Genomic DNA, 72,089 nt, shown 5'->3' with positions numbered 1-72,089 from the left:
CCGAGAAATGCTCTAACAATTGAAGTATGAAGTAGTGAAATAAGGTTCAACAAAATCATATGGATTAGAACCAGACATTGTTATCGAAGCAAAAGTATTCATACATGGAAACCCATAGACGCGCCACCTATGACAGATACATGTTTTTGCCTCAAGGTTAACACTATGAGAACTCTCCCCTCCCTCCACTTCATAAACATGAGTATCAGACTGTATAACCAGTCAGGTTAAACCCTCATCAATAAGAGACTTCATCTTAGCTTCGTTCTTCGGTGTGAGAATTGTTATGAAACTTTTACCAACATTTCTCCTTTCTGAGATCATCCTCATCACATCCTTCCTTATCTGATCCAGAAGAGCATTTTCAGGGAGCTTCTTGTGTACCTTCATCCAACTATTGAAGGATTCAGCAAGAGTAGAAGATGTCCTTCCATACCTACAACCCTGAAAAAAGGCATTTGACCACCTCTCGGGAGGGATACCTTCAATATATATAATCTGCAACCCAAACACAACCAAGACCCCTAATCGTAGCGATTGAAGTTTGGAAACCTTAGGGACTAAGAGAATACACAACATCTTGAAGTGCATCAATAACGACACCATACCTTTCGTTAGAAGCATTAATAGGTAAGTTCATCTTAAGATGATAATAGCAGAAACTATGGAAGTGTCCAGGAAAAATAACTGGAATCGCTCTCTTTAATCCTTCTGCACGATCAGATAAAAATGTGATTGGCCTTTGATCATAATCAAGAACATTACTCAAATTCCTCATGAACCATTCCCAGTTATCATTATCTTCAGCATGTACCAGGGTCATGGCTAGCAGAAATAGCTCTTCACAGCAAGAAAACATGTTTCAGGACTTAAAAAAATATAAAATCAAGCCAACGTATACATGAAGTATGTGCATCTAAAACATAATAATGCATAATATCTTATGCATCTAAACAAAATGATGCATAAGACATTATGCACGTGCATAAAAAGAATCCATAAATCAGAAAAATGAAAACAATAATGCATAAGACATTATGCAGCTAAAACAAAATTATGTATAATGTCTTATGCATCTAAACAAAAATGATGCATAACTAGAAAAGTGAAAACAATAATGCATAAGATATTATGCATCTAAACAAAAAAATGCATAAGACGTTATGAAGCCAAAATAAATAATGCATGAGACATTATGCACATATACTAAAAGGATGCATTATCAGAAAAATTACCATTTTCAGCATTGATACCAGTTGCATCCATGAGGAATCCTCTAAATCTCCCTGTAAGAAAGGTAGCATCGACATAAATCATGGGACAAATGTAACGGTAACCATGGATGCATGCCTCAAAAGCAATAAAAAGATGCACAAACTTATTTGAAGGTGCTTCAACTTCTAAATCAGTTGAACTATCCTCGTTCGATTCAATTTCATCCATTTGAACTTGAAAATCAATCCAACTCCCAGGATTTGTGCTGTGAATGGCATTTACATACCATATCAGATGCGAATACGACATGGCATCATCACCAGATATATCCTCATACACTTTCTCTATTCCATTGTAAGCTTGGTAATATTTCACATTGATCCCATAACTAGATTTAAAAAACTTTTTCAAATCATAAGATTTGAAACTCGAATCACTTCTGATTTCATCCTTGATAAGACTAGAAACAAATTTACTGTTGATCCTGTGGAAAAGCCTTTCACATCCCACACCACAATGATGATTACTAACATATTTCTTAACCTTAAGCATCCTGTTTTCAACATCAACAACACAAACCTTATACTCCCAAGGTCAATTTTCTTTAGAGCATTTTTCATAGAACCTGCTAGGTTCATTCTTAGTATATAGAAGAACATACCCAAACTTTAGCTCGTATGTCTTCACTTCAATACGAACCTCCGCTACACCTCCAAAAAAATTTTACCAACTTTACCAAGTAATTTATCCCAACCCTCAGTCCTAAGAACCTTGTTAACAGGCACAGAACCATCTTCAAGAAAATTCTCCATAGCTTCTTCGGGTTCAGGTTTTATTACACGACTACGTGAAACTCTACTACGACTGCTGGAAGAATTACCGCTAGGGATGAACATGGTTTCGGTTTTCCGCTGGAACCGGACCGAACCAGACCAATTAGGAAGAAACCAAACCGAACCATTTACTAATGGATTGGTTATGGTGTAGAAAGTGGAAAACCGATAGTGTTGGTTTTGGTTTGGTTTGACCTCTAAAATCGAACCAAAAACCATTGGAAAACTGATTAATTTTTAAACTTAGTTTCTACCTTGATTTACAAGTATTAGATTCTACCCATTGATTTAGAGGATAAATAAAAACCCTAATCTAATATTTCATTATGATACTCTCCCTCTTTCTCTTTCTCCTTCTCTCAGTCGCCTCCCTTCTCCACCCCTAACTACTGCTACTCGACTTTGTTCTTCCCTTCTTCATTCTTTTTTGTTTGTCAATAACTAAATTAAGATATATTATATATCTTCTTTTGATCTCTAGATTTAGAGTAAGCTTTAACTATTCTTGATTTTTTTTTTGTCTGTAAATTTGTGTAAACCAATACTATCGGCAACTACGATTTTTTTATCTGTAAATTTGTGTTTTTTTTTTTGAATCGTTCGACATAACTATTGGTTAACCAAAACCACTGGGACAAACCGAAACCGGCTGGAACCATTTGGAAACCGAACCAATGGTTAATGGATTGGTTTGGTTTAGATTTTTAGAAACCGAACCAAAACCGACCATGACCAGCCCTAATTACCGCCACCTTCGACAAGTAAATCAAAGCTCTTCAGACCTTTACAGTGGCAACGAGATACAAAACACTAAAGAAGAACATCATAATCAACTCGCACAAACTTGCTTCCATCATCAAAGGAAAATCTGACATGATAAGATAATAAACGAGTCCACTTCTGGAAAACGGCTGTCTTCAAAGTCTCCAGAGTTGTGTTGACATCAACCGGATGTGCTAAGAATTCACTAAAGTAGTGAATTACAACTAGTGCACTAACAATAGGCATTTCACCCTACAAAACACAAAGAGAAAAAATCAAACATATCTATCCTGCATATTGCGTGACAAAAATTCTTACTCAAAATTAAAAGATCAAATCAACAACAAAAAGACAATCTACATTAACCATAATTATATCAGAAATCAACTGGATATGAAAATCAATAACATCTACATTAACATAACAGAAAATATATCAAAAATAGGAGTGGAAAACAAATCAAATAAAAATTCGACTAGAACAGAAGTGAAAATTGGTATATCAACATCCGAACATGAAATCGAAACAAAAAGATTGAATCGAAAAGATCTACATTGATCGTAACAATTTCAAAACCTAGAAAATAAACAAAAATTCAAAAACAATCTTAAAAGATCTAAAAAACGCTTCAAAAACCTAAATTAAGCTTCGAAATCAAAAAATAATAGATCCTAATCTTACAGAAACTAAAACCTAGAATCGAATCAAGATTAAACAAAATCAGAATCAAGATTGGAATTGAAAAAGCGGGGGTCTAACAACCACACCCAATATTTCGCTTAGCAATATGTATGGACAAACTCCAATATACTTTTAAGAGAATCAACTAGACAGTCAGACTTAATCTTAATAAAAGTATATCAAAGAGTTATATCTCACTTTCTCGATTCAATACTTACTCAAGCAAATAGAAATCTGCGAGTCTAATTGAATACAAGAGAAACCTTGAACGGTACCAAAGACCAATTTTCAAGGATCAATCAATTTCAATCAACAACCAAAGGTTGGATTTCCCAATTGATAGATTCAACGCATAACCTGGGATATTTCAATTATATAACAAAATATAATACGGAAAAGAAATAACACAGACACCAAAAGTTTTGTTAACGAGTAAACCGCAAATGCAGAAAAACCCCAGGACCTAGTCCAGATTGAACACACACTGTATTAAGCTGCTACAGACGCTAGCCTACTACAAACTAACTTCGGACTGGACTGTAGTTGAACCCCAATAAATCTCACACTGATCCAAGGTACAGTTGCGCTCCTTACGTCTCTGATCACATGAGGAAACTAAGCACTTGATTCCCTTAGCTGATCTCACCCACAACTAAGAGTTGCTACGACCCAAAGTCGAAGACTTTAATAAACAAACCTGTATCATACAGAAAAGCCTACGGTAATAGATAAATCTGTCTCCTACAGAAATACCTACGAGTTTTTGTTCCGTCTTGTGATAAATCAAGGTGAATAGGAACCAATTGATAACCCCGACTTATATTCCCGAACAGCCTAGAATTATCAATCACCTCACAATAATCTTAATCGACTAGCGAAAGAAGATATTGTGGAATGACAAACGATGAGACGAAGGTGTTTGTCACTTCTTTTATATCTTGCCTATTGGAGAAATCAATCTCAAGCCAATCTTACTATTGTAATTAGTACGATAGAAACAACAAGATCAGATCACGCGACTACAGAGAAAATAGTTGTGTTTGGCTTCATAATCCCAATGAAGTCTTCAATTCGTTAACTTACAGGGTCTCGAGAAGAAACCTAAGGTTAAAGGAGAATCAATTCTTGCTAATACAACTACTATCACACAGAAGGTGTGGGGATTAGGTTTCCCAGTTGTTAGAGTCCTCCTTTATATAGACTTTCAAATCAGGGTTTGCAATCAATGTTAGATTAGTAACAAAGCATTCAATATTCACCGTTAGATGAAAACCTAATTAGATTCAACCTAATATCTTTCAACCGTTATATCGAACTTAGTTTGTTACACACAAATAAAATGCACGTTTATTTAGGTTTGTGTAACCATACCCAAACATGTGCACTTAGTTGGTTCAACAGTAGTTAACCAAACGGTTAGCCATATGAGCACTTCCATATCAACCATATTCTTCTTTACCACAACTAGTTCAAATGACTCAAATGAACTAGTTAGAGAGTTGTTCAATTGCTCAGATCTTATAGAAGTATACAAGACATAACCGAAGCAAAAATGATTTGATTGACTCGAATCAATTCATGAACTTTATAGCCACGGTTTGCAATTATGCATTCCTTAGTTTATATAAGTTTAAGTTCATGAATAATCGTTTTTAGAAAATAACCAACCTAAGTACGCGGACTGGTACACGGACTTAAGTACCCGGAATAAGTTTGTTTTCAGTTCACAAACTCCAGCAGATTTTCACGGGACGTGAACTTTCGATGGTGCGCGTACTGGTACGCGGACTTTAGTTCTGGTTTTCCTGAGCAGCAAAGTACGCATACTTATACACATATGTGTTACTACACAATGTTTATATCCTTCCAAGGTTATATATTATAAACTCTCATTTCAATCATTGAAACATTCTTAGAGGACGTTATTTGATTGTTATTCACAAACCATTCTTCTTCAAAGCCATTTTCAAGTAATTGAAACTTAATATGACTTTTGTCATTAGTAAAGATGAACTTGGCCAAAGCTAAAGCTTACCAACACATATTTCGAGAAATAGATACGCGAGATAAACTCGGCTCGAAATAACAAATGTGTATAATCAAAGTCTATATAGCAATACGAATTTTGTCTCAAGATAGGAGATAGAGTAGATAGACTTTTGAGTGATAGATAAGTTCAAGTCCCCACGTACCTTTTAGTCGATGAAGTTACACAAGTTCCTTGAATAGTTTTTCGTCTTTGTATGATGATCGCCATGGAGTCTTGAGCACAATTACACTTTCTATCCTAGTCTGAGACTTAGGTATAAGTAGACTAGAAATCAAGACTTATAGTTTTGATAACTAACATTGACAAACATGCTTGAGATAGCAACGCATACGAGTTCAACCGAGCAGTGCTCTAACAATCTCCCCCTTTGTCAATTTTAGTGACAAAACTATCAGTATATATGGAATACAAAATAAATAATAAACTTTGTTGCTTCTCTTCCATATTTTTGATCTCCTTGGTTCTTCAACATTACTCGAAATCTACATCACTTCCAAGTACTCCAATGATTCCAAAGGTTGTAAGTTTAGCATCATCGTTGTTGAAAATCCGTAGCTATAACAATGAGAAAACAAGAGTTCTCAGTCATTGTTACACAGTGTCATAGTATTATTACACAACATCAAAGTTTAATTGTATCACAACTTCGACAACAATACTATGGTGCTATGTATCACTCCCCCTTAGTCAATACTCCATCTCACATGGAAACCAGTCACCCTTACATAATGATCCGAAAACCATATGTATTTTTAATGTGAACTACACATTAATTCTCCCCCTTTTTGTCAATAAAATTGGCAAAGGTACGAAAACTAGTGGGATCCTAATGAAGTTTCCATATATACATTTCATGACCAAAAGAAGGCACATATCAACTTTTTAGATGCAATCATATAGCCAGAGCTAAATGCTTTCATCAAGGAGTTTATAAAGATACAAGATAACTCCTGTAATATTCCACAACAGCACTCCCCACAAAGATTTGGCAATTAAGCACAAGTTCAATTAAGAACTCTCCCCCATATAATGTCATTCCCGAAAGAACAACAAGAGCGGCCTTACTTTCACAAGAAAACAAGGATTTCTTTGGACATAACAAATCACATAGAATACGAATTTGAATCCAAAAATATTCAATTAAATTAACCACAAGAAAACCCATGATTAATTTAATCGGAAATGCTCAACATAAGAGAACTTATGGAGCCGCACGGTATACACATAAAAAATATGGATCAGGGAAGATCAATACTGCGGAATAGACAAGAATTCGTCCAATTTTCATCATTATTTGCACAATGACATACAATAGACAAAATCCTTGTAAGCGAAACTTTTATCCTTTCTTCCATCAATATATGACATAAAAGGCTTTAACTTTTGTAATGTCAAAAGTTCATTCATTCTTTTATCAATACATGCATATCGACATACGAAAGACTTAACTTTTGACAAAGTATGGGACAATCATAGTTTACGGACGCAAAAACACATATCCCATAACATATTGCAATATATAAAACCATAAAGATTAATACTGCAAAAATAATCTTCCAAATAATTTTAGAATTTAAACAAATAAACCTAAAACAACGAAGATGAAAACATTGTACATAGCTATGTGTAATCACAATAATGGCTATTCCAAAAACTAGTTATTCTTCATAAAAAAAAATAAAATAAATTCTCACAAGAAGATTTACTAGACAAAATATAATCAAAGTTCACTGAGAACCTCATACCTTTCAATGAATTCGTCAAAGAAGGTATCACTGATTTCCTTTACTCTCTTGACCGTAGACACTCCATGTTCATGAGTTAGAACACTGACTTTACGATCAACAACCCGAGAAAGATGTCTAGCCTTGACACAATCCATGATGAGCTTCTTTTGATTCCGTATTAGAATATTCTGATTAGCAAAGATTCTGGCCTGACCATCTAAGAGTTGGTTTATTTGCAGTTGAAGATTTGCAAACTCGACCTTTGAAGCGTTCTGAAAACGAGTTAAATACTTAACAGAATCATCAATCCAAGATTTGTGATCCTTTCTTTCAATAATCTTCTTTCGAACCATCTCTTGAATCGACTCACGTCCTTGAGTGTCTTCCTTCATATCAAGATGCACAATCTCTTGAGATTTTGTAGAGTTTTCCATATGAATGTTTTTTGTTAGAGATGGAAAACATAATATAGAGAATATATATGTGTGTGTGTGTGTGTGTTTATCAACAGGAGAAAGAACTCTTGTTATGGAAACCCTATGAACTCGCAAGAGGAAAACACGACGTTTGTGGACCAGCAGCAAAAAGAACACAAATAATAAAAAAGTATTATACAACGCACTTGAGTCTTTCTCAATAATCATCATTGCACCCCTAAAGTTAGAAACAAGGATAAGTATACCTGGAATCAGGTGGTAGAGTGAGAAGTAATCTCACTACGATCATTGAGGAAGGAGTTGTATACATCATCTGAAAGTTTGACTTTTATGTTTTTTGCTCTTCGATTGACTTTCATCCCAGATGAGTAGGAACCAATATGGTTAACATCTCCGTCAGAAAGATTTTTCTGAGGACAAAAGATAGGACCTCTTGAGATTGGTTCAAGAGGATCAGTATAGAGAGAACCATTTCATATACTTAGATTTACCAGACCGACTCTTATAAACACATGGAATGTGTTTATTAGTGGCACAAGAATTTATACCATTGAGATGAACTTGTACCCTGTGACGATTTCTAGAAGAGAGATCATTTTTATAAGGTTTCTGGTATTCTATGGACACGTGATTCACTGTAGAAGTTGTCAGACGATTTACTCCATTGATAGTATAGAGAAGCAAATTATTTAGATTAGAAATTTTTTTCTCCTAGAAAAACAATGAATATCATAGTGATTCTTTTTCCCATAGAATGAACAAGTTCGTGGAGGAGAGACATTAACTGGAACCTGTTTTAAGTTCTTAGTCGTATCAGAAGTTTGCAAGTCATGTAATCCTTTCTTGACAAAAACTTCTTTTGGAAAACATTTCTTCATGTGTTGTAATTGAGAATTAGTCGGTACGGAAGAATTTTTCAATAAAACAGAGTTTTCCTTTTCCAAGGATTTGTACTGTTCTTGGGCTAGAATAAGGGATGCTCATAGTTTCTCTTTTTCGACACGAAGTCTGTTTAGATCTGATGAATGCACCTCGATCAAACGTTTTTCTCTAATTGAATCTTCTTTGACAATATCCTTAAGAACACTAATCTTTTCGCGTTGTAGAATGGTTTCTTGAATAAGTTTTTCGATATTGTTAGAGAAGGACTCAATTATATTATAGAGTTCTCGTTCTCGACCAAGAGACTTTTCAAATTCATCAATAAGCTGAGCATGATTCTGAAAATCAATAGCTTCAGTAGAATTTTTTCAGATTCTGGTGAGCTCCACTTCAGCTTTTGCAATGGTGTCAAATGTCTTATTAGAAGGACATATATCAATATTTGATAAAACTGCATTTCTACCTCGGGATTTAGAAGAATCAGCTAAGGAATAACCCTTTGAGGTGATCCCAAGACATTTGGCATAGTTAAAAGCTTTGGAAGGAATCTTGGTATACGTATATGCCAGAGATGAGATTCTGTCCACGGACTCAGATTGCTACAAACACAGACATGTAAGGTCTTTAAACGTGCTTGCCTGCTCTGATACCAATTGAAAAGGCGGGGGTCTAACAACCACACCCAATATTTCGCTTAGCAATCTGTATGGACAAACTCCAATATACTTTTAAGAGAATCAACTAGACAGTCAGACTCAATCTTAATAAAAGTATATCAAAGAGTTATATCTCACTTTCTCGATTCAATACTTACTCAAGCAAATAGAAATCTGCGAGTCTAATTGAATACAAGAGGAACTACTTGAACGGTACCAAAGACCAATGTTCAAGGATCAATCAATTTCAATTAACAACCAAAGGTTGGATTTCCCAATTGATCGATTCAACGCACAACCTGTGATATTTCAATTATATAACAAAATATAATGCGGAAAAGAAATAACACAGACACCAGAAGTTTTGTTAACGAGGAAACCACAAATGCAGAAAAACCCTGAGACCTAGTCCATATTGAACACACATTGTATTAAGCCGCTACAGAGACTAGCCTACTACAAAATAACTTCGGTATGAACTGATTCAAGGTACAGTTGCGCTCCTTACGCCTTTGATCCCAGTAGGATACTGCGCACTTGATTCCCTTAGCTGATCTCACCCACAACTAAAATTTGCTACGACCCAAAGTCGAAGACTTTAATAAACAAATCTATATCACACAGAAAAGTCTACGGTAATAGATAAATTTGTCTCCCACAGAAATACCTACGAGTTTTTGTTCCATTTTTTGATAAATCAAGGTGAACATGAACCAATTGATAACCCGGACTTATATTCCCGAAGAACAACCTAGAATTATCAATCACCTCACAATAATCTTAATCGGATAGCGAAAGAAGATATTGCGGAATCACAAACGATGAGACACTACAAGAAAATTGGGCTCTAGGTACTACCTCGATTCAGTTGGTACATGGTCGTTTTTAGTGTTTAGAGATCTACAACGACCAACATGGCAACAGATAGGCTCTGTGGCAGAAGACTGATTTGTTGGAGACCTGTACCAACCATGTTGCTGGAAGAGATATCTTTCAACTACTATGAAGTGACTCAATTTTAAGTCGGCACAAATATTTATTAACCATTAACTTTCGTTGGCAGAGCACAAAGCCTTTGCAGCAGAAACATTCAACCGACAAAAATATTGGTGGCTCAAGACTTGAACATTGTTAGTAGAGGTGAACAATTATACGACGTTTCAGCCGCTAAAGGGTTTAACCGGATGAATTCTAGTTGTCGAGGGTGCTGGTGAAGGGTTGGATCCGCTATCTGTCTGATGGAAGAGATTTTTCTTCCATTGAATTTTAGTTGCTCAAGAATTTAAGCTTCCTTGATGTTTGTTGGATCAGAATTTCAGCCGCAGTTTTTGCAGTTGGCTGAAGGGTTATGCCACCAACTTTTTGTTGGTCAAGGTTTCTAGACACCACTTTTTTGGTTGGATCAAGTGTTCGTTATGAGTTGGTGAAAAGTTATACACACATGGTTAATTCGGCTGCTCATAGGTTCGAGCCATTACAAATTCAGTTGGTCAAGTTGTTATAAATGTTGCTCAAAGTCTTGTCCTGCTACATATTTGAGTTTCTAGAGGGTAGTTATATCATGAAGAAAATAAATCTAGATTTCATTTTGATAATGAAATTCAACATTATTGATTCATCAACATTCAAAATAACCCAAAATATATTCAAGACATCCAACTATAATATTGGCAATGCTATTTGGCTCCCTAATCTCCACCTCCCTATTCTCCTCCCTACAATCTAAACCCCACATTAGGGGAATAGTGAACCCCACATGAACCTGAATGCGGATCTCGAGATGGATGTGGGTCTTAGATTGTAGGGAGGAGAATAGGGAGGCGGAGAATAGGGAGCCAAATAGTATTTCCGCTATAATATACATAGAGGACATACTGGCCTAAGCAGAAATGAGTGGTGGATGAGAGTCTGGATCTTCACTACCAATGGCTGAGAGTCTGGATATTTGATAGACACATTTTTGTGTCTGATATAATCTCAATTGTATATATTGTTAGTGCTCAATTTTGTATTTATTATGGCTTTTTGTGTCTTTGTAGGTGTTTTTGGAGAAATAAGCTTTTGCGGCGAAATTGCCTCGAAAAGTGGTGTTTGCGCCCGTGGGAGAAAGTTACTATTCGGACTCTCAGTTTGGATAAGGGGCACCTAAATTACTAAGGGGTGGCCACTTGCTTTTCGCACCCATTAGCAGGATAAGGGGCAATCATCTTCTACGTTTCAAACTAAAGAAATTGGCGGGAAAATGTTTTCATGCGACTGGCAGAGTTTGGATTTGAAATTGGACGTGACTGAATGAGATTCAATCACCGGATCTAGTACAGATGGACTCTAATTGACTAAACAGGCCCGGTATGGTGTTTTAATTCGACTTATTTGGGCTGGATAATGAGGACTCGATAAAACAGGAAGTTGGTAGGTTTACGGGTTCCCTGGATATTCAAATATGGCAACTACGTGGGGAATAGGAGAAGATATTTTGCTGGATTCATATCTATCGAGCCAGGGAGAGTTTAGGAAATTCTGAAGTCGCGTAAAGAAAAAAAAACAACTAAGAGACGCGTCAACAAGGAAATAAAAAAGGTCGAGACTTGAGGGGAAGGAAAAGGGATTTAATCGAGTTATTTTCTCATCTGTGGTGTATAAATAGTTGAGGAGAGTTCCATAAAAGGTATCGAGACTTTAGGGGAAGTTTAGAACACCACAGAGCCGAGAAATCGAAGTTGCAGGAAACTGGGTTCTGCTGCTGCTGAAGGAGAAGACGAAGAACAAAGGCCTGTCAGAGTCAGTCGCATAGAACTGTCGCATATCAACAGCAAAAAAATACAGTCGTAATCCAGCAGTCTTAATATCTCTGTAACACTCAATCTGCAACAAATATAAAGGTTGCAGTTGAGCTGCTTTTATTATTTTTCTCATATTTATTCAATAAAAACACCTTTTTGAGCAATGCAAAATTCTTTTGAGCGTGTTTCTACCATGAGGAGCTAAACCCCTTAGCTGAGGCGACGGAGGAAGCCATTGTTCCATGAAAAGTGGTATATTTCTATTTTAATTAATTTTTGCAATTTCTTTTATGATTATTTGCATAGAACTAGTATTGGAAAATTGATTTTTATTGAATGTTTGTGATTCGTTTTGATGGAACATGCTTAGTTTAAGACTTTTGATGTTTCATGCTTGATGTTTACAATTGTTACTTCAAAAATCTACAAGAGGCAATAAATTAGAATCACTTTAAACGTAAAGAATTGCATGAATATTGATTAGATTAAATCGCTTAATTCGTTAATGGTGGAATCCTGAGTCTCAGTGCTTTTTATAATCTTGATAAAAACTTCTTGAGTTTTCTATTGAGTTTGAATCTAAAATCAAATCTTCACAAGTCTGAGTGAACGACAACTCTACTACCACTTTTACAACAACATAAAAACCACATCAATTTTTGGCGCCGCTGCCGGGGATTTGTATTAGGTTTTAGGTTTTAGATTTATTTTATTTCTTTTAGAATTTTTTTGTTCTCTTTTACGCCTTTGGTATTTTTCGATTCTTTTCAGATTGGAGCGAAGCTACAAGGAAAGAAAAAGTACTATAAAAGGAAAGCATCTCCAAAGAAGGAAAGAAAAGAGGAATCCAAAAGGAGTGAAGAAGAATATTTTGTATATAGTTATTTTGTTTTATTTTTAGAAACTGTAAATAAGGTTTTATTTTTTGTAATTTTTCTTTTTATTTTTGGACACTTTTTGGACTTTATTTTTGGACTGGGACATTATTATTTTTAAACCCTAAGGAAGGGTTGGTTTAAATAAAAAAACTGTGTGCAGAGAAGGACGGTGATTACGATATCGCCTCGGCCCCTCGGGTTCGTACATGACATAGGAGTCGTGGCCCGAGTCGACTTCAGCGGTTCTTCGCCCGTCTGGTACGGGAGGTAAGTTTTTCGAAACACCCGCGAATCCCCTGTCAGCGGGTTTACTGTATTCCTTTGTTTTCATATATGCTGAGGACTTGAAAACGGATGCTTTAATTTCCTAGTAAAGGACAAGGACTTGCCATACAAGATAAGGGTTCGGATTTCATCACCGTTCTCTTCTTTCCCGCCTTAGGAAAACAAAACCAAACGCGAACCTAAGCCTAAAATTTTGACTAGAACGAGACCTATAGGGTAACGAGCTTAATAGGAAAGTCGTTCGAAAAATATTGGTTACTCTTTTGAGCATACTTCGAAGTTAATGATGGTTTATGTGAGTTGAATGCGTGACTGCGCCGCCTTGTAACCGGTGAGGCCTTGGGTATCAAAGCTCCACTGAGCTTCCCTCGCCTCGATTCAACTTACTTTGACTCGGATTGATTCCAGAGGGGTTTGCTCAGATTGTAACGAGTTCCTTTTCGAAAGAATAGAAGCTGGTCTAGAAACAATCTAAGTGGAACCATCATGCTTTTTGTTTGCTAGAAAATTAGGTTTGATTTGGTTGAGTCAGCCTTGTTTTGTGATTGCACAGAATCCCAAATATCCCGATAGTGCCAGAATTGGAAACTTTAAAAGCTTTGTTGAACCCTACTAGGACTACTCGTCCTTCCTGTATCAGGTTAGTTGAAACTGAAGCAAATTATGAACTTAGGCCTGGGACCCTACAGATGCTCCCAATCTTTTTAGGGAAAGAAAATGAAAACCCATACTTCCATGTTAGGGACTTTGAGGAAATTTGTAGTACCCTAAAAATTAGAAACCTTGATGATGATGCTTTGAAACTCAGGTTATTCCCCTTTTCTTTAAAATATAAAGCCAAGTCGTGGTTGTATAGTTTGGCTTCCGAATCAATCGAAACATATGAACAACTTACATCTGCCTTTTTGAACAAGTTTTTACCTAGGCACAAAACATGGTCTATTAGGACGCAAATCTGCACATTTTCTCAACAGGAGGGAGAGTTTTTGTATAGGTATTTGGAAAGGTTCAATGACTTATTAGCCCAATGTCCTCATCATGGTTTAGAAAAGGTTAGGCTAGTTCAAATCCTTTATGAGGGTTTAGATTATTCGACAACAACCATGGTTGAGTCTCTATGCATTGGTGGTTTTGAAAACCAAACTGTTGATGCGGCGATTAAATTTTTTGAATGAAATCGCCGAAAAGACCAAGCAATGGGAATATAGTAGGGAACCCAAGAAAACAATTCTTCTAGGTAGAGGAAACGTTAATAGGGTAGAAGGAGGTTATGAATCAGATGCCAAAATTGCTGCTATAGCAAAAAGGTTAGAAGCCTTAGAATTGGGTCATACTAGTGGTAGAATAGAGCCTTTTTGGGAAGGCCAGAATAATGAAGAGCAAGCCAATGCTCTCTATAATAACACTAGGTTTGATAACCGTCAGAAGTTTGACCCATATTCAGAAACCTATAGTCTTGGTTGTAGAAACCATCCGAACCTTTCATGGTCTAAGGGCCAGAGTCTAGGTAAGTTTAGTAATTCTAATGCTCTCCCAGATTTTGGTTACACCAAGAATTCATCAGGCCCAGAAAATAAAACGACTAGCTTAGAGGAATCTATTAAGATGTTAGCAAAAACTCAGGATATATTAGCACAGAGCCAAATTAGTTTTCAGCAGGAAACCAAACAGAACTTTCAAACTAATGCTCAGAGCCTTGCTAAGCTAGAACTTCAAGTCGGCCAAATAGCTAAGACCTTAAGTGATAGAGATAACAGAAGGCTCCATAGTCAGACTACCCCCAACCCTAGAGGAGTTCATGAAGTAGGTGCAAAATCATTTAATCAAGTGAATTCTGTCACAACCCTTAGGAGTGGTAAAACGGTAGACAATAGGGTAGCCAAGCCTAATAGTAAACATACTGTAGATCCACCTTCTAGTTCCCAAGATGATCCCCAAAAGGAGCCACTAACTGAAGAAACCGATAAAATTTCTAGTGATGCCAATGTGGTTCCCGACAGGTCTCATTTTGTACCCAAATCCCCATATCCACAGTTGTTAGCTCCAACAAAGAGAGAGTCGACTTTCAACGGAATATTAGAGATATTTAAGCAGGTAAACATTAACATCCCTTTATTAGAAGCAATTAGGCAAATGCCTGCTTATGCCAAGTTACTTAAGGACCTTTGTACACGAAAGTGTAAGCTTAATGTCCATAAGAAAGCCTTTTTAGATGGTCAGGTAAGTTCAATCCTTCTGAACCAAACAACCCCTAAGTATAAAGACCCTGGATGCCCCACCAATCTTGTGTGATCGGTAATTATTCAGTAGATAAGGCATTGCTTGACTTAGGAGCTAGTGTGAAATTACTCCCTTATCATGTATACAACCAGCTAGGTCTTGGTAAGTTGAAACCGACTAAAATGACATTGCAATAAGCTGATAGGTCTGTCAAAGTACCTCGTGGTGTCATAGAGGATGTTTTGATTGAGGTTGATAAATTTATTTATCCAGTGGATTTCGTTGTTCTAGATACTCAGCCTGTTCAGGATCCTAGTGCTCAAATGCCGGTGATTTTAGGTCGCCCATTTTTAGCCACAGCTAACGCTGTCATCAACTGTAGGACCAGACTTATGAACATCTCCTTTGGTAATATGACCACTGAACTAAATGTCTTTAATGTTAGTAGACAACCTTTTGACGATTCAGAGGAAGTGAATATGATTAACACTTTAGTTCAGGATCTAACTCAGGATAATTGGGACGACACTTTATTTGGTGATTCCTTAGATGAACTTGATGAGGAAATTCTCTTAAGTCAGTTAGGTGACCAAACTTTTGAACTAGAAGAAGCTCTTGATTATTTTAAAGACTCCGAGGATCCAGAAATTCAAGCAATAGTTAGAGGTTTGTCCGAGAATACTGACTACCCTAAGTTTGGGGGTAGTAATGGTCAATTATCTCCATTAGAAGTCCCTAACTTGGGATTCGAGCCTAGTGTACCTGAGATATTACTTGAGTCACTTCCGACTCTGCAACCGGATCCTCTTGATATTGTCCAGGAGGAAATTTCTAAAGACTTGTTGTTTGAATGAGTCAATTTGTCAAGACACTCATATGAAGCCCAAATGGGCACAACAGAAAAACCCAGTTGTCTTGCAGGAAACCTTGGATGAGGATGTGCTATGTCTGTTCATTTTTCTGATTTGGTGCAGTTGTCTGATAATTGTGGCAATTTTATTTGCTTTTGTTGACCCACAGTTGTTTCGACTATTGATATATGATTTGAAAGGTAATTAGCCATTTTGTGGTATTTGACGTCTGGCTGAAGACTTTAAATTTAGCACTTTTTGGGAGGTAACCCAATCTCATGCAACATGGTAATATCTTTCCTTATCTCTTTTGCTTCAAATGGTAACAGTTTCTCCTTGTTCATGCTTTTAATTTTATCTTAGAACATTTAGGACAATGTTAGATTTAAGTTTGGGGGTATGGGAGAAACTTTTTAGTTGCAGTATGAATAAATAAACTCCAGAACCTAGAAATTTATGCCTATTGAGGATTGCATTAACTAATCTAAGTGGATGGAAGCATTTTGATCGTAGGAGTTGAGGAACCAATCTGATTAGATTGAAACATCTAGAAGAGTCTATTCATAAAAGCACAGAGCTCAGGTGTTAGAAATAACATGATAGTTTCACCATATCTCGTTGAGTCCTTTTCACTTCTATTTTTATTTTATTTTGTTTTTAAACCATGTTTCTCTAAGTGATAGGTGGGGCCCACGATTCAAGTTGTTACCAATGCTAGGGTGAATTAGAGTGATTGAGTTACAAAGAAAACGAAAAAAAAGACCAGACCAATTAGACCAAACGGATCAAAAAAAAAATGAATGAAACGAAAAAGCTGAAAAATAAAAATAAAAAAATTCAGTGAATAAAGTCGACCACTAGTTCCCTTGTATATGCCAGTTGTGTTGAACTAGAATTAGGATTATCGATCACTGGTTCCCTTGTATATGCCAGTTGTGTTGATATTAGTCAGACCGGTATCTCAATCCATTAGGATAGGTTCATTTTGGCGGAGGCCTTCTGACAGATATGGGAAACGCCGTTCACTTAGTAAACATCAAAACCATATATGTTTTTCTATATCCATCATCTTGATCTATCCATGTGATTAGTTTTGACTCTGGATATTGATGTCCATAGTGCGACTATCTGAGTAGAGCTCTGTCACTTATATATGAATTTTAGTATGCTTGAGTGCAAACTCGTGTACATCAATTGAAATTTCGCATCAGGGTACTTCCTCTTGTAGTCAATAAGTATGCCAACCAAGGAGATTCTTTAGTGCCTTCCAAGGTTCTGCGTAGATAGTTAGGGTCTGGAGTAAAGGTTTTGTGGGTATATCTCTGGTAAGCCCTCCCGAGACTATAACTCGGCCACTAGGGCCACCTAGCGGTTTAAAGGCTTATTGCATACGTTAAATACAATCGACGATGCCTGCGTCAGTAAGTTAGGATTTTATTTTATTTTTGCTCGAGGACTAGCAAATAGTAAGTTTGGGGATATTTGATAGACACATTTTTGTGTCTGATATAATCTCAATTGTATATATTGTTAGCGCTCGATTTTGTATTTATGATGGCTTTTTGTGTCTTTGTAGGTGTTTTTGGAGAAATAAGCTTTTGCGGAGAAATTGCCTCGAAAAGTGGTGTTTGCGCCCGTGGGAGAAAATTACTATTCGGACTCTCAGTTTGGATAAGGGGCACCTAAATTACTAAGGGGTGGCCACTTGCTTTTCGCACCCATTAGCAGGATAAGGGGAAATCATCTTCTACGTTTCAAACTAAAGAAATTGGCGGGAAAATGTTTTCATGCGACTGGTAGAGTTTGGATTCGAAATTGGACGTGACTGAATGAGATTCAATCACCGGATCTAGTACATATGGACTCTAATTGACTAAACATGCCTGGTATGGTGTTTTAATTCGACTTATTTGGGTTGGATAATGAGGACTCGATAAAACAGGAAGTTGGTAGGTTTACGGGTTCCCTGGATATTCAAATATGGCAACTACGTGGGGAATAGGAGAAGATATTTTGCTGGATTCATATCTATCGAGTCAGGGAGAGTTTTGGAAATTCTGAAGCCGCGTAAAGAAAAAAAAACAACAACTAAGAGACCCGTCAACAAGGAAATAAAAAAGGCCGAGACTTGAGGAGAAGGAAAAGGGATTTAATCGAGTTATTTTCTCATCTGTGGTGTATAAATAGTTGAGGAGAGTTCCACAAAAGGTATCGAGACTTTAGGGGAAGTTTAGAACACCACAGAGCCGAGAAATCGAAGTTGCAGGAAACTGGGTTCTGCTGCTGAAGGAGAAGACGAAGAACAAAGGCCTGTCAAAGTCAGTCGCATAGAACTGTCGCATATCAACAGCAAAAAAATACAGTCGTAATCCAGCAGTCTTAATATCTCTGTAACACTCAATCTGCAACAAATATAAACGTTGCTGTTGAGCTGCTTTTATTATTTTTCTCATATTTATTCAATAAAAACACATTTTTGAGCAATGCAAAATTCTTTTGAGCGTGTTTCTACCATGAGGAGCTAAACCCCTTAGCTGAGGCGACGGAGGAAGCCATTGTTCCATGAAAAGTGGTATATTTCTATTTTAATTAATTTTTGCAATTTCTTTTATGATTATTTGCATAGAACTAGTATTGGAAAATTGATTTTTATTGAATGATTGTGATTCGTTTTGATGGAACATGCTTAGTTTAAGACTTTTGATGTTTCATGCTTGGTGTTTACAATTGTTACTTCAAAAATCTACAAGAGGCAATAAATTAGAATCACTTTAAACGTAAAGAATTGCATGAATATTGATTAGATTAAATCGCTTAATTGGTTAATGGTGGAATCCTGAGTCTCAGTGCTTTTTATAATCTTGATAACAACTTCTTGAGTTTTCTATTGAGTTTGAATCTAAAATCGAATCTTCACAAGTCTGAGTGAACGACAACTTTACTACTACTTTTACAACAACATAAAAACCACATCAATATTTACTTAACGAAGCTCTCACTGCGGCAATGATTGGATCAAAGGTTTCTGAAGGAACACTTTGAACTGGAGTGAGCATCTCCAACTTGAGTATTCCCAACAAGAGCAATAACAACAATAATGATCAGATTGCAATATAAGGTGACGCATCCATTTGCAAATTAATTTTACGAATTATTTTCCTTTATTTCTGAAACATACAGGAATCAGAAGGGAAAGAAAGGAAAAATAAATGAGAATTAATATAGTAGAAAGGAAAAATAGATTCCAAGGAATGGTTTACATCATGTATGAATTGTTGAGCCTAAACAGAAGCTCCTAAAAAAGGCACCGGAACGATAGCATATAAAATGCAGGAAAACGCAAATATTTGCTGTACATAAAGAGGCAGATAAAAATTTGCCTTGAATTTGCCTGCATCTCTTGGGAAGAAAACGAGCTTGGCCTAGTATGTCTTAAGACGTTAGAAAATGGTTTGGAGCCCTTCCAATGACTTGTTTCTACGCTGTGGTCCACAGCGATACCAATTGTAGGAGCAAGCTTTTTAAGAATTCCAGCATCCTGTGAAGTAAATTGCAATAAGGTTTTTAAGCAACCCTATGTATTGCTGAAATGTAGAAATACCAAATCAAATACAAATAAAAGTTATCGGTTATAACTGTTTGAAGTGTCAGTGTAATCATAAAGAAACATTCATTTTATCGCAGTATCACATGGGTTGAGAATATGTAACCGTGGCAAAGCTTAAAAGAACTCATTTCATTACCCACTTTGAACAACCACGGCCATAATTGAAAGGGGTATATTTTTCTGTGTCCGTAAGAACAAAGAGTTAAAAATATTATCTCAAAGGATTACCATGAGTTAAGAACCAGAAGTTCAAATAAGAAAGAAAGATCAATTACCGTAACAGCCAACTCCAGTCAGATATCTTCTTGCTGTGACCAAGAATCAGAGGATGATTCAGCTCCCGCAGGCATTTAAATTATCAATTCCTGCAGATATTTAAATTACGTTATTAACAACATGATAGTCACTTGTACAAGTTGGGTTCGAAAAAGTGCATTCACAAATTACAACAGGAAAAACAATATGCAAATCACCAAATTCCAATCTCTTTTTAGATAAATTTTCCCCACAATGATTTGTTTGTGTTTAGAACTTCTTAGTGTTTTGCAAGATGAAAGTTTGGACTACACATTTAATCAGCTTAGGGTTCTTCATTTAGAAATTTTAGAGCTGGTGGTCATTAATAAAAGCAAAAATGTATTTGAAGTACCTGCAGGGTGGGGACGTATCATCGTAAATTAAGCATAGAAAAAGAAGGAAAGTGAACCTGTACAACAAGAAAGCTTAAGTTACTCCAACATATACCTAATTTCACAACAATAAAAAAGAAGAATAGAAATCCTTCTGTCACATGGCCACCAAGCTCCAAAAACATAAGATAAAACCCCTAAAACCTACTTTCCTACACGAAGATGAACAAAAGACCATTAGACTATTACCTAAGCTGGTTTCAGTTCACCATTTTTAGATTTTCATGGTAAAATGTAGAAGATAATATGTTTCTCATACATTCAGTGAGCAAAACTTATACAAGGAAACATTAAAACCATAAAACAACTCCCCCCATAGAACTCATTGTAGTCGAAGTGAGTAAACATAGACTTACTTGTTATCATTCCTTCCCACCAAAGTGGCTCATACAATTAACAGTATCCACTACTTCCAGCAAACAAGAATCAATGTAATTAGTTTCTGGGAAAACTTACACAAGCAAGAGTAAAGAATATGTAACAATGTCCAGCCTTACCGAAATCAAAACAAGCAACCAAGTTTATCAAGGTCATTCCAAAATGATAATTAGATAACTTTAAGCAACAATCCATGAATTTTTGACCTTCTCAACAGGAGGAAGATCTGAGTAACTAGGACCTCCTATACTCAAGATCAGAACATCCATCTTGATCAAAACGGCATAATTGAAGGTGTCTGATACCTGCAATAGGCAAAATAAATATTTCTCAGTGCTCAAATTTTGCACAATAATAACATCTGAAAGAGACAATCTAAGATATCGGAAATCCACAAACCATCAAACGGGAATCATATGGTTTTTGTGTCCACACTTCTTCTTCCTGCAGTTGACAGCGTAAGGATGAATACATGCATAGCATCTGCAGTACAAATCAAACCAAGTCACTCTGTATATCAAAATAAAATCAACACTTAAACATTAATGCAGCACACTACAATACTTGAGCAGGTATATCACAAAAATTCACAATCAGGAATAATAAAGCTCAAATGATTGACTGAAATTCACAATCAGGTATTTATTGACTGAAATAAGCTCAAATGATTTACCTTCAAAAGAACTAAAGCAACCAACATTTGCAAACTAGTATAGTGATAAACCAAAACCCAAAATACTGATGGGTTTACTATATCATAGCTTTCTATCCAGTGGAAGCAGCAATCCCTGTGAATTAAAACCAAAAAGAAGATCGGACCTGGAAAAAAAAAATTGAGAGATCAACAAGAGTAAGACATAGCTACTTGAAACTAATGCTGCATTATCACTCAATCAAAACAGAAAACAAAGGCTACAATTGATATCATTCAAATATAAATTTACTGCGAGCCTAAAAGTGATTAGTAGGGGAATTGTTGCAAGCCTAAATCAACAAAAAAAAATCCCTAAAATCTCACCAACAAAATGACAACAAATCCACAAAGCACAAGACCAGTTGTTATTGTCATCACCAGGAGCAAACAATAAATTAGTCATATTAAAAACAATATTTGAGAAATCAAACAAAAGATGACCACTACTAACCATTCGGATGCCACATATCTGAAGTAAGCCTCCCTGTTCAAGAACTGTTAGGATTTTTGGATGGAAAGATCTGAATTGATTTAAAATACCCTCCATCACTACACATTGACGTAAAGTTCCCAATCAAAGACCGAATTGAGAAACAAGTCATTACAAGTAAAGTACTTTTGCACACAAACAAAAATGACAAACTATAAGGACAACTCATGTGGAGCAAAAAAATCATCCATATCTTTGTAATAGTCCAAATCTTATGGACCAAAAAATGTTATTATGGATGTTTTTAACATCCATATGTTCGTGAGGTCAAGAGGGTACTCCTCAAATCAGTGGAGGGTGTTGTGGAGACTCCATCTGGTCATTGGATGACCGGATATCCCATCCGGACACTAAGTGTTCGGATCAATATTTTTTTATTTTTTTTATTCTCATCCGGTCATTCAGACCGGATGAAGTTTTTTATTTTCTAACTGGAATTTATTAATGACGGATATAAAGGTTGCTGATTCAGTTTAGCATCACGGGAATAAAAATATGACATGTTTGGAACGTTTATAAGAGTTACTGATTCAATTAAGTGTTTTTCTCAAATTAGAAACAGTTATATCTGTTGCAAAATGTCATATTTTTCAATCCGGCCACCTGCTGACCGGATGGATTAATCTTTTTGGTTTTTCACCATGGCGGGTTTTAGCTCCACTCTTTCTTGAGGGTCCACATATTTGTGGATACTCCTTAAGTTATGGATGATTTTACCTCCATACCATAGGAGTTGTCCTAAGGAAAAAAAGATCTTTACTTTTTGAAATACGAAAAGCTTCAAAAACATCTACAATTTTAGATTAAACACATTCGACAAAACATATAAAGCTTTAATAAGAAGCAAGCAATTCAATCAACAATTGAACCCCAATCAGCAATACACATAGACAAAAATCATATATTCCCATATTTTTATATTCCGATTAAACAAAAACACAAAAACCCAGAATCAAAAACACCATATAAACATGAAACACAAAAAAAGGAACTAAGGAAAAGCTTCATGATCATATCTAAATTGGAAATATGGTGCTTTTCAAATATCTCAAATCAATTATAAATACATACATAACTCACACATGAAGCCATCAACGTTGTAGTTGTTCTCAGGTTTGAATGATGCATAGGTTCTTATCCACTCCTTCAATTAGTTTCTTGGTTACTACAGTTGAAAACACCAGGAACCTTCATTTATCTGCATCATAAATTATAAAACTCCTAAGTCAGTAATAGGAATTGAAAACTAGGAAATTCTTGAAACTTTGAAAATCAAAGCCAAATTGCAAACGAGATATTAATGGAAACAAAAGAAAATCAATGCAAAATAGAAAATTAAGGGAAAAAAGTATAAACAAGAACAGGTCTGACTAGAAAGATGAGATTAAAGAGAAAAAATAACACAAACCTGATGGTGTTATCAATTTCATACAGATCCAGATAGGGATGGGTCTGCTTAGTCTCATCTTTTTACCGAGCTTATTCTCGACCATGAATGACATATGGAAGGCTGTAAAATGTAAAAATAAAAATCAAATTAGTGAATCAGTAAGGGAGAACTATAAGGCAGCCATAAAGTGACAAAAGAAAAAGGTAAAAGAAGAAAAATGGAAGATTTACCATTTTCGTATCTAGCTCAGATGTCAAAACTCCGAAGAAATTTTGTTGTTGTTATCGACCTTCGATTATGCATAAGTTGCAATATAAATAAGTATAAATCATATTAGAAGAATGAGAAATGAATTCAATAATTTTCATTAATTTACGACTAGATACAATTTCTAAGTCCAATGATAATAGATTTAGAGTTCCAGTAGATATTCCGACTTAGAGTAAGACGTCATTAAGGATAATATGACGAACATTGGTTGGTTTATGATTTCTGTGAAGATCCCGATTTGGAAAAAGAGATCACTAAAAATAATATGACGAGCGTTTGCAGATTTGGGTTCCTATTAAGATTTCATCCTAGTAGAAGAGGTCATTACTCATTATGTCGACATCTCGAACTTTCTATTTTGCAAACCTAATTTCCAAATCACGCAAAACCGAAAGTATACCTGACTTAATGAAATCCGTTTTGCCTATTCAGACAGGTTCTACCTTAAGGTAAACACCAATTTTAAATACAAACATGAAAGGCAGATAATAAGTAGCAAGCAGTTATCCTAGATAAACACCAATTGCAAATATCCATTATAAAAATCTAAACCCTAACAGGTGATTAAAATTAAGAAAATTAAACAATTTAATCATTTAACCAAAATAGAAACGAATTCAAAAAAGATAGAAACCAATTAAAATATTAAAGGAAAATTTAGCATAATGCTTCATACTCTACAACTCATAAACATCATCAATAGAAAATGAGAAAACATAAAATTCAAATTGTTCTTCAATAACCCATTATTCCAATATTAAAATGCTTTAGCGTTCAATGATAGAGAAATTTTTGAAATAAAAACCAATTTCAACCCTTCAATGATCATTAGAGTTGAAATCTTGGTTGACAATTAACAAAACCCCAACTCGAAAGAAAAAAAACCTAAAAATCAGTTAAATAACAAAAAAAAACAAAAATTAAAATCTCGAGTAATGTATAGATGTTCACAACTTTCTCCTCTCTTCAATGTCCTGTTGCAGTCATCCAAAACAAATAATCAGATTTCTTATATTAAGACATAAATATCCAAAGAAACACAGATGAGATTTGAAGAGAAAATGAAAAAAAACTCATCTTGGATGGAGAATCAAGATAAAAACAAGAGAAAATATTATGATTTCCATCAAATGTCTGAAACCTGAAAAATAAAAGAAATGAGCAAACTCGAAAAGATAACCACCTTGTTTCCTAAAAAGAGTGAGATAGAAAGAGTGATTCAGAGATTGATCCTTTGCAAAGAGCGAGATAGAGAGAGGGATTCAGTGGTGGGGAGTGAAGGAAGCCGCTGTGAGTTAGGGTTCGAGATAATTAAAACGAGGAAGAGATAAAGGGTAAAATTGAAGTTGAAAAGGAAACCTAGGGGTTTTGTATAGAACTTTGAACGGTGGATAATAATGGTCATATGGATTAAATAAAATTCAGGACAATTTTAAAATTTCGTTTGAGACTCATACGGATTGAGAAAAGTGTGTGGTTCTTTTTGTGCTAAAATGAACTGGTGCATTCGGTTTATTCATCAACCTTTGATAAGCTAAAAACCCAAAGAATATTAGTACACAAATGAGAATAACTATGGACATTTTTATTGACTTTCAATTATATAAATGTACGAATACATATAGCAATGAATTAGAACAATGAGAGATGAATTCGATAATTTTCACTAAATTCTAAAATACAACCAAAGCAGAATATGACAAGCGGTGGTATGTAAATACCTAAACATTTTTCATAACATCGATTGAATTCTAAAATTATATTGATTTTTCTTAGAATCAACTTACGTAAATATCCAAGTATAGCGAATCTTTTTTTGGCCTTATTCAGTTTCATCTGTCATCAATCAATTTCACTAAATTTCCCTTATATAGGTTCAAATTCAATTTTCATTAAATAACATATCATTTCGGAAAAGAACATAAATTTATCTTGATTTATATGAATATAGATTATAGGCTATGTTTAATTTCACTCGATATCGTTGGTTTTATCAACCTCATTCAATTTCACCCGTTATTCATCAATGTTTAATAGCCATGTACTTACTTTTACAGTTGGTAAAGGTGTCCACAGACAGATAGTTCTCGTGGCTAACTGCACTTGCTAGAAATATATTACTTCTATTATACTTTTTAGTTTCCAGACAATAGTTGTCAAAATATACTAGCAACGCTTGCAATATGATGGTTGGGGTAGGTGTCTACCGACAGGGTTTTCCGGTGGGTAAGACGAGTGACAAAAGATGTATACCTTCTATGGTACATTTTGGTTACCCAACCATGGTGTCTGGAGGATAATAACAACAAATATGATATTTCGGTTGTTAAGTCATCGTTGCTAAAGAGTTAAACCAACTGTCGTTGCTGGAAAACTGGTTGTTAGAGATATCTTCCAGCTGGAGCTGTTTTTGGCTACCAAAAGTAGTCGTTGAAGAGTTCCACCGACTACAGTTGGAAAGAAAGTAGTCACTAATGCCAAGTTTCTTGTAGTGAGACGAAGGTGTTTGTGACTTCTTTCATATCTTTCCTATCGGAGAAATCAATCTCAAGACAATCTTACGATTGTACATAGTACGATAGAAGCAACAAGATCAGATTACACAACTACAGAGAAAATAGTTGGGTTTGGCTTCACAATCTCAATGAATTCTTCAAGTCGTTAACCTACAGGGTCTTGAGAAGAAACCTAAGGTTAAAGAAGAATCGACTCTAGCTAATACAACTAGTATCACACAGAAGGTGCGGGGATTAGGTTTCCCAATTGCTAGAGTTCTCCTTTATATATATATATATATACTTTCAAATCAGGGTTTGCAATCAATTTTAGCTTAGTAACAAAGCATTCAATATTCACCGTTAGATGAAAACCTGATTAGATTCCAGCTAATATCTTTCAACCGTTAGATCGAATTTAGCTTGTTACACACAAATGAAATGCACGTTTATTTAGGTTTGTGTAACCGTACCCAAACATGTACACTTAGTTGGTTCAACAGTAGTTAACCAAATGGTTAGCCATATGAGCACTTCCATATCAACCATATTCTTCTTTACCACAACTAGTTCAAATGACTCAAATGAACTACTCAGAGAGTTGTTCAATTGCTTTGATCTTATAGAAGTATCCAAGACACAATCGAAGCAAAAACGATTTGATTCACTCGAATCAATTCATGAACTTTATAGCCACGGTTTGCAATTATGCATTCCTTAGTTTATATAAGTTTAAGTTCACGAATAATCATTTTTAGAAAATAACCAACCTAAGTACGCGGACTGGTACGCGGACTTAAGTACCCGGAATAAGTTTGTTTTCAGTTCACAAACTCCAGCATATTTTCACGGGACGTGAACTTCCGATGGTGCACGTACTGGTACGCCGATTTTAGTTCCGGTTTTCATGAGCAGCAAAGTACACATACTTTGGTTCAAGGAATAGGACTTATACACATATGTGTTACTACACAATGTTTATATCCTTCCAAGGTTATATATTCTAAACTCTCATTTCAATCATTGAAACATTCTTAAAGGACGTTATATGATTGTTATTCACAAGCCATTTTTCGTCAAAGCCATTTTCAAGTAATTGAAACTTAATATAACTTTCGTGATTAGTAAGATGAACTTAGCCAAAGCGAAAGCTTACCAACACATATTTCGAAAAATAGATACGCGAGATAAACTTGGCTCGAAATAGCAAATGTGTACAATCAAAGTCTGTATAGCAATACGACTTTTGTCTCAAGATAGGATATAGAGTAGATTGACTTTTGAGTGATAGATAAGTTCAAGTCTCCACATACCTTTTAGTCGATGAAGTTCCATAAGATCCTTGAGTAGTCCTTCGTCTTTGTATGATGATCGCCATGGAGTCTTGAGAACAACTACACTTTTTATCCTAGTCCGAGACTTAGCTATAAGTAGACTAGAAATGAAGACTTATAGTTTTGATCACTAACATTGAAAAACATGCTTGAGATAGCAACGCATGCGAGTTCGACCGAGCAGTGCTCTAACAGGAATGAAAATGAACGAACCTGAAGCTTGAACTTCAGATTATCTTTGCTGAGTAAATTAAATCTCTCAATGAGCTCCTTTTCAGCTCTCGATAATTCAATCTCTCACCCTAGATGCAACAGTGGAGGCGAGAATCGTGGGATCTTGTCTGCAGGGTTTGTTTTCTTCTCTATTGACTTCTGTTTGATGAATTTTATATGGATTACATAATATTTTTGAGGATCATATACACAATCAAAATGCATTTTGACAATAATATACGTAAAATGTTATCAAGATAACATGTTTTGGTTTGATCTTCCTTTTCCGTGTATGGAATGCCGGATCCCTTTAATGGATGGTCTTCATGTTCACGGCTTCTTATATACAGTAAAACCTCTCCGGAGGAATACTCCATATAGGAATAAACTCCATATAAGAATGAAAATTTATCGTTCCGACTTGGGCCAATTATATTTAGGAATAAACTCTATATTGGAATAAGTCATAAGGTTTTTTGGTCCTTCCTTAAAGAACGTACCTCCATATAAGAATAATTGCCATCATAATATAAATATATAACACTCGTCATACATCAAAGTTTAAGAAGAAGAGATTCTTGTAACCATATTACAAGTTCTTTTTGCTTCAAAATGGATTTTTTGATTTTTTGTGTACAACTTAATACGAATATCTTCATACTCATTTGATTTCATTTGTCAATTTTCGATGTGATAATTGTGATGTATCTGAATTTTTTTATTACAACTTTTGTAATACATAAATATAATAAAAAAATCCTCATTTAAATAGTTTTTGTATATACTTAGATACATTTTTGTGTATCCTATATATGCATATGCATGAATATGCCCAAATACACATATGAAAATTTTCTTTTGGTCTATTCAAGCCAGACCTCTATATAACAATACTTTTTTATGGTCCCTAGGATATTCTTATACAGAGGTTTTACTGTATACGTTAATGCTCTAATACTTTCTTTTCTATATCTGTATCTTTTCATAAAATGGCCAAACCAGTAACCAGTGGAGGAGCTGAGGTATACTTTTCATATTCTTCAACTTTTTAATTGTTTTACATTGTAATTTTACTTCATTTTTGGTTGTAGACTAATTATTTCTAATTGAAGTCTTATTTTTACTTCTTTTTTCAGTCGGTCAAAAGAAATTTCATTGAATAAGAGGTACTTAGGGGGTACCTCAACCCAATAAAAACAACCAAAACAAAAAAATAGAAAACTGATTTGGGAATCGGTTACCCAAGAAAGAAAAAAGAGAAATAAGGTCGAGAAAAAAAAAGAATACCGTACAAAATTGCCCCTTTAAGCCCTCTCAAAGGGTACGATTGAAGTCTTTATTAGATCTTCTTTATCCTAGTAATTTAATTTTTTGTTAATGGATCCTACCCTGATTAGTTTATGTTTTATTTAATTTTATAAAAACATGAACACTATAAAAACAGTAGACGTGATATGGCTTGGGAATGGCCCGTAATCAGTTTACATTTTCTTACATTTTTTTCTTTATCAATGCAACTTATATTTTACCGTGTGTCTGATTCCTGCATTTTATTTTATTTTTGGTCTTCCATAATGAACAGCTGCAGGGAAAGACTACTGCCATGATAGTATGTTGGCTTCTAGGAAACCATCACCTTTTTGTTTGGAACAACATGTTAACTGCTGAAGATTACTACCTCAGATTGTTCCCGGTACACATTGTTTCTTAACTCTGGCTAACCTTTTTTATTTTTATCTAGATGATACATTTTGTTAGAGCATAGCTCGGTTGACCCCACCAAGCGTAGGTATGTCAAGTTTGGTTGTCATATTTTAGTGAACAAAACTCATTTAAAGAGTCGCTTGATTATATACTAGAGTCAACTTCGTATAGGTTAGCTTGAAAGTGTTAGGATATGAGACTTACAAGTATTACATGAAGACTTGAAAAATCTGAAGAAGTATGGAGCTGCAATGATAACATCATCCTTCCTCTTGAGGTTAGTAATATTTGACTTGAACTGTTTCTTTCCCTAACGTATCTTTCAAGTCGTGCATATTGAAACATAACTGCGAAGCTGTGTATGAAACTCTAGTTAGATATAGTATTAAGGAATAAAATACGAGGTTTATTGATTAACCATTAAACTTTGTATATAAGACATCGACATGATCATATGAATGCTATTATGATTATGTATGGGTATGAGTGAAGATTTCATCCTAGGAAACAATGTTTTACATTCGTTTAAATGAAGTAAGTTCATAACCTCGTTTTGTGAATCGAAAGGGATCGCTAGGCTTATTGGTATTGTTATTCATTGGAAATCTATTTTGAATTACCAATATGTGTGTTTAGTATAACCGCTCATAAACTTGTTTATGTATCTTGGTAAAACTATTCACAAGGCCTGACTTATGTATTGGTATGACTTTTATTAGTGAAACCGATCTTAAGTAATCACTCAATATGGTATGATCGATGTCTTGTAAATAGCAACTTTTATCTAGTCATTGGGGAACCGATCCTTGTAAGATATGCAACAAATTTGTAAGAGGGAATCGATCTTTGTAAGAGGTGCAACACGTTTTTAGTAGATGGGGGAACCGATCCTATGAACATGTGCAACAAGTTTGTAGTTTTGGGGGAACCGATCCTATGGACATGTGCAACCGAATACAGGTAGTTACCATAAGTTGTGGGGAGCCGATCCTAGTACCCAGTCAACCGAATTTTGGTAACTAGCGTGACTATGCACAGTACTCACATGGAGGTAGAACCGAACTTGTTTTGGTAGAACCGTGAAACCCATAATTGGTGATTTGATAGGATAATCAATCACATAGTTCTTGGAATTCAGACGAACCAATTCTAAACTTGTTTGGAAGTGTGGCAAATCGTTTCCAAGATTGTAAGTATGAAAAAGGACTTGCAAATAAAGATGTCGACATACTTTGAACATGTGCAGTAACTCTTATCATTAATTGTTTAAAGATATTCCTTAATAGCTAAAGGGGAATCCCAGGATCGAAATAAATTGAGAATCTTTTAATTAAGGTTTCTTAGTTTTCATATGCTACTAGGGCCCCGGCTCAACCTCTTGTTAGTATTTAACATATGATATTTTTGTTGGTATCGTATATAAGTTCCGTGAAGTATTCCACTGATATAGTCAAGTTTATATTATCTGGATAGTGGGTATAACTCTAATCGAAATACCTTTCTTATTCTACACTTTTTTGTGTTCCATACGAAATGTTGTAGAGGAGTGGGCAAAGGCTAAATGTAATATCCAAATGATGTCATCAACCTCAGGTCATTGGGCAAAGGGTCATGCACCAATGACCATGTAATGTCACACAACCTCAGGTGGTCCAATGTATCTCACATTAATGTATCAGGTCCGTTATATCTCACATTAATGTATTATTGTACCTTATCACATTCACCGGCACAAATTTTTGAGGAACCATGATCTATATAGATAAACTTATATATGTTTAATTATAAACTTCACAAACCTCAACATCGATATGGAAATGTTCTCTCAATATCGAGTTATAAGGAATTACCTACATATTGTTGGTGTAATATCCATTGTGAACAATTACTTCCTTTTCATCATACACCGATGATAAATTAGATGACCATTTTCATCCATGCATGTATAATCAGCGTGTTTTTCCGGATAATTGCAGTCACGTTTTCAGTTTTTCCATAGAGATCTGGAACTACTTGCACCATGTAACGTACATTTTTTAAGCATAGCAACAAATCTGGATCAATCTTTTTGTCCGGAAATTTAGTATAATCAAATTTATCAACCATTCAAGAATTGAAGAGTGTGCGTATGAGGTAACCTATGTTTTTGAAATTCAATTGTAAATCCACATCAATTTACAAACTCTAAAAATCATTACTTTGCATCTAGAAATGTATTCCGTGCATAATAGTATATTGACTCTTCGTAACAAATCAAGGACAACAAATTAGTACATTAGTTGGGGAGGTAAACGGTTAATTTAGGTGCTCATTTCTACTAAAAGGTGTATTTGACCGTTGTCTCTGCCGTTCATCGCTTTGTTTTACAGTGTTGTGGAGCTCTCTTTCAAGATGTCTTTGTTTATATATCGTACTTTTATCATTATGGTTAAAAGAATTCTTCCTTAATAGCATGTCCAGTATTTAAACTCAGCACCAAACAACATATCTATATTTAAATAACATAAATTCATGGAAGATACCACATATTTGAATAGTTTACTCGCAACTATACCAACTTGTTCCCATTTTTGATCTAAGAACCTATGACGCCAAATTTAATTGCTCATAACATGCATGGATGGGCCTAGCAAAGGGATAACCCGAGCTATTGCCCGCCCCTATTTTTATCCAATTTTTTTTTTGTATAGGTAATCTAGCAGTATTTTAGTTTTAACCCATGTATTAGTGTAATTAGCCAATATAAATTTCATTTGTGTGTAATATTTAGCCCATATGAGAAAAATTAAACTTAAACCTTCTTCTTCTCCACATATTATCTTCCGTATTTCTTCTATACATTGAAAACAAAAGTCTTGTTTTAAGCTTTACTTGTGTATCTATGTAGTATTGTGGAGGTAAATTATGACTGCAAACTAATTATGCCCCAAAAAAATTGTCGCGACCTTCGGCCGCCTTACCCGTCAGTGATATTTCATCCCTAACCAGAGAATTATCTTGGATCCGTCCCTGATACACATGCATGATCCCTTCTGATGAAGACTTGAGCTTGTTAGCCTGGTGTCACGGCCATACTATTACCTTTCATATATCTGCGTCATACTTTGTGTATATAATGCTATATGTAATTTTCTAAAACCCCTTCAAGTATCCATATGGTAAGAGCTTCTTCACTAATCATCCAATTTAGCAAGTTTTGCGTCAAGCGATTTGATTGTCTTTCACGTTTAAATTAGAGGAATGGGGTTATCAGTGCCATGCATATTATCTTATTTGGTTTGTATTGAGATTAGGGAAGACAATTAGTTTTATGTTTAAATACTGGAAACTCTCACCCTTGCAAGGTACAAAAGGCTTAATGATAAATAAAATATAATAAAGGAGCTTAATGAGAAGATAATAGCAGTCTTTTAATGTTCTTTTGTTGTTCTTATTACGTGATTAACCAAATAGCCTAATGATGTTATTTTCATTCCCTATTGCTGGAATCAATTATACCCTGTGGTATGATGATATAGGGAAATTTTTATATTATAATCTGGAAAACTTTAGTATGATCTGATCAAAAAGAAAAACACAAAAAACTTTAATATGATATTTATCAATTTTATCAGTGATATTGATTTTTCTTAAAGTATCGGTGAGATGCTTTTTGAGCTTGTTTGAAGTACGTCAGAGAATAACTTCAAATTGATAAACAATCAAGGTTTATAGAAGAACATATCAAAGTCATCTAAAATTTCAAAATTTTAAATTAATGTTTTTCGGCTTTCTAGAAACTAATCCAACAAAACTTGTTACATTCCTATATATTCTTGTCCTTACTTATAAAACAAATCATCTTTGGAGAGATTTAAATTCGTGCAAATTACAGAGATACAAACTAATATAATATGGTCCTACTCGATACTTGTGTAAACGTAACATCTAACTTGTGAGGGTAATCACCGTTTTTAGAACCTTGTGAACAATATGTCACGGAGGCATTGAATATACCAAGAAATTTGTTGAGTACTAAGAGTTATATACGACGTCTTTTCTTGAAAGGATTACATCTTTCGCATCGACTGTGTGCTACTTTATGTTTAACATGGTAGAGATAAGGATACGTGAATGACAGTACTAAAAGATGCAGCAATGTATAAATTACCTGTAACAACAACAAATCTATTCAGGTGTGCTGATTTTTTGTAGATGTAAATTGAACAATTCCAACAACATTGTTGTTAGAATGAGCCCAAATTTATCACGTATTAATTGATATTTTTTCATCTTCTCAGCTGATGCGGGTTTTTATTTTTGTAGATTTTAATTTATAATTTTGTTCCAAAGTGAATGATAAGAGGTCGATAAAACATAATGGATATTTCTGTACATATCTTTGATGAGAGAGCATCCACTTACACTCTTATATTTGCACTATCTCACACTTTTGGCGATATATTTTTTTAGTAAAACCTAAACATTAACCGATTTAAAGCTAACAATTTGGTGATATATCCCTTTTACGAAGCTCTACGTTTCTACTAAAAATGAGCACATTTCAAGGCATATAACACTTGAAAATCAATATATTTTCATCCGTTGAAATTAAGATTGATAAATAATGGAATTTGACATTTCTGAATATACTCATTTTTGGTAGCTATGTATAATATATCCCAAAAATATTATTTTCAAATCCGTTACCGTTTAGGTTTTACTGAGAAAAATATCGCCGAAAATGTGAGAGTGTCTTTAAGTGTTTGTGGGGATCCTTCCCTCATCTTTAAAGTTGTATTTTTATTTTGTTATTCTGGCTACATTTAGGAGGTTCTTGGTTTGTTTTGTTCCTGGGATACTGAAGACCCAAGAGAGTTGGTGGTCTCCTCATCAAGTGCCTATTGAAATTGAGACTCTAATACAAAGGTGATGACCTTATACTCAGTTTATTGAAGCAGGATTGTGCCATGATCCAAATTTCCATATTCAATTCATATGTTTGTGTATTTATTTGAGAAGGTCAAAGACAAAGTATCATTGCAAACCAAATTTTAACACAAAATCCTGGCTTTGCAATTACCTCACACAACCGTATATTAGAGAGATTTAAATATAAGTGTAGATATTACTACCCCACATGTCCCGTTAGCTATTTACAATATTTTCTCTTACCGTGTTGCCTTTCAAACATACACCACAACTCAGTCCCACGCCTTTGTGGAGGTGTTTGTAGGTGTATACTACCCTTTAGATGTTTACTATCCTTTACCAAACGGATAGATATTTCTTATTTACAACTCGAATATGCAATTTACTGTTTTTGCATGACCGTTCAAAAAGATAATTTAGAGCATAAAACCAAATTAACTCTCGAGTCATAATTGCAGGTAAAAAGGATTCTGGATAGACCACGCTTCACACCCTTTCACACATCACTAAACATTTACACCGAAATAAGTGATCGGGTTCTTTGTAGTATGTACCAATGTAGTCGATCTCGGATTCCGGTTTGTCTCGGTCCCGAGCGAGACACTGGTACAACGTTATCTCGGGGAGATTCCGTTTACAAATCTCGGTGTAATTTCGGTTTCAACTTTTATGGATTACTGTATCATGATTCTATCTGTCTTCTAATCAGTTAGAATAGAGGGGGAAATTCATATGCAGCAAATACTGAAGTATTATATGAAACCAGAACTAAAACAATAAAATTGAAGAAATGAACAAACACAGCAGTTAAGAACCTTGCAGACAAACCATCAAACTGTAAGCAATAAAAAGGATTACGACATAGCTTTTGTATCATCCTAAGTTAAGATTGAGAAATGAAGAAAAAAATACAGTCGCAATGAATTCATCGGTTTAAGCAGCAAGTGGTACGAAAGCCAAAATTGTGCCACAGGTCTCAACGAACATGCTTGAAGTAAGCAGCATATTGTTACTTCTAATGTTAACACCAGCAATAACAACTAATTTAAACAAAGCCACGTTACTGTCAGAATAGATCAATGATAAGGCCAGTGAAAAGAATATATATCAAGGAAGTAATCTCTCTTTTGATTATGCTTAGACAAAAGACTGATTAAAAAGGCAAGAAGAGGAAACAGAGGGAGAAATTAAGCTTAGGCACACACACCAACAGGAAAGAAACCCAACTGTGGTAAGAGGAAAACTAAATAGCAGCTCACAGTGTGCTAGATTTTAACTGCCTACCCATCTAACAACTTTTCAGTCACTACAAATGGAAAAATATATGCATCGAAGCGACGATTAGCTAAGAAAGATATTTTTTTATCTTAAGGCATTAAACAGAATTTGCTGTAACACAACAAAGTGATCAGAACCTGAAAGATAACTTACCACCAATGTAACACATGAATCAAGATGAAAGTGCGAAGCTACTAAGCTAGAGACGAAATAAAAACTACCAAGCCAACACACCACAAGAAATATTGCTCAAATATGAACATGCCGATGGTTGATATGAAGTGCTGTACACACTACCAGCAAACACAGCGCAAACAAGTTCATCATAGAACTTTTTCCTCAATTGAGAAATATCCTTTTTCCTCTTGTCACACATAAACAGCTCGCAATACGGAAGACACTAAGTACACAATTAGCTAAAGCAAGAAATAGGAAAAATGAAATACGAGGATGAGCTTCAGACATGAGAACACGAATCACATGGTCAAACAGAAGCATCCATATCAAATTGCCCCCAAGTAGTGGTTGTTTGCTCAGTCATCCTGTTAAGATGGTCATAGACTCATAGCATACAGTACAATGATTTTTCTAAACACAATCAGAAACAAAAATTGGTATCATACTATCATATATTAAGCATCTTGGACTAAATTGGTATCATACTATCATACAATTTCAAAAATTGGTATTCAACAATTCCCAATTTCAGATAAATCCTAATTACATAAACCCTAAATTTAAGAACATCAATCATCTCAACTTCGATTATAATCAATAAAAACATCATGCATCAGTCTATTTTAACAAAAATAAAGAAAGGGTTTGGATTACTTACTTGTTTTCTGATTGAAAACCTAATCTTCTCTGATTGAAAACCTAATCTTCCTGAAACTCTTTCTCAAACCCGACCAAGTCACCAAACTCTCTAGTCTGACTCTTCTATATCCATCTATATCTACTTCTCTCGCTGTAAATCTTGCTCTATCGATCCAACTACCTCTCTTTTTTCTTCTCTCGATCTGTTTCTGGGTTTTTTTCTTTCTCTGCCAAATTGAGAAAGTGATGTTAAGTTGTTAACTCGAAATTTCTCTGTGTGATTTCTCGCCCGGAATTCCGGTTTATGTGTAAAATCTCGGCCGGATTTTCGGTTACATCTCGGGCATTTTCCGTTTCGGCGGAAAGTTGCATTCCGGGTTGCGTTGGTCCGGAAACGGAATTTCCGGCGGAATTCCGGCCGAGATGGCCGAAATTGACTACACTGGTATGTACTATAAAGTGTTTTTTTTTTAACATATGTACTATGAAGTGTTGGTTCTGCTTTGCAGATTTTTAAAATTATTAAGCTTTAATATCTCGGTCAATTTTTTTTTAAGATCTTTAGAACCTTTAGTGCATTTGACAAAAACAATAATCTTAAAATCCATTGCCCAGGAAACTTCTGTAACTACGGAAACACGTACTTACCAGCTAACCGTTGAGGCTTCTCAAACTCTTCTCTAACCAAGTTTCCCCCGTAAAGAAACTCCAAGAATTCCCTTGTAAAGAAACTTCCAGAAGATCTTGATCTCGTCGTGATAGAATCCCGCTATAGTAAGATAAGCATTGTTGAGGGTGTCAATTGCTTGCATGTCATCAAAATCAGTAAAAGAAAACTTGGAGCAAGTGTTTTCCATTTAAGTTGCCGGAAACATCTTAACCTTATCATCTCAGTACCTGAGAAGCCAGTGATAGATACTTTGATCTTTATATGTCTGCTAAAAAAAGACAAAGTTTTAATAAAATTTAGAGCCCTAACACTCTACAAAAGGCACAATCTAAAACCTTTGAGTGACGCAAACTCCCAAACAAAATCTAGATATAATTCTTAGAAAACGTGAACTTAAGAATCTAGGCACTTAAAGACATCTCTAGGCAATTTGCATCGAGATGAAAGCTACAACTGGAGCCAAGTGTGAACCCATCAAGTTTTCATTTCACAGATGAATAATGTAAGAACTAATAGGAAAGCAAGAAGAAGTAGATCTTGTGTAGATGGTACGTTTCAAGAAACTTCCAAGTACTGATGCACAAAAAATAAAATTACTCAAAACTTTAAAATTGAAACTAAATGAACAGAGAGAGACGAAATAGATAAGATTTAAAGGGAATAAATTCTTGGCATTATTGGCTGAACTGGAAATTAGTTTTGTTGCAATTGTTTACAATGAAACCAAATTTCCCAGAAAAAAATGCAAGCAGGAAGAAAAGAATGATGATACAAATTCAGTGTACTCCAAATATATGATGGAAGACGTATATGAACTTTGTACCATACTTAAGTATCGACCAAATAACCTGGAGATGACACAATATATCCAGGTAATTAATCCTTTTAGTGGTAACTGAAATGCTACTAAATAAACATATTTTCAAGACTACGAACTTATTTTTTCTAGAAACTATATGGCAACAATGTCTGAACAACATGATTAGGTAAGTCAAGAAAGTAGATTGAGATAAACCAAAAAGGAACTGAATCCGATAGAGTCCACTAAAAAGATTCATCTATCTCCCATGAGGAGGGAATTGAGTATTAACACTTAGCAGTCAGGTGGAGGATGTCCAAGATGATAACTCAAACAATAAACAAAATTGCGATTGAGAGTCCTTACCGACTTTTCCATTATTAACCATGTTAGCAAACTCCTGATCATCAATTCCCATTAGATCTCCTCTAACAGCAATATCAAAAACTTTTCTCCAGAGATAAATATAACGCCATCCGTGAAGTGTTGTGCTATCAAAGACTCAAAAAATTTCGAATTTTTATACTCTAGGACCCTGAACCCTGTACATCGTATATCCCTAATTGACATGCTAGGCAACCGGTTATGATGGTTCATTTGATCTAAAATCTTGCACAGTAAATAACACAACAATTTAAAAAGGGTTCACCCAAAATAGATTAACAGTGTAGAGTTAGCTCAATATGACAAACCTAAACCATTATATTTGTATATGACTGCAATCGTGGCCAAATTTAGAATGTTCAATCTACAAACCCTCTTAACACCTAAACAATTTTCTTAATTTTTCGTAAAGTTCAGAATAAATTCCCAGAATGGACCGATTTCCTAATTCCCACCAGCTGCAGAAGTTATTAAAAAAATGTCCAGTCTCCCATTTTCAGGACTTATGGCATGGAAGTTCATAAGTACTTCTAAATTCACTATAGAAAATGAGAATTATGATATCCCGAAATAACGTATCCTAGAACATTTAATATACCCTACCAAACGTAATGACATGTTGGGAAAACATACAATGAAACTGAGTACAACTACTTTTCGACTCAGATTAACATTTACCCGTTTCCCAAAACAAAATGATAATTTTATGCCTGTTTTGAGAATATGCCTCTACTTAAATCAGGCCTGTAGTTTATCCACCTAAGTCAACAACTTTTACCACACCTTTAAAGAATTACAAACATTTTCCAATTTGAGCAAAATCAGCAAAATATTCTGCAACATATACCATATACAGTTTAGTGAATAAACAATTAGCGTACGGAACTAACCTGCTTGCTTAGGTACAAAACTCCAACATCCTGACAATACTTAAGTGATACGGGACCATACTTAAGTGATATGGTTAAGAAGTCTGTCATGATATTCAGAAGAACCTTATCTTCATGCCAATTAGGGGCACAACCTTGTAATGAATTGAGCATTACAAAGTGAGTGTCCGATCTAAATTCTGCATAAACTGGACCAAAAAGATCTAGATAATCTTTTATGTAAATTTAACAGATCTAAACTTACCCAGTTGAATTAAAAGAAAATCAGTTGTGGTGTTGGAACCACTTCAATTCATCTGCATCGGCCTAAAATCTCACTTTTGGGGCACATACATAACTAAATACACAAAACATCTGTTCAAAGCTTTGTGTATATGCTCCTTGATCCCTCCCATATACAGAACTATGAATCGTCTCCACCATTAGTCCCCACTCTTCCGAGTCTCTGACTTCACCGTGTTCCCTGCATCATCCAGTCGCATCAAAAGTCACTCTTCAGAATCATCAAATACAGATCAACCATTCTATTTTGATGATTCTGTGAAGCAAAATCTGTAAATCAATTTGGAGGGGATGAAATCTACAACAGATGCAAAGCAAATGAAGAATCGTATACAATACTAACAGTTGAGTGTATCAACAGTAGCGAGTAGACAAATATCAAGAGTTATTGATGGTTGATGTTGACAACACCACGTAGCTCAGCCTTCATCCTTGTAGGTATGTTCTTTTCATGAGCAGACATGAGACAATTGCAAAGGTGAGAAAAGACTATGTACCATTTGGGAGATCGAGTAAAAGGTTAGCTGGGTTGACAATGACAGAAGTTGAAATCCAATTAAAGAGATAATCCAAGGAAGTTGATGCAGGTCCATAGTAGACAGGGCATCCCTCTGATAACATTACCACCTTGTTAAACATGCAGTCTAATATGCTAGTTATAAAATCATATTTCGGAAAACAATTTGGTTATCAATACGATTACCGTTACAGAGATATATTAACTAAGAATATGCAGTACCTCAATAAAGTTTGTTTCACTAACCGTAAGGTATCATGTTTTTCCTCTACTTGATAAGTATTTCAAAGTCGTAGATGCTTTCAAGGGATCCATCACAGAACCTCTGAAACATCAACTTTAAAAATCTAAGGCTACTTATGCGGGAAGGGGTCTGAGTATGTATTATTGCTATAAGAGCAACATATAGGATAAATACAAAAAATGAGTGAAAAATCATGTGCCTGAAAAGTTATAAAACTCAAATGAGCAAAAGTGTAAAACTAAGGTCATTTTTCCAGTTAAACAAAATATCTTGATTATATTTGAGGTTTATCTAAAGTGGAGCTTCAAGATCCCCAATGATCCTATCCACAGATGGGTAGTCAGTTTATTTTCTGGACAATAAGGCAGTTGAGGCATACAATATTAGAGTAACATGGACAAAAGTAGTAATTCAAATCAACATACCTCTTGTCCCCAATGATCTTGTCCACAGATGGGTAGTCAGTTTATTTTCTGGACAATAAGGCAGTTGAGGCATACAATATTAGAGTAACAGGACAAAAGTAGTAATTCAAATCGACATACCTCTTGCACTTTGAGGTTGAGTGGAACTCTCAAAAACTATACAGTTGGTGATGCTGATATGGTCTAACTGAAATTGGGTTAGTAGTCATATACCTAATTACTCTTACCACCGCCGAAGTGAAAATTAGACATATTAAGACAAATCCAATTCAATTAGTAGTGATAGTTCTTCATAGGATTCCACTTACAGGTGTCAATCCGTCCTTTCTCATTGTGAATGAGTATATGGAAATGATAGACATTGATAGATATCTAATAAAATCAAACGCCTGAAAGTTAGTGTGCCAGCAACAATAACTTATTTATCGACTAATGTAGACGAATAAAAAACACACTGATATCCGTCCAAGAAATACGACATAAGCTTGAGAAAGATACATACCAACCCAGGTAAATTGACAAAATAAATGTACTGAGATTGAAAATTACCCCACTGAGATGTTTAAATCACACACATATTCAGTTCCTAAAATAGTAACGATGGACAGCAGAATATGATTAATTAAAGGGGCAACCAAAAGAAATTTAAAGCATGTTAAACGAAACATATACTGAAAAGTATGATTGTGAAATAACATAAATGACCATACAATAAGGGAAGTAACCATAGAGGTTTATTGAAACTTCTATCATAGTCTTGTTTTTAAGATATTCACTACTGATACATAGAGGGTTGTTGGAGCTTCTGATACCCGTCAAGGAGAAAAAAACTAATAAGAGGAACTCAAGAACGCCAACATATAAGAATTACAGATGAGAAGTTCTAATCCTATATCTGAACAGGTGCACGGAATACCTCAATTAAAGCTCCTTCATCATTGAATTGCCATTTCCTGTTGTTACTTTGGCAGGAATCAAATCGGAGATGGTTGTTGTTGCAGATGGTGGAGGAGGATTGACATCAACTCCAGCAACAGTTGATGACTAAGACGAAAACGTAAAAACCCTAAAATTTGGTAAACCCAGAAAATCCCATAGAGAAAACAATGATTTTTCCTAAAAGCTAATACCCTAATTGCAATAATATTACAAACCTTATTACAACCCAGTGAGAATCAACAACTCCAAAGGTTTAATTGATGATTACGTTATCCGTGAATTCTGATTATCTGTTAACGAACATCGAAAATTAGGGCGTCGAAGAAGATCAAAAATTGCAGGAAACTCGATGAAACTGGCTTGTTAATTTATTTTTATTTTTTTGGTAAGAAGATGTATTCAACAAAAAAGGAGGAGGAGTATCACTCGATGAAACGGGGAAAAGCCCTTCCCCTAGCATCCTCCATCAGGACAGAAACCAAAAAAGGAGGAGGAGTATCAAACCATGGACCACATAAACATTCATTTGCTGCTTTCTTAGCTAACAGATCAGCAACATCATTACTCTCCCTATATCGATGTACAAAAACAAAAGAACGCATCTGCTGAACCAAGAATTTAATATCCGCCACAATATTAACAAAAAACCATGGTACTTGCACTTTTCCTTGACATAAACTAATTATATAAGTGGAGTCACTTTCAATAATGACCTGTTGTTTGTTGGGAATAAAACACCTTATATTTGGTTCCCGCACACCGACCCGCTTAACAATACCGTGAGTTTCTCTCAGTCATCCAAGCAAAAACTCAATCAGTAGCTTCTCCACTGCCGGATCGGGTCCTCATTAGATCCTGTCTGTTGATTGACTCTTTGATCACAGAGTCAAAGTGCATGTCCTTTTATAATAATGATTTAATCTCCAACAATTAAATGCATATCTTTAGAAAATAATAATCAGTAATGTGCATTTACTGATTATAGATTTTTCTACTGGGATCCCGTTCAATATTTGGACAGTGCATTTACAGGAGTTATGAAAACTGATTTTGTGTTTATTGCATATCTTTGAGAATATTCGGTTTCGAAAATTCTTTGGTGTCCAAATTTCCTTGTCTATAAATATTGAAGTTTGTATTTCTAGCAAACTAATCTTCAGAGCCAGCAAAACTATCTAGTTGTGTTGTTACTGGTGGAGGCGCCTATTCGGAGAGGGAAGTAACCTAATTAGGCGAAATCTCTTACACCGCTCAGTTTAGAGACTTCTTTGGGATTGAGAAGCTTTATTAGTACCGTTGGTGGGATACTAGATAATTGCAGTTTATTATTATTTTTCGATTGATTTGATTGACTAACGGTTGTTGAACTTTGATTGCACCTAGTTTGTTTATGCTTGAGAATCTTCTCTTCTGATATTGGATTCACCCAAACTAGATCGAAGTTTCGACGGGGATCTTTAGAATGTTTGTAGTTCTAAAGAATGAAAAAGCGGGGGTCTAACAACCACACCCAATATTTCGGTTAGCAATCTGTATGGACTAACTCAAATATACTTTTAAGAGAATCAACTAGACATTCAGACTCAATCTTAATGAAAGTATATCAAAGATTTATATCTCTCTTTCTCGATTCAATACTTACTCAAGCAAACAGAAATCTGCGAGTCTAATTGAATACGAGAGAAATCACTTGAACGGTACCAAAGACCAATGTTCAAGTATCAATCAATTTCAATCAACAACCAAAGATTGGATTTTCCAATTGAATAATTCAAACGCGCAACCTGTGATATTTCAATTATATAACAAAATATAATGCGGAAAATAAATAACACAGACACCGGAAGTTTTGTTGACGAGGAAACCGCAAATGCAGAAAAACCCCTGGACCTAGTCCAGATTTAACACACACTATATTAAGCCGCTACAGACACTAGCCTACTACAAGCTAACTTCGGTCTGGACTGTAGTTGAACCCCAATCAATCTCACACTGATCCAAGGTACAGTTGCGCTCCTTATGCCCTGATCCTAACAGGATACTACACACTTGATTCCCTTAGTTGATCTCACCCACAGCTAAGAGTTATTACGACCCAATGTCAAAGACTTTAATAAACAATTCTGTATCACACAGAAAAGTCTACGGTAATAGATAAATCTGTCTCCCCCAGAAATACCTACGAGTTTTTGTTTCATCTTTTGATAAATCAAGGTGAATAGGAACTAATTGATAAACCTGACTTATATTCCCGAATAACAACTTAGTATTATCAATCACCTCACAATAATCTAAAACGTATGATGGCGAAACTAGATATTATGGAATCACAAACGATGAGACGAAGATGTTTGTGATTACTTTTATATCTTGCCTATCGGAAAAATCAATCTCAAGTCAATCCTTACGAGTGTAATTAGTACGATAGAAACAACAACTACGAGTCTTCAAGTCGTATCAGTCTGGCTTCACAATCCTTACGAGTTATATAATCTCAAATCACACAAATATGAGAAAGTAATATCAGTCTGGCTTCACAATCCCAATGAAGTCTTCAAGTCGTTAACCTACAGGATCTGGGTAGAAACCTAAGGTTAAAAGAGAATCGACTCTAGCTAATACAACTAGTATCACATAGGAGGTGTGGGGATTAGGTTTCCCAGTTGCTAGAATTCTCCCTTATATAGTCTTTCAAATCAGGGTTTGCAATCAATGTTAGCTTAGTAACAAAGCATTCAATATTCACCGTTAGATGAAAACCTGATTAGATTCAAGCTAATATCTTTCAACCGTTAGATCGAAACTTAGCTTGTTACACACAAATGAAATGCACGTTTATCTAGGTTTGTGTAACTGCACCCAAACATGTACATCTAGTTGGTTCAACAGTAGTTAACCAAATGGTTAGCCATATGAGCACTTTCATATCAACCATATTCTTCTGTACCACAACTAGTTCAAATGACTCAAATGAACTAGTTAGAGAGTTGTTCAATTGCTTAGATCTTTATAATAGACACAATTGAAACAAAAACGATTTGATTCACTCGAATCATTCATGAACTTTATAGCCACAGTTTGCAAACTTGCATTCCTTAGTTTATATAAGTTTAAGTTCACGAATAATCGTTTTTAGAAAATAACCAACTTAAGTACGCGGACTTAAGTACCCGAAATAAGTTTGTAAATAGTTCACAAACTCCAACAGATTTTCTCGGGAAGAGAACCTCCGACAGTACGCGGACTTGGTTCGCGGACTCTGTTCCGGTTTTCCTGATCAACAAAGTACACATACTTTGGTTCAAGGAATAAGGACTTATACATGTATAAGTTATCACACAATGCTTATATCCAATAATGGTTATATAACCTAAACTCTCATTTCAATCATTGAAACATTCTTAGAGGACGTTATATAGTTGTTGTTCACAAACCATTTTTCATCAAAGCCATTTTCAAGTGATTGAAACTTAACATCACTTTCGTCACTAGTAAAGATGAACTTGGCCAAAGCGAAAGATTACCAACACATATTTCGAGAAATAGATAAGCGAGATAAACTCGCCTCAAAATAGCAAATGTGTATAATCAAAGTCTATATAGAAAAACGACTTTTGTCTCAAGATAGAAGATAGAGTAGATAGACTTTTGAGTGATAGATAAATTCAAGCCTCCACATACATTTTAGTCGATGAAGTTCCACCAGTTCCTTGAGTAGTTCTTCGTCTTTGTATGATGATCTCCATGGAGTCTTGAGCTCAACTACACTTTCTATCCTAGTCCGAGACTTAGCTAATAGTACACTAGAAATCAAGACTTATAGTTTTGATCACTAACATTGACAAACATGCTTGAGGTAGCAACACATGCGAGTTCGACCGAGCAGTGCTCTAACAATCTCCCCCTTTGTCAATTTTAGTGACAAAACTATCAATACATATGGAATACAAAAATAGATAAACAAACTTTTGTAGCTTCTCTTCTACATGCCCGATCTTCTTGGTTCTTCAACATTACTTGAAATATTCGTCACTTCCAAGTACTCCAATGATCCCAAAGGTTGTAAGTTTAGTATCAGCGTTGTTGAAAATCCGTAGTCATAACAATGAGAAAACAAGAATTTTCAATCATTGTTATATAGTGTCATAGTATTATTATAGAGCATCAAAGTTCAATTGTATCACAACTTCGACAACAATATACTATGGTGATATGTATCACTCCACCTTAGTCAATACTCCATCTCACATGGAAACCACTCCCCCTTACATAATGATCCGAAAACCATATGTATTTGTAGTGTGAACTATACATTAATTATCTCCCTTTTTGTCAATAAAATTGGCAAAGGTACGAAAACTAGTGGTATCCTAATGAAATTTCCGTAGAGAAAATTCATGACCAAAAGCAAGCACATATCAACTTTTTAGATGCCATCATATAGACGAAGCTAAATGCATTCATCAAGGAGTTTATAAAGATACAAGATAACCCCTATAATATTCCACAGCCGCACTCCCCACAAAGATTTGGAAATTAAGCACAAGTTCAATTAAGAACTCTCCCCCATAAAATGTCATTCCCGAAAGAACAACAAGAGCGACCTTACTTTCACAAGAAAAGAAGGATTTATTTGGACATAAAAAATCACATACGAATATGAATTTGAATCCAAAAATACTCAATTAAATTAACCAAAGAAAACCCAGTCTTAATTCAATCGGAATATACAACTAAATTACCACAAGAGTGTGATCAATTCAATTGGTCATGCTCGACATAAGAGAACTTACGGAGCCGCACAGTATATACATAAAATATGGATCAGGGAAGATTAATACTGCGGAATAGACAAGGATTCATTCTATTTCCAATCACTATTTGCACAATGACATACAATAGACATAATCCTTGTAAACAAAAGCTCATCATATCTTCCATAAATATTTGCATAATGACATAATAGGCTTAAAATTTTTGTAATGTCAAAAGCTCATTCATTCTTTTATCAATACATGCATATTGACATATGAAAGACTTAACTTTTGACAAAGTATGGGATAATCATAGTTCACGGACGCAAACACACATATCCCATAACAAGTTTGCAATATATAAAACCATAAAGATTAATACTACAAAAATCATCTTCCAAACAATTTTTTAGAATTTAAACAACTAAATCTAAAAACAATAAAGATGAAAACGTTGGACATAGCCATGTGTAATCACAATAATGGCTATTCCAAACTCTAGTTATTCTTCCTAAAAACACAAGAATAAAATTCTGATAAGAAGATATACTAGTCATTGTAGAGCTTTCTCAGAGCATCTACCGAGAATTCCTTCTCATTATTGAAAAACCCATTGATAATGGGATCGTTCAATTCCTCTAAATCTTCAGAAATATCAGTCAACTCACTAGGTTCTCTTTTTAGCTCACGCAAGGTGTTCTTTGTTAGAGACAACATTTGTTCATAGTGAGTTATCTTCTCTAAAGACGAAACAAATTGAGATTTTAATCATTTCTTTTGTTGATTAAATCATTCACCAAACCTCTAAAGTTATTATCAAGATGACAAGTAGATAAGAGGCAGTTAGAGGAAGAACCTTCTCCATTATTTGTAGCTTTCACTTTCTTCACCTTTGTGGAAGAGATTCCTTTGCACAGATACACATTAGCTGCTTCAACTGCATCCTTGCTTGTGGTGCTTCTAGTTACAGGAGCCATGAAACTGTATCTTCTAGGGAGAAAAAGAAACTACAAACAGTTATAAATAGACTTATGAACTCTCAAACCCTAGAAGAATGGGGGCTAGTATGTATAATCAAATTTTGTCAATTACACTTATTTATTCTTACAAACAACCTCTGAGAAAAAGGGCACACACAATTTTGTTTATGTTTGTATATTGTGGCTGCAACGTGATGTTATTAAATTTTCATCAACCAATCTGTTTATGCAGTAATTTTCCTTGTGATATCCGTACTTTTTGAGTTGTTGTGTCTACTACTCAATGCATTTGTCTTTGCAAAAATACCAGTTGTCAAATATTACCACGCAAAGGCGGCTTTAGAGGGATCAAAAACAGTTATGGCTGATTTAGCTTATGCTGGTGTTCAAGTGCAGCAAAACGAAACGGTACATCATTTGCATTTTGATTCCAAAATATTTGACATTTTTCCAATATCAGATTCTAAGTGTTCTATTAATGTGCAGGCTGAAGAGGGTCCAAATGATAAACTGGAGCGTCTGAGCGATAAGCAGTTGATTCTTGAAAACAAAGACTATGCAATTATTGCATTTCTCATATCCTTATTGACATATTCAATTTTCCCTGGGTTCTTAGCAGAAGATACTGGGAAGCATGGGTTGGGCACATGGTAATGACTTTAGTTTCTATTCCAAGCATTTTCATTCATTTGTCTCCTGCAAAATGGCAACTTCAAACAAAATAAACAGCTCAGCACTCGTTTACCCAATGAACATACTGAACTTTTCGTCATCTAGTTGGTTCATTGGTAACTTGGTTTACTTTCTGACAGTGAGGGTTTGAAATTTTCAGGTATGCACTTGTTCTACTAGCAATGTTTAATGTGTGGGATTTACTTGGAAGGTACATTCCCATAGTAGAAAGCTTGAAGTTAGAGTTGAGAAAAGGCCTTATGATTGCGATCGTTTCTCGTTTTGCACTTGTTCCAGCTTTCTATTTCACTGCTAAATATGGAGAACAAAGTTGTACGATATTTTTGACATCCTTACTAGGGTTAACCAACGGTTATCTCTCTGTTTGCTTCTTTACTATTGCACCCCAAGGTTATAAGGTTAGTTATGAGTTTTCAATTTTGTGATTTGGCTTAATCATGTGAACCAAAAAAAATTCTCGTTTGTTTTCGTCAAATGACTAAAATGTGTTTGCAGGGCCCAAAACAAAATGCTTTGGGGAATTTGCATGCGATTTGTGTTCTTGGAGGCTTGGTTATGGGTATAACACTTGATTGGATGTGGCTTATTGGCAAGGGCTGGTGAAATTTAGTGGCCTTGTTCTTCTGCTGCTTCCGTAGTGTATTCCTGCCTAATCTAGATTAAATAGTTAACACTTTATTTACAAGTTAAAATGATGTAAATAGACCCCCTAATGGAGACAGAAAGACCTTTTCCAATCAGTCTAGAGACTCATTGATCTGAATTTTATACAAATGTAAGAATACCCCTAATTAAGACATTATCAACATATTATGATGACATAGATATTGATTGATTTACCACGTTGTTCTATGGCAGATTATGAATGGGTTGCTGTTATAATGGCTTGATTTACTAGTATCTTTAGGCTAACCCCTATGGGCTAGATTGGAGTGCTAGATTGGCCAAAAAGTGTTGCAAATCAAAAAATAAGTGTTGGAAAAAAGTTAACAGTGATAGTTGATAGTTCTCTCTCCTACCAGGTGCTCGCAGTCCAACTATCAACGAGATTGAAACGCTGAACCGTTCAACGCTCAAAAAGTGGTCTAAACGCTGAACCATTTAACGCTGGGAGAAAAAAATTTGATCTAACGACTGAGATTTAAAGCGTTCGACGTTATATGGTGGCCCCGCTGCTAATCTAGCAGCTAGATTAGCAACGGGACCACCATATAACGCCGAACGGTTCGGCGCTTTAAATCTCGGCCGTTAGATCAGAAAATTTTCTCCCAGCGCTGAACGGTTCAGCGTTTAGACCACTTTTTGAGCGCCGAACGGTTCAGCGTTTCAATCTCGCTGATAGTTGGACTGCGAGCACCTGGTAGGAGAGAGAACTATCAACTATCACTGTTAACTTTTTTGCAACACTTATTTTTTGATTTGCAACACTTTTTTGGCCAATCTAGCACTCCAATCTAGCCCATAGGGGTTAGCCTTAGGAGGTTGCCCATGCTGACGTGGATGACCAATCTAGCAGCTAGATATGTAGCCCATAGGACTAAGCCTTAGGCTAACCCCTATGAGAGAGATTGAACTGCTAGATTGGCCAAAAAGTGTTGCAAATCATGAAAAAAGTGTGGGAAAAAAGTTAACACTAGCAATAGATAGTTCTCTCTCCTAGCAATTGTTCGCAGTCCAACTATCAGCGAGATTGAAACGCTGAGTGGTTCGGCGCTCAAAAAGTGTTTTTAACGCTGAACGGTTCGCCGGTGGGAGATAAATTTTATGATCTAACGGCTGAGATTTAAAACGCCGAACCAAACGACGCTCTGTAGTGGTCCCAGATGACGTGGATGACCAATCTAACTGCTAGATATCTAGTCCATAGGATTTAGGAAGTTGCCCATGCTGACGTGGATGGCCAATCTAACAGCTAGATATCTAGCCCATAGGACTAAGCCTTAGTACACTAAAATTGTTGCATTTTGCTTTCTTTGGCATCTCTTGCTACACTTAGTTCTGGGCCTGGATTGAGTTTATCGCTATTCTAGTGTTCTTTCCATTATGGAAGATTATGGAATTCTTTGTCGTTTAATTTCTGACGTATTGGAGCTTCGCAATGACTGATGAAATTTGTACCCTTACTCCCAAACGGGTGGCTGAACATCTTCCGAGTTAGACTTGGTCATATCTTGTGATTGCATTGCAGTACCTTAACTTTCTTGCTGCAATCGTAGTGGGTCTATACATACTGTATAAGAATACAGCGTTAGGTTGTTTATATTGTTTGACAACTTTTAGGAATAATTTAGTACCTGGGATAAGTGGAAGAAGATCCCACTATCATATGGAAAAAAAATCCCAAAATGAAAAAAAAAAAAAAAAACGTATTTGATGGTAAATTTCATCTCGGAATGATACACGACCCTGCTAAAACAATTGGTAACCCTCTTTGTTTCGCATCGCGCGTGCTTTTTTGTTACTGCTCTGTTAAGAAACTTAAGACTATTACTTGGTACATCAAATGTCTCCTTTTCAGCTGCTTTACTTGTTTTAGCTGCGCAGTTAGGGCTAGCTGCCATGCTTGCAACTGCATTACTTGGACTCCTACAGTTGTTGAACATCGCTGCTGCCAAGACCTACCAGAATCAAACAGAAGAGCCTTCAGTGACAAGAAAGAAAGGAATAACAACAGAACCAACTACTTTAGAAAGTAAGCTAGAGGATAGCCTTAAGAATTTACCTTGATTATGGTTGTAAGTGGGCTTCCAGTGGGAATCTTATTCCCATATCGTGCCGAGCCAACAAAAAAGGAAACATGTTTTGAGACATACTGAATTTTTTTGAGGCATACTAAAGGATGATGTCATCTAGAGTATCTTTATAGGGGTGTTTAATCCATACCAAAATTACTAGGTTACCCTTTAATTAGATTAAATTACCTAAATAACCTTCAATTTAATTAAAAATTTAAACTAAAACTACTCAGATTACTCTAATACCCTTTGACTAAATTAAAACCTAAAATTAAAACTAAATCAGTCAGTCCTTCTTCTTCATTCTTTCTTCTCCATTTCTCTAGCAGTCGAACCCCTCTCCTCTTCTTCTTCTTAAAACGATTAATCTTTCGATGGAAAATCTTTGATCGTCGATTAAAATCAAAACTATAATGATGGGTAGAACGAAATGTTGCGCTAGAGATCTACTTCCAGACGTGCATGTTGGACTGCAATACAATCAAGCAAGTTCTAGGGCAAGTGAAGAACAAATCAAGTCGAGGGGCGTTTGATTCACAAAATCGAGATTCGAATAACCCGATAATGTATATTAGAAGGTATTTCATACAAACCCATCTTGATTTTGATTGTTCTTACTCTGTTTGATCGATAATGTATAACCGAAAAGTGCTTATGAGTTATTTCTAAATCGTTTAAGTTGCAAATTGAATGTTTGATTGATAATTCTACTGCTAGTTAAGACCTCTTCGACCCGTAATTGTCTAGAGATTCTTAATACAGGTAGCCCCATATAGATATTGACGATGGGATTTTGTTAAATATTTGTATGTATTGATTGACATTAGTAGATGAGTCGAGCTTTTGTATTTGTCACTAGTGTTAGAGCATTACTCGGTTGAACCCACTAGCGTTGGTATGTCAAGTTAGTTGTCAATTTTAATTTCCAAAACGCATTCTTGATTTAGTTTACTAAAGATAGTTTCGGACTAGATTAAGACTAAGAAGTAGAATAGAAGCTATTCTTAAAGGATGAAGTTTGAAGATTACACGAAGACATCAACAAGAACTTCATCAACAAAGGTATGTGGTAATTGATTTCATTTGGATTCTTGTTTAATTCTACCTTTCTAATCTATCGAAACAAATACTCACTTTATGGAACAGTTCCTATGACGGTAAATGTACATTTATGTATATAAACTCGAGGTTATTCGAGCCACGACTTTTGTGACAATAACCTTTATCCCTGGAAAGGTTCTCATGTTATAGTAAATGAGCTTAAAATTCAACGAGCCAAGAATCACTCAATTCCGAGTTATAACGATGAAGTTATAAGTGATTTATTAAAGTAACAGTTATAAGTGTTGCTGTAACTGTTACAGTTCGTTAGTAGGAAACAATCCATGGACTACTTGTAACGGTTCATCAGATCCAGTTGCTAATAATCTAGTAGTGCAAGAGATTATCTCAACGAAATACGAAATCTTAAAGAAGAAATTGCCAGAAGTCGAGATCGGGAAATTATATATTCTTCAAGCAAAGCTAGATAACTTGGAGAACGTTGAGATGAACTTGTTATTGATTCGGAACGATAATATCTCAAAGTTCAATGTGAATCATCCAAGAATGATCTAGTTGTTGCGCTCGAAAAGGTTAAAAGATTGGAAGAAGAAAACTCGAGCTTAAAAGAGAGTTTGTCTAGAAATAACAGCTCAGAAAAATTAACCTCGATATTTGGAGCATGTAGAATTCATCGTGATACACGAGGATTGGGCTGTGAAGGAATAGACGCTCCTGGTATTTGCAAAGAGGTAAAATTTGTCATAGCTAAAGATTCTTCTAAACCAAAACCTTTCACGATTGACAAAAGTGAAGTATCTCTACTAACTGCCGATGACGAAAAGAGGAAATTCTGTCAAGCTCCAAAGCAAGCACATACACATTCAGGTAACACTAAACATAACTTTTTCCATTCTACCAAACATTGCTTTTATTGTGGAAAACCAGGTCACTTGCAAAGGAATTGCAGATTTCTTAAACAAGATAGATCCAGATCTGATTCTGTTAAGATGATAAGATCTGATGTTCCAAACAGGAGAAAAACTGAGTCTCATAATATCAGTTCTTCTAGTATTGCCCCCAAGAAGTTTCATAATTATATTGGGGAGAAAAAGAAATACGTTGCTCCAAAAGCTGCTCAGAAATGGGTACCAAAGAAGATCAATAAAGCGACGAGTACTATTAAGAAGGATCTCCCAGACAAGAGATCGACAAGGGATAACATCTTAAAAAGGTATGGAATAGTTATTGAAAGTTTCAAGGAAGTTTTTAAATTCCTAGAGTCCATGCATGATTTTGTTTCAAATACCTGTGGTGAGCAAGATTTTGTTCACCTCAACACAACCTGATTGTGTTAGTAGTGCATCCTCACCAAGAAGCCCTTGTAAATGCGGTGAGGATTGCAAAAGAATTGGGGCGCACATATTATGTTGGGTAATTTTTGAATATGTGGAACAATTTATTGTTTCGAGCTGAGTTTAACTCGCTTACATATTTCACGAAATATGTGTTGGTAAGCTTTTGCTTAGGCCAAGTTCATCTTTACTAGTGACGAAAGTCATATTAATTTCAATCACTTGAAAATCGCTTTGACGAAAAATAGTTTGTCAACAACAACTATATAACATTCTCTAAGAATGTTTCAATGATTGAAATGAGAGTTTAGAATATAACCTTGAAAAGATATAAACATTGTGTGATAACTCATACGCGTGTAAGTCCTTATTCCTTGAACCAAAGTATATGTACTTTGCTGCTCAAGAAAACCGGAACTGAAGTTCGCGTACCAGTATGCGTACTGTGGAAGTTCACATCCCGAGAATTTCTACTGGAGTTTGTGTACTGAAAACAAACTTATTCCGGGTACTTAAGTCTGCGTACCAGTATGCGTACTTAAGTAGGTTATTTTCTAAAAATAGTTTAATTCCTGAACTAAGACATTTATATTTTAAGGAACGCAATCTTTGCAAACCGTATAATGTTCATGAATCGATTCGAGTGAGTCAAAACTTTTTTTGTTTATGATTGTGTATTGTATACTTCTATAAGATCTAAGCAATTTAACAACTCTCTAACTAGTTCATTTGAGTCATTTGAACTAGTTGTGGTAAAGAAGAATAAGGTCGATATGAAAGTGCTCATATGGCTAAATACCAAGTGTATGTTTCTTAATTACCTAACTTGATTTGTGTCTGAAATTCTTAAGTATAACAGGTTAGAAGCAATAATCAAAGCCATTGGATGTTGGTTTTTATTGTCAAAGAAACTTTTTCATACACTTATGGTAACCATTCTTGGTGTAAATCCTTGTGGAAAAGGTTATTCTTCCTTCTGAGTATATCAGTTCTTGTTTATACAAGTTTGTATCTTAGAAAATATGATCACAATATTTGATCTTCATGATTACATATTGTGTATCGTTACCATGAGATAGTTCCATTTTAGTAACACGATCTCATGAGAAACTTTAAATGATTGGATCTTAGCTCGTATCTCCTTGTGGGATTTCTAAATCCAATTTATAAATCCTTCTCCCTGGACAGAGGTCACTCTTGTTGTTCTTTCGGGAATGAATTTTTATGGGGGAAAGTTCTTAATTGAACTTGTGATTAATTGCCAAATCTTTGTGGGGATAAATGGTTGTGGAACATATATGGGTTAACTTGTATCTTAAAAAACTCCTTGATGAAGTCACTAAGTTTCGACTCTGTGATATTATCTAAAGTAAAGTTGATATGTTCTCTTTTGGTCATGAAGTACCTCTATGAAAATTTCATTAGGATCCCACTAGTTTTCGTACCTTTGCCAATTTTATTGACAAAAAGGGGGAGAATTAATTTGCAGTTCACACTACAAATACATATGGTTTACGGATCATTATGTAATGGGGAGTGGTTTTCATTGTGAGATGACGTATTGACTACGGGGGAGTGGTACATATCACCGTAGTATTATTGTCAAAGTTGTGATACAATTGAACTTTGATGTTGCGTGATAATACTATGATGAATCTTCAACAAGTACATGATGAACACACACATAGTTGAAGAACCAAGGAAATCAAGCATGTCGGATTCTGGAGCTGTAATGCTTTAAACAAGTACAATCCATATATACAATGGTTTTGTCACTAAAATTGACAAAGGGGGAGATTGTTAGAGCATTGCTCGGTTGAACCCACTAGCGTTGGTATGTCAAGTTACTTGTCAATTTTAGTTTCCAAAATGCATTTTTGATTTAGTTTACTAAAGATAGTTTCGGACTAGATTAAGACTAAGAAGTAGAATCGAAGCTATTCTTGAAGGATGAAGTTTGAAGATTACAAGAAGACATCAACAAGGACTTCATCAACAAAGATATATTGTAATTGATTTCATTTGGATTCTTTTTCAATTCTACCTTTCTAATATATGGAAACAAATACTCACTTTTTGGAACAATTCCTATGACGGTAAATGTACATTTATGTATATAAATTTGAGGTTATTCGATCCACGACTTTTGTGACAATAATCTTTATCCATGGAAAGATTCTCATGTTATAGTGAATTAGCTTACGAATTCAACGAGCCAAGAATCACTCAATTCCGAGTTATAGCGATGAAATTATGAGTGATTTATTAAAGTAACAGTTATAAGTGTTGCTGTAACTGTTACAGTTCGTTAGTAGGAAACAATCCATGTACTACTTGTAACGGTTCACAGACTTGGTCAAATTGGTGATGTTTCCTTATCTAGGAAAGATGGCTATTAATCCAAACATATTTGATTACCATATATATTAAAGTGTTTGTGATTCCTTCCTAAATTAGAATGTGATTTATTCACATAAATACAATATTTGCTAATTAATTATTTATTTAATTATTTTGGCAAGAGTTGCAACTTAGGAAAGACTTCCAAAGTTAGGAGAGTCTTGAAAAAGGAAAATAGCTTTGCTTAGCTTTCAATCTACCTTTCACTATAAATAAAGAGTTCGTGAGTGCTACACGTTTTTCATCCCCTTTGGAAAATTGGTGTAAGCTCATAAGGTTGTTTTCCATGTCTTATGTTCTTCGTGAACAAGAGTGAGATAAAAGTCTTTGTATTTGGGATCACAAAGCCAAGTTAAGTTTAATCTTCGTGATTGATTATACAACTTGTAATCTAGGTTTTTCACCTCTTGTCTATTCTACGGTTTTCTCTTCTGATAAAAAACCATTCAAGAGTTGTTGATCATAAACCCTAGTGTTAGAGCATAGCTCGGTCGACCTCGCATGTGTTGCTATCTCAAGCATGTTTGTCAATGTTAGTGATCAAAACTATGAGTCTTGTTTTCTAGCCTACATAGCTAAGTCTCGGACTAGGATAGAAAAGTGTAGTTGAACTCAAGGACTTCATGGCGATTCATCATAAAACGACGAAGATCTACTCAAGGAACCGTGGAATTTCATCAACAAAAAGGTATGTGGAGACTTGAACTTATCTATCACTCAAAAGTCTATATCTTCTATCTCCTACTTCTTATGAGACAAAAGTCGTATGCTATATAGACTGGATCATACACATTTGATATTTCGAGCTGAGTATATCTCGCCTATCTGTATCTCGAAATCATGTGTTGGTAAAGCGTTTCGCTTTGATCAAGTTTATCTTCACCTAGTGAAGAAAGTCATGAAAAGTTTCAATTACTTTGAGAATTGCTCTGACGCGAAACGGTCTAAGAATAACGGTTATATAACGTCCTATGAGAATGTCTCAATGATTGGAATGAGAGTTTAGATCACATAACCATGTATTCCTTAATCCGAAATTTTCGAACTTTGTTGATTGAGAGAAACCGGAGGAATTGGCTTTGCCAAGTCCGCGAACTGACGGTAGTTCTCGTACCGAGAATTTCTGTTGGGATTTTCCAAAAACTCGTTTGCATGTTAATCCGCGAACTCAGTCCGCAAACTAGCGAAAGTCTCTTTGCCGAGATTTTCTGCTGAGTTTGGAAAACTCCGCCAATTGTCTTAAGTCCGCAAACTTGTTTGTGAGCTTAAGTGGTTATGATCTAAAGATGTGCTCTGAACATGAAACTTAAATTACTAAGGAATGCTTTATGCAAACCGTGGCTATAAAGTTCATGAGCCAATTCAATCGAATCATCTTTGTTTCATTGTTTTTTGTGTAGTTGCATAAGATCTCATAGCAATTGAAAAACTCTTTAACTAGTTCATTTGAGTCAATTGAACTAGTCATAGTGAAGAAGAACAAGGTTAATATGAAATGCTCACATGGTTAACCTTTTGGGTTACTATGTTGAACCAACATACACGCACACGTTTGGGCATGGTTTTCACAAACCCAGTAAATGTCTACCCAAGTGTGTGTGACAAGCTAAGTTTTTGATCTAACGGTTGAGAAATATTAGCTTGAATCTGAATCAGGTTTTCATCTAACGGTGAATATGGATTGCTTTGTAACTAAGCCAAAACCCTGATTTGAAGGCTATATAAAGGAGACATCTAGCATTGCGCAAAACTAATCCCCACACGTCTGTATGATACTAATGCGCTCTCTAGAGTCGATTCTCCTTTAACCTTTGGTTTTCTTCTCTAAAACCAGGTTAACGACTTAAAAACTTCATTGGGATTGTGAAGCCAGACCGGTACTACTTTTATCGTAGTTGTGTGATCTGATCTTGCATCTTCTATCGTCCGAGTACAATCGATTGATTGGCTTGAGATCGTGAGAGTTCTCCGATAGGAAAGATAAAGAAGTCACAAACATCTTCGTCTCACTGTTTTTGATTCCTCGACAAACCGCCTGTGTAGTCAGGAAGGATTGTAGAGAGGTGATTGATTAATCTAGGATGTTCTTCAGGAATATAAGACCAGATTATCAATTGGTTCTTGTTCACCTTGATTTCATATCTTAAGACAGAACAAAACCTAGGATTTATCTGTGGGAGACAGATTTATCCTTTGATAGACTTTTCTGTGTGAGAGAGATTTGTTTATTATCAAGTCTGTGATTTTGGGTTGCAGCAACTCTTGGTTGTGGATGAGATCAACTAAGGGAATCAAGTGCGCAGTATCCTGCTGGGATCAGAGGCGTAGGAGTACAACTGTACCTTGGATCGGTGGGAGACTGATTGGGGTTCAACTATAGTCCAGTCCGAAGTTAGCTTGGAGTAGGCTAGTGTCTGTAGCGGCTTAATACAGTGTGTATTCAATCTGGATTAGGTCCCAAGGTTTTTCTGCATTTGCGCTTTCCTCGTTAACAAAAATTCTGGTGTCTGTGTTATTTCTTTTCCGCATTATATTTTATATAATTGAAATAATACAGGTTGTGCGTTCGTGATCATCAATTGAAAATCCAACCTTTGGTTGTTGATTGATATTGATTGATCTTTGGACATTGGTACCGTCCAAGTTATCTCTCTTTGATAAAGACTCGCAGATTTCTATTTGCTTGAGTAAAGATCAAATCGAGAGATTGAGATATAAACTCTTTGATATATATTTTTATTGATTGAGTCTGACTGTCTAGTTGATTCTCTTAAAAAGTATATTGGAGTTTGTCCATACAGATTGATAATCGAATTATTGGGTGGTGGTGTTAGACCCCCGCTTTTTCAATTGGTACCAGAGCAGGAAAACACATTAAGACCTCATCAGTCTTTGTTTGTAGCGATCTGACTCTATGGACAAGAGTACTTTCTCTGATAAACGCTTCACCAGTAATAAAGATTGTATGTCGTCTAAATCTATTAAAGAGAAAAGTTCAATCTCGAATATAGAGAAACCTTGTGGTTCGACGAGACATACAGACAATGACATGAGTGTTCAAGACTACCCTTCGAAAGAGACCTTATCTTCTAATGGATGGGATACAGCTGAAGAGAGTAAATTGGTTCTAAATCTTGTTAAAATCAAGTTGTTAGAATGAATCATTTGAAACACCATGTCAATGTTCTTATTGGTATTGTAAGAGATTGCAAAGTCCATGGCAACGCTGAAGATCAGTCTTCATGCTTGACTCTTGAGGCTATCCTCGAAAAGGATGCCTTGGATATTGAACGCCGCTTGAATAAACTCTCCATTCAAGGATGTTCAAAGAAATCTAATGTACCAATAACTTCTGATGCTTTACATTCAGAAGTAAATACATATGTTCCTAATGTTTCCTCCAATCTTGAACTTGGGACATTCTGTAAAAGCGACAACTCTTCTGACGATGATATTAAGACTGCATCCTCCAATCATACCTATGATCAAAAGGTATGTCTTGTTTGTGAGACCAAGTGTTCTGTTAGACAAAATAGAAACTCCAAGTTGAATAAAGAATCCTTAATTCAACTTGAACACACCCTAGATTTGATTCTCAAAGGTGTGACTGACATCCGTATGATTGAGCCAATTGGTTTTCGTACTATCCTGTGTATGCAACCAGGAAAGCCAGTACAGTGAGTTCCTCCAATGTTCAAGGGAAGAATAGATGTCTTAATAAACATCGTCCAAAGGAATTTCAATGCTTTGTCTCTAAAAGCAACATTGTTCCTGTTGAGAAAGTCATTCCAGAAGAAAGGAAGATTGATAAGATAAGAAAAGATATTAAAGAGATAATTGTAAGATACAAAGAGCTTGTCAACAGATTATCTTCTTCCTCATGTCAAGGCACTTCTGGTAAGAACTCTAACTATGTCTCTTATTTTGATGACAGTAAATTTTATGACAATTTCTCATGTCAAACAGGATCCCTCTCTAAGACTAAGAGGAAAACACAAACTTAACCAAAGACATAAACCTCGTAATGAGTCTGTGGCTCGTACTTGTGCTAATTAATCACAAAGTTCGAGAACTTACTCATATAAAATCCTATTGAGTAAGTTGTGTTAAAAACAGGTATACTTGTTACTTGCATCTGTTAAGTTAAGTTATTTTCTTATCGTCCATAACTAAACTTGTGTTGACAGATCCGCTAATATCAAGTATTGGTTAAGTCAAAAGAAGATGTTTCATAGTGTCTTAAAATTTGTGTTTAGGTCATGTTTTCAAAATGTGTGAAGGACTTTATTTCTTGGGTATTTGTTGTACTCGAACGGATTCCGTTCTGGCCCGAGTCAACAGTTTTTTTTTGAAACCCTAAATTGTTGTACCCAAGGATAAAATATCCAACCTCTTAGGGTTACAAGCCATGTATGTGTACTTCTGGTGGTTTTTGGATTTTCAAAGAATGTCTTCCTCCTCTTCTTGTTATGGTGATTTCTCAAAAGGATTTCTTGACAAAAGTGTTGAGGTTGATTCCAGGACGAAGAGAACACTTGTAGATGAAGATCATCCCAATGCTTCATGCTTCTTTGCTTATTCTCATGAAGATGTTAAGAAGGATGATATGATCTCTGCTGAAGTTGTTCATGACTTTCTTAAATATTTTTGGGAAGCAAAACAACAACTTGTTGATACTTTAAAAAGTCTTGATAAGGTGAAAACTGAGTTAGAAAAGGTTTTGTCTGACCTTGGTCTCATAAAATCTCAAACCACTGATCTTCGTAAAGAGAATCATCTCTCTGATGATGCAGAGAAGGTTGGCGTTCATAAGCTCGAAGACTCCATGTCTTGTGAGGATCCTGTACTGCCAATATCCCTATTCGCTGTTAGGGAAACGATGGAGTCTGATTCTTTCTAGCTTGTCTTTTTTTTTGTTGCCTAGTATGTCTTCTTTTTGGATTAGTTGGAAGAATAACTAGTGCTTTCAATAGCGATGATTGTGACTACACATAACTATTTTTGTTTTCATCTTCTTATGTTATTTTTTAGGTTTATTTGTTTTAAATTCTAAAAATATTTGGAGGATGATGTTATTGCAGTATTGATCTTTATGATTCTGTGATATTGCAATTTGATTATGGGATATGTATTGTTTGCGTCCGTGAACTTGAAGGTCGCATATGCGGTCAAAAGTAAAGTCGTTCATGAATTGGTATTCGTATTGATGAAAGGACGAATGGACTTTTGACAATTACAAAAGCTATGCCTATGCGGTCATGCATTTGATGGAAAATAGGATAAAATATTTTGTTTGACAAGGATAAAGTCTATTATGTCGTTATGATGGAAAATAGAATAGATCTTTGCATGTTATCCACGGTATTGATCTTCATTGATCCATTTTGTTATGTTTTACCGTGAAGGATCCGTTGTGTGTCTTATGTTGAGCATGTTGCAACTAAGTCGATTATTCTTATTGGCTTTGATGGTTGTTCCATAATATGCTATATGTTGAGCATTATGAACTAAATTAATCATCTTGGTTGGTTATTTAGTTAATTGCTTCGAAAGTCTTCTTTTGTCGAGCAAAATCTTTTGACAATTAAATTGATTACTTTTGTGATTAGTTTGGTTGTTTGTTTTCCAATTAGATTAATTATGGGTTCTCTTGTAATTAGTCTAGTTGAGTTTTCATATATTCCACAAATCTTTGTGTTGAGTATATGACGGCTATACTAATCATGTTCTATTGGTTAATGTAGTCGTATATTCCGTAAGGTATTTCCTTATGTTGAGTATGTGAACGATTAAGTTAGTCATCTCTGTATGATTACCTTAGTCGTAGCTCCATAATTTTACTTATATTGAGCACTTTCAATTAAATTGATCACTTTTGTGGTTTGATTTAGTTGCATATTCCAATTAAATTAATCATGAGTTTTCTTGTGATTAATTTTGTTGAGTTTTGGATATAGAAAATCATTTCTATGGTTTTTGGTGTCCAATTAAAAATCCTTCTTTTCTTTCGAAATTAAGGTCGCTCTTGTTGTTCTTTCGGGAATGACATCAAATGGGGGAGAGTTCTTTTGAACTTGTGCTTAATGGTAATATCTTGCGGGGTGTGTGGCTGTGGAATTTTATAGGGGTTATCTTGTATCTTAAAACTCCTTGATGAATGCGGCTTTATGATTGCATCTAAATTTAGTTGGTATGTATTTTTCTTTTAGTCTATGAAATGTCTCTTATGGAAATTTCATTATGATCCCGTTCTTGTACCTTTGCCAATTTTATTGACAAAAAGAGGGAGAAATAATGTAGTTCACACTACAAACACATATGGTTTTCAGATCATTGTGTAAGTGGGAGTGGTTTCCATAATTGAGATGGAGTATTGACTAAGGGGGAGTGATACATATCACCGTAGTATTATTGTTAAAGTCGTGATGCAATTGGACTTTGGTGTTACATAATAATATTATGTCACTATATAATGATGATCGAGAATCTTGATTTCTCTCATTGTTATAGCTACAGATCTTCAACAACGGTGATGCTAAACTTACAACCTTTGGGATCAGTGGAGTACTTGGAAGGACGAATATTTCAGGGAACGTTGAAGATTAGACTATGGAATAGGAGCCACTAAAGTTTATCTTTTTTGTATTCCATATGTATTAATAGTTTTGTCACTAAAATTGCCAAGTCCGCGAACTGACGGAAGTTCTCGTACCGAGAATTTCTGCTGGGATTTTCCAAAAACTCGTTTGCGTGTTAGTCCGCGAACTGGCGAAAGTATCTTTGCCGAGATTTTCTGATGAGTTTGGAAAACTCCGCCAGTTGTCTTAAGTTCGCCAAATTGTTTGTGATCTTAAGTGGTTATGATCTAAAGATGTACTCTAAACATGAAACTTAAATTACTAAGGAATGCTTTATGCAAACCGTGGATATAAACAATCGAATCGAATCATCTTTGTTTCAATTGTGTCTTGTGTAGTTACATAAGATCTCATAGCAATTGAACAACTCTCTAACTAGTTCATTTGAGTCAATTGAACTAGTTATGGTGAATAAGAACAAGGTTAATATGAAATGCTCATATGGTTAACCTTTTGGGTTACTATGTTGAACCAACATACACGTACACGTTTTGGCATGGTTTTCACAAACCTAGTAAATGTATACCCAAATGTGTGTGACAAGCTAAGTTTTCGATCTAAGGGTTGAGAAATATTAGCTTGAATCTGAATCAGGTTTTCATCTAATGGTGAATATGGATTGCTTTGTAACTAAGGAAAAACCCTGATTTGAAGGCTATATAAAGGAGACATCTTGCATTGCGCAAAACTAATCCCCACACGTATGTGTGATACTAGTGCGCTCGCTAGAGTCAATTCTCCTTTAACCTTTGGTTTTCTTCTCTAAAACCAGGTTAACGACTTAAAGACTTCATTGGGATTGTGAAGCCAGACCGACACTACTTTTATCGTAGTTGTGTGATCTGATCTTGCATCTTCTACCGTACGAGTACAATCGATTAATTGGCTTGAGATCGTGAGAGTTCTCCGATAGGCAAGATAAAGAAGTCACAAACATCTTCTACTCACTATTTGTGATTCCTTGACAAACCGCCTGTGTAGTCAGGAAGGATTGTAGAGAGGTGATTAATTAATCTAGGCTGTTCTTCGGGAATATAAAACCGAATTATTAATTGGTTCCTATTCACCTTGATTTCATATCTTAAGACAGAACAAAACCTAGGGTTTATCTGTGGGAGACATATTTATCCTTTGATAGACTTTTCTGTGTGAGACAGATTTGTTTATTATCTAGTCCGCGATTTTGGGTTGCAGCAAGTCTTGGTTGTGGGTGAGATCATCTAAGGGAATCAAGTGTGTAGTATCCTGCTAGGATCAGAGGCGTAGGAGTACAATTGTACCTTGGATCGGTGGGAGACTGATTGGGGTTCAACTATAGTCCAGTCCGAAGTTAGCTTGGAGTAGGCTAGTGTCTGTAGCCGCTTAGTACAGTGTGTATTCAATCTGGACTAGGTCCCGGGGTTTTTCTGCATTTGCGGTTTCCTCGTTAACAAAACTTCTGGTGTCTGTGTTATTTCTTTTCCACATTATATTTTATATAATTGAAATAATACAGGTTGTGCTTTCGTGATCATCAATGGGAAATCCAACCTTTGGTTGTTGATTGATATTGATTGATCCTTGTACATTGGTCTTTGGTACCGTCCAACTTATCTCTCTTTGATAAAGACTCGCAGATTTCTATTTGCTTGAGTAAAGATCAAATCGAGAGATTGAGATATAAACTCCTTTGATATATCTTTTTATTGATTGAGTTTGACTGTCTAGTTGATTCTCATAAAAAGTATATTGGAGTTTTTCCATACAGATTGCTAATCGAATTATTGGGTGGTGGTGTTAGACCCCCGCTTTTTCACCTAGGTTTTGATAGATTTCAGTTTCCGATCGTATACCAACACTTGTTAGTCGAAATCGGAAGCTAGAAAGAAAACTTCGATTAAGGTATCTCGTAAAAATTCTTAAGAAGTTTTAAACAAGATATCTCTAGATTTAAGTAGTTGTTCTTGTTGTAGAATTATCAGGGTTTTCTTAACTTGGAAATTGATCTTTGGAGTCACCCAAGTTCAATTACGAAAATCAGGTTCATGGACTTCTTATGAGTACGCATACTGATTGTAAGTTAATCTACAAGTTTGTTTTGATTTCACTACTTTTTATTTGGTAGTTGTTCAAAACAAACACAAGATTTCCAAAACCTTGATTCACATCTAAAGGGAAATCAAATTGGTATTTTGTGCAAACAAAAGATTGAATCGTATCAATCGTGTTGTTGTATCTTCTAAAGAGAGCCTTGGGTTCTTCTAAAAGATTTACGAGAAGAATTCCTAAAGAAAATTGGTTTTGTTCTAGGAGTTCTATAAGTGCTTGAATACAGCTGAAGCAGGTATTACATCTAATCCGAATAGGTAATAGGAAATTGGTGTAACATCTTATAATCAGTGTGTGTTTATTCTGGACTAGGTCCTAAGGTTCTTCTGCTTTTGCGGTTTCATCGTTAACAAAATTTCTGGTGTCTGTGTTATTTCTTTTCCGCATTATATTTTATTTATATTATTGAAATAATATAGGTTGTACGTTAGTCAATCATAGTTGTTAAATCCGACCTTGTTGTTGGATAACACTTGATTGATATTGAACAATTGATTTTGTTATTTTCACATTGTTAGACCAGTCTGGAATAACCCTGTTTCAAGTGGACACTGTGTTGAAATATTCCTTTAGTGATTATATCTTAAAGAGGTTTATACACGGTGGACATTGAATAGGATGTGATTAACACAAAAGATTTTGGTTCAAGAGCTTCACACTAAAATTAGGTTTACGGACTTGTTTCTGTTTAATTCTGATGGTGTTGAAATAGAGATATAACTATTTGATATACTTTCCTATAGATTGAGTCTGAATGTCTAGTTAATTCTCTTGAGAGTATATTGAAGAAAGTCCTCTCAGATTTCCAAACAAATTGTTGGGTGTGGTTATTAGACCCCCCGCATTTCAACTAGGAATAACCTATCTCACGGAACTTAATGCATTTGATTGAGTTATATCTAGAGAGCGTACTTCTAGGTAACTGGAATGAGTAGAATCCGGTAGTCGAGCGCTTCCGTGTCTGGTGATTTAGTGAGATTGCGTGATATTTGAGCGTACTAAATATTATAGGGTTATTAATAATGTGTACTTTGCAGAAACATAACTATATCAATTAGATTCACGTTTGAGTCTCTGATGATTCTCATCCTCATATTTGCATTTATTTGTGTTCATTGTCTTGCATTTTTCTTATTCAGAAATTGAATTGACAACTTTTGACTCAACTCTCCCTTGGGACGAACCTGTTTATCCGTATACTACTATTTAGTTTAAAGAGAAGTAAGGAATTTATTTATTTCTGCGAGTATGACACCTCGTCAATTACTTGGTCTCAACTATACGAAGTTGGTAGTATTTTTTGTATAACGGCTTAATTCTGAGATTACTCAAAATGGAGTAGGTCCCGAGATTTATTCTGTATTTGCAGTTTCCTCGTTAACAAAATCTTGTTGTGTCATTTACTTTACTTGCGCATTATAATTATTTAGCTATAATAAAGTAAAGCACACTTGTATGTTAACCAGACACTTGATATTGATCCTATAGTTAAATCGGTCTTGTACCTTAACTATTATTAGGTGAACATCTTGTTTTTGTATCATCAAAAAGATCAATTTCAACAAATATACATTCGCAAAATGACAATAAATTCCATTAAGATTGTTGTCATCTTCCTTCAATGGTGTCTTGCAATTTCAAACCGAGTCTTTTTGCGCCTATTTTCGAAGATTACTTCATAAATATACAAGTCCATGCTTAGAAAATGTTGGACATTGATTATTAGGACTAAAATCTTGAACTCACTGCTGCGGATGAAGCAATCCAAGCTTCATAATGTAAAACGTATTGTTTGTATCAAGATAACTGCCTCAACTGAGTTGAACCTAAAACAATTATGGTTTATCATATGTGTTGCATGGTAATGGAACCATCAGGTACCGCAAAAGTGATAAGAATCGTCCCTCGGTTATACACTTATTTTAGACACGATTTATATGGGCTGATACCAGTTTTACTAGGGATTAATACCATTTCACATAGGACAAAAAGATATTAAGCGATCATGACCGTTAATATGATTGAATGGTATCTCCCGTAGTAGTAATACGGGTATCAGCCCGTAGAAATGATTTTAGAGGGTGGTGTGCACAAAATAGATTGATTTATCGTGCCTCTTATGTATTCTACTCTAGTGAGTGTTCTTTTTTTATGATTCAAAAGAGATGTTTTATTGATCAAAATATGCTGATTACAATTGGTAGTATCTTCCTTAGCCCTGTCCAACATATACTGTGGAAGATTATCAATGTACTCAAAAACTAATTGAACTGATTGACAAATGAAAAATTCATGACCCTGCAATAAGAATTTGATATCAAGGATAGTCCCTTGATTCATCCGATGAACACAAGAGTTTTGTTCATTTATTGAACTCACCAGAACTTCACTATCATACTCTAGAATAACTTTGGTGTAGCCTCTAGCAATTGCCCACTCCACTGCAAGTTTCATAGCCAAGTATTCCAACTGCTCCACCTCCTGATCAACTACCATTCCCCCATTAAAGAACTTCCTTTTAGCTCCAAGTAGTCTAGAATAACTTTGGTGTAGCCTCTAGCAATTTCCCACTCCACTGCAAGTTTCATAGCCAAGCATTCCAACTGCTCCACCTCCTGATCAGCTACCATTCCCCCATTAAAGAACTGCCCTTCACCTCTAAGTAGAGGTGTCAAAAAGGCCAGGCTATCCTGGGCCTGGTCTGGCCTATTTAACCAGGCTAAAGGCTGGCCTGGCCCGTACTCTAAACAGACCAGGCTGGGCCCGGGTTGAAGACAGGCCCAGGCTGGGCCGTGATATTCAACCTACTAGCCAGTTATGGCCTGGCCTGGGCCCGTAAAAGCCTGACCAGGCCGGCCTTCCATGGCCTGTATATGGGTATTCAAAGTACGTTTACCAAAAAACATGCCCTATGACATAACTACATTAACAAGATTCTTCAACCACTGATCTAACCATCCAACTCTGAACGTTCAGTGACCACATTCGAATATATTGGATGTGCATAATATTACTTACATTTTTAGCATGATTTTAAATCTTTTTAAAGCTTATTTATAGTAGATAAGTTTAAAAACGGAATGATATGAGATTGTGAGAGATTTTAGCTACATAATTAAATTTGATTTTCTTTAATTTACCCGTTATTATCTCTTAACTTTTGAAATTAACTTTAGGTTATCAATTTAATGCATTAAGTATTTTTAAATTTTAGTTTCTATATAAAAAACGTCAATCTATTTACATGCATTCTATAAAAACCACAAATCTATTATGTTCTTCTGTTAAATTTTGTGAAGTTCCCTAAAACTTCTCAATTTTGTTATCTTCTTTTTTTTTCCAAAGAGGGAATTTTATTAATAACTACTGATAAAAATGTGACTAAACAAAGCTATTTGTTGGTAACCTAGCAAAAAGATGGGCTCCAACACCTCTTTGAATAGCAACTCCTAATCTATGAAAAATAAAATTTCCAAAACCACTACGAATCATTTGCAAGATTTAATAAATTCGGAAAATGGTTCATTTGTCCAAATTTTTATAAATTAATCATTATACAAAGCTTTTGGTTGGTAACCTAGCAACAAGCTGGGCTCCAACACCTTTTTGAATAGCAACGCCTAATCTATGAAAAATAAAGCTATCAAAACCACTACTAGCGTCGTTACTAACTAAACAATTCTTCAGGCGCTTGAAAAAACACAAAGTATCCTCACCCAACTCTTCTAGAGTAGAGAAAGACAAAACACTCAATCCATGGCCATGTGAAATACACTTGTCCAAGTATTTAGAGTGTTTACGTGAAACCGCATTAGATATAGCTTTCCCTGAGACGAAAGAGCGAATTCCATCACCTGCGAAGGGCGAAACACCAGTGACATCCATACAAACATCCTTTCCGTCTTCCCAGTTAAGCACAAGAATATCAGCAGGTTTCAGCTCTTTGTCATCATTCGTCAGAAATCCCAAAGAAACTTCCTTACGAGCAGGCACACTAGCTTTGAAGCAAATGTCGACGACTACATCACGAATAATATCATGTCGAAACTTGGGGCCTATATCCTTAGCACAATGAAGTGCATGATCACCAAAGATGTCCATGGTTTTATTACAACTTGGGCACAAGCCATTCTCAAGAAACAATGGGATACCAAGACGATAGCAAAGTACAGCTCTAAAATGTCTAGGTCCAACACCTCTTTCAGACACTTGAAAAAACACAAAGTATCTTCACCGAGTTCCCCTAAAGTAGTAAAAGCGAGAACACCCAAACCATGGCCATGTGAAACACACTTGTCTAAGTATTTAGTGTGTTTACGTGAAACAACACTAGATATAGCTTTTTCGGGGACAAAAGATCTGACCCCTTCTCCGGTAAAGGGTGATACTCCTGTGACATCCATACAAACATCTTGTCCATTATCCCAGTTGAGCACGAGAATATCAGCAGGCTTCAAACCTTTGTCTTCATCTGTCAGGAAACCAATAGGAACCTCCTTGCGCGCAGGCACACTCGCCTTGTAACAAATGTCAGCAACCACATCACGAACAATATCGTGTCGAAACTTAGGACCAATATCTTTTGCACAGTGAAGTGCGTGATACCCAAAGATGTCCATGTATTTGTTGCAGCATGGGCAAAATCCATTCTCAACAAACAATGGGATGCCCAGGCGATAACAAAGCACATCTCTGAATTGTCTAGGACCAAGGCACTGATTAAGCTCACTAATAGGTACAGCCAATAAATAATTATGTGCATGCTTGATACGATTGCACTTCCAAATAATAGAATCTCTTACAAACATAGTAAACCGGTGGGGGATTTACTTCTTAACTGCATCAAAGTAAGTAACTGCCAGGGAGTGCATGGAAGGGGGGCAGCAACATTGACACAGTAAGAAGAGGGTAATCTACATACCTGGATAAAATTCTGAAGAGCAAAATGATAGGCAGATCCCTTGTCTGTTGAGAATGAATCACCAAGGATCACTTTTTGCACCAAAGTAGTCTGACTCTGAGAAGCGAGAAAACAATAGGCGTTGGTATCAGCCATGGTGTAAATGCCAATTCCACCATCTTTGATAGGTAAGGTAGCTAAACGCTGTTGTAAAGGACCAAACCCCACTCCATCGCCAGTAATAAGTAGTCTCAAATACTTAAGTAAATGATTATAAAAAAGGATAGTGGCTGCTTGCAGGGCTGCAGGATTGGTAGTACGCATTGCAAAATATAGTCTAGAAATGCCAGTGCAGTTGCGAAGTAATAGCATCTCACTTTCGGGGTCTTTGAGTTTCTTGATTGCAGTCATTAGTTGAACAGTCTTATTCACCCTGCTGAACACCATATCCCTAATAAAGTTCATATCCAAACTCACTGGACCACCCAAAAGTTTAACACCATTAGAAGGTCTACCAATATCAGCAGGGAAAACACCCTCAGCTGAACTTCGGGGATCCAAAGAAGGCCAAAAGATTTCTGTCTTCTTTATATTCAGATGTAAACCCCTGCACGACCCTTCTATTTCTTCCCTTAATTTTTCTTAAGTTTCCTAAAATATCTCCCTAACATACTATTTCTTCACATTAAATTAGTTATGTCAACTATTCTGCATTTTGTAATCACAAAATAAACGTCAACTCAGTTGGTTTCTTTCACATCTAAGGAGATTGAAGTCGCAACATCGAATCCCTCCTCCACCCTGATTCCCTTTAAGTTTTTTTGAGTATAAATATAAAGAACAAGGGCTGGCCTGGGAATGGTCCGGCCTAGCCCAATAAAAGCAGGTCAGGCTCAGGTTCAGGCTGGGCTTAGTAGAATATATAGCAGGCCAGGCCGGCCAGGCCTGTTTAGTAAGCAGGTTAAACCCATGCCAGCCTACAGCACAGGCTAGGCCGACAAAAGGCAGGCCGGGCCGGGCCGGCCTGTTTGACACCTCTAGCTCCAAGGCATTGACCTGCAAATTCCTCACTATTGGATCTATGCCCCATGTGTAAGGAATCTTATCAAAGGATGCATTAACATAATCTCTATCTGGTGGATCCCATTTGAGAGCCTACAATTGTAGATTATGATTAGAAACAGTGTTACCGTTATTAACAACTTTACAACTATTAACCAGAGTAGCAATATTGCTTATGGAGATCATTATGTTTGGTCTGACATTCTAAAACACATCATTACATATATCTTTCTAGATTGTCCAGAAAGTAATCATCAGCAGGTGAGACATATCCTTGATGAGGCCCTGCATCAAGCCAATTTAGGATCCAGTGCAGTTAATCACCATGAATAGTTAGAAAATTACTGACATTAACATTAATTCCAAGACATAAATACCTGGCATAAGGACGCTCTAGGAAAAGATGCTCAGTTGTTTCAAAATTAGCATTGCAAAGACTACAATGAATATCTATATCTTGCTTATATCTAAAAAATTTATCCCTTGTTGGGATGATATTCTTAAGAGCCTTCCAAACCAACAGTTCCAAACCAACAGTTTAACTTTGTGAGGAGTTTTACATTTCCAGAGAGCTTTCCAAGTTACACTAGTAACAACCTAAGGAACAACATTACCATTATCAAAGTTATACAGTACTTTATAAGCACTTTTGACAAAAAAATCATTTTATGTCAAGTAACCAAATTAAGGTATCAGAACCATCCAAAGGGATATGCGTTGACAGAATCTTATTAGCAGTGTCATTAGAAAAACTTTATTGAATAAGCTGAATATTCCATGTTTTAGTTCCTGGTATGAACAGATCTTTAACAAAAGTAATGGTGGAAGCAATATCCAAGCTAATAGGTTCAGGAGGATGATCTAGTCCTGTTAGAGCACTGCTCGGTCGAATTCGCAAGCGTTGCTATCTCAAGCTTGTTTGTCAATGTTAGTGATCAAAACTATAAGTCTTTATTTCTAGTCTACTTATAGTGATGTCTAGGACTAGTATAGATTATGTAGTTGAGCAGTAGACTTCACGACGTTCATCAATTGAAGACGAAGAACTACTAAAGAGATCTTGTGGAACTTCATCAACAAAAGGTATGTGGAGACTAAAACTTATCTGTCACTTGGAAAGTCTATTTCTACTTCATCTCCTATATTGAGACAAAAGTCGTATTACTATATAGTTGTCGATTATACACGTTTGAGATTTCGAGCTGAGATTAACTCGCTTACATATTTCTCGAAATATGTGTTGGGAAGCTTTTGCTTCAACCAAGTTCATCTTATGTTCTTGACGAAAGTCAAAAGATGATCATGTGAAAATCGCCGAGTAACATTTAACATGGTTTGTGTGATACAATCATTTGGTGTAGACTTAGAATGTTTCGTTATGATTATTTTAATAAGTTGAAAATTGCTTTGATGTTAATAGCGTGTGAAAACGGCTATTGTCATCCTCTAAGAAAGTTTCAATGATTGAAATAAGATTTTAGATACTTAACCATCATTGGATTACAAACATAGTGTGCATTCTTGCATGTATGTGATCATGACCGGAACTAATGTATGCATACCCGTATGCGTACTTGTAGTTGTGAAATTCCGTGTACCAAGTACACATACCGGTACGCATACGTGCGTAAGGTATAGGTCCGAGAATTTCTGATGGGTTTTGGAAGTGTACTAAGTATGCGTACCCGTTTTCATATTAGCGAACCCAAACTCAGACCGGCTACTTAAGTATGCTTACCCGTTTGCATACTTGAGTGGTTAAAG

General features: G+C 35.5%; 1 protein-coding gene and 3 long non-coding RNA genes across 11 annotated transcripts; 1 reads left to right on the top strand and 3 right to left on the bottom strand.

The window, feature by feature from the left end:
- Positions 1-19,552: 19,552 nt before the first annotated feature.
- LOC113331188 lies at positions 19,553-20,835 on the bottom strand. The gene is made up of 3 exons (XR_003350759.1): positions 20,517-20,835; positions 20,143-20,232; positions 19,553-19,798 (listed from the first exon to the last, which is right to left on the bottom strand). It is a non-coding gene; the product is annotated as an uncharacterized LOC113331188 (long non-coding RNA).
- A 98-nt stretch (positions 20,836-20,933) lies between these two features.
- Positions 20,934-22,151, bottom strand: LOC113331187. Its single transcript, XR_003350758.1, has 4 exons — positions 22,080-22,151; positions 21,608-21,753; positions 21,334-21,417; positions 20,934-21,239 (listed from the first exon to the last, which is right to left on the bottom strand). It is a non-coding gene; the product is annotated as an uncharacterized LOC113331187 (long non-coding RNA).
- Positions 22,152-35,306: 13,155 nt separating this feature from the next.
- LOC113331415 lies at positions 35,307-42,356 on the bottom strand. 8 transcript variants are annotated; one of them, XR_003350911.1, is made up of 5 exons: positions 39,898-42,356; positions 39,517-39,735; positions 37,427-39,406; positions 37,178-37,298; positions 35,307-36,756 (listed from the first exon to the last, which is right to left on the bottom strand). It is a non-coding gene; the product is annotated as an uncharacterized LOC113331415 (long non-coding RNA). The 8 variants fall into 8 exon arrangements; XR_003350913.1 differs by having other exon boundaries at positions 37,178-37,467; positions 38,365-39,406; XR_003350912.1 differs by having other exon boundaries at positions 37,178-37,464; positions 38,365-39,406.
- Positions 42,357-47,487: 5,131 nt separating this feature from the next.
- LOC113331307 (equilibrative nucleotide transporter 3-like) lies at positions 47,488-50,833 on the top strand. The gene is made up of 6 exons (XM_026578027.1): positions 47,488-47,497; positions 47,646-47,821; positions 47,900-48,063; positions 48,246-48,504; positions 48,602-48,695; positions 50,625-50,833. Exons 1-6 carry the CDS (start codon positions 47,488-47,490, stop codon positions 50,831-50,833), a joined length of 912 nt encoding a protein of 303 aa, XP_026433812.1.
- Positions 50,834-72,089: the final 21,256 nt, after the last annotated feature.

The sequence above is a fragment of the Papaver somniferum genome, unplaced genomic scaffold (genome assembly GCF_003573695.1).
Source record: "Papaver somniferum cultivar HN1 unplaced genomic scaffold, ASM357369v1 unplaced-scaffold_125, whole genome shotgun sequence".
Lineage (NCBI taxonomy): Eukaryota > Viridiplantae > Streptophyta > Magnoliopsida > Ranunculales > Papaveraceae > Papaver > Papaver somniferum.
This window is presented reverse-complemented; position numbering and strand designations above follow the sequence as displayed.

Bases quoted from the DNA above. Each gene is read 5' to 3' on its own strand.
- LOC113331307 (XM_026578027.1), top strand. The intron at 48,505-48,601 runs GTTAGTTATGAG...ATGTGTTTGCAG, and splicing joins TTGCACCCCAAGGTTATAAG to GGCCCAAAACAAAATGCTTT. The intron at 48,696-50,624 runs GCAAGGGCTGGT...TCTCCTTTTCAG, and splicing joins TGATTGGATGTGGCTTATTG to CTGCTTTACTTGTTTTAGCT.